Source organism: Squalius cephalus, assembly GCF_949319135.1.
Source record: "Squalius cephalus genome assembly, chromosome: 25".
Classification (NCBI taxonomy): domain Eukaryota; kingdom Metazoa; phylum Chordata; class Actinopteri; order Cypriniformes; family Leuciscidae; genus Squalius; species Squalius cephalus.
Window position 1 is genome coordinate 26,311,547 of NC_137146.1, and position 72,089 is coordinate 26,383,635.

Consider the following 72,089-nt stretch of genomic DNA (forward strand, 5'->3'; position numbering starts at 1 on the left):
GCGCATTGATCAAACGCTTCAATGTGTATCAATGTACTAACAAAGTCGCTGAATGCAGCATTTTTCACCTCTGTTTATGATAAAGCTTTCAGTAACATATTTATGAAACTGTGAAATAAGAACATGAAATATGATTTTCCTCAGCGGCGACTCTGAGTAATGGAAGAGATCCAGTTGAGTCATCTGTCACATCTGCGTGTGCGTGTGTGTGTCTTCGCCAGACTACTTTGAAACATTTCTAAAGACTGCTGCATTTCCGCAGGCTTCAACAGATGAGGACACGGATGACGGGATGACATCCCAAAACGGTCGAGCCGATCGCATGCTTGAAGCCGGTCAGTGTGTTCGTGAGTGTGTGTGTGTGTGTGGGTGCATGTTTGTGTGAATGTCTCCTTTACAGATGGCTGCTCTCTGAAGGAGATTAGACTGGCCAGTCTTCCCTATGACGGACACGGACAGAACATCCCAATTCCCTGAAGGAACAAGCAACTAAGATAACAGGCATCCAAACCGAGGAGGCAGCAGCAGACACATAAACTGTTTCCCAGTCTGTCTCAATCAGAGTCCACTGAGCAGCCAATATAGAGTGTAATTTATTGTGCACCTTGTCTTCTGAATGAGGCCTAATGAATCAAGGAATTAGAGTGTTTATGGGTGGCAACAATCTCTGTCCCACTGCTTCATTATAGCACACTGAATCTCATGTTGCGGTAATGGACAGGCTTGGGGAACGGCAGTGCGAAAAAAAATAGCCTTCTAAACTACAGGCAACTTAGAAATGTAATGCAGTTAAGCTAAAAATAAATGTTTAGTCTATCAAAAAAAAGCTTTACATGAACCGTTCAATTGAACCGCTTAACCAAAGGGAATCAGACTTTCTAAAGACATTTTCGGAGATCATGTTTGGTTTCTGCCTTAGTTTTGCTTTCACGAGTTCGCGCTTACAAATAAGTCAGATAGAATAAATGCGTATTTGGCGTGCTGTCTGAGGAGAGGGCTCCGGATATTCGAATATTCGGCCCGAACCCAGAGGACCCCCCCCGTATTCCTGGCTGTGGAAGAACAGGCCAAGAGTGAGTGGAGGGATGCTGAAAACTGTCAAGGAATGTTAGGTGAGTTGACAGTGTGAATATATATATATATGCTTCATCTCATGCTGATAGGGTAGACATGGGAATTGTTGATTGGATTGATTATTGAAAGTGATCCTTTCGAACTTTGTTTATGAAACATCATTAATTGAATGCAATGAGACACAAAACCCAGTAAAATGTAGCTTGTAACCGGAAAAGCTACACTATTATGAAAACAGCTGCTACCAAGAAATTTCCAGTCATTATATTTCTGCAATAGTCTACTTACAGCTACTTTCAGTTATTCCCTATACTTGGAACAGCAATACATAACCAGAACATAAAACGTTTCCTGGTACACCTGTAAAAACGGACTTTGATCACGTCTCGTAAAAAAATGGGAATTACTACAGGATTGCAATTTTTAAATGTAAAACAAAATAAATATTGTTAGTAGTAGCTGAATTGAAAGGAGCCATTCACACAGAACACATTTTTGCACTTGGCACATGGCAATGGAATGAAACGCAAGGTCTTTTTAAGTTATTTTAACATGAGCACCGTGTGTAATGCCATGTCGAGATGGTGTAAAAGAATCAAGACACAAGCTCAACAGTCAAAGATATCCATCGAATGCATGTTTACATAGAAAAAACATGATCCTTCAAGGATAATGCAGTCCCATAATGCATTACGACAAGCTTGGTGAAAAATCTTACTTTCAAGTTACACTTGAAACACGTTGGCATGTTGCTAAGATAACTGTATTTTTATGTTCATGTTAGCTTAGAAACATGTTAACAAGAAACTTGCACGTCACGTCTCCTGTGTGCTTATTGTGAGGAACGAATCTGTCTTTGAATTTGTTTTTATTAAGTGATTAAATTGTGAAGGAACATATTTTTTTAGGTAAACCTCCCATTCGGTTATTGGATAACTCAAAGGGCGGAAAAGTGAATAAAATATTTCAAGATTTATCAGCGGATCTCCCACCGGACTAAAGATTAACCAGAGCTCCATTGTGTTGGTCTGTAAACCTATTCACCGAAAATCCCATGGGTGAACATACAAGCCACACATGCACTGAGCACAACACGCTTCACGGTCTCAACCCTCGTGGTGATTACACATAATTCAACAGGCCCAAACTACGGAGCTGTCGGGATGGAGGTCAACGTGTGTAAATATCTCCACACTTATTAATGTGTCAACGTTCTAATGTGGCCTCAAACAGCCCACCGGGGACCTGTGGGGAAATAAAAATGGGTGGCTGAAACAAGGTTCGCCGTGCCATTATTTTTACACGTCTTTATGACTCAATTTAGACCGTGAGGAAATAAAAGAAGCCCACGTCAAAGACAAGGGTGCAGATGATTTACCGGGCCTGGATGTGTGTGTGTGTGTGACTGCGATAGATCTCTCGGCTGGTGTCGGTGTCAGCGAGGGAAGTCTGCTAATGAATAGGGCTTATTTTGATGAGTCTCTTTAACCTTGGTTAAGAGGCCTGGATGCACAGGTTCCACCGGGGATCAGGTACGCTGTCATGAAACACGCGGTTGTCTGGCAGAAGCTTCTGTGTCTCACATGAGCGCAAAAAATGCCATTTTCCCCTTCCTAATTACCCAAACAGTCTCAATTAAAACTCACATTTTAAATGCAAATGAATGAGCTTTTATCAAAATAAGTCTCTTTTTTTCCCCACTACCCAGACTTCATATTCCAGATGGATGCCATGGTTAGGAATTGATTAGGTTTTTTTTATATATATATACCTCAGAATTATTATTTAATTTTTTTACCAAGGTGGTATAATGGTAGCTTGGCTGCCGGGTTTTTAATTGTGTTGCAGCTTTTAGAAGAGAGCCGGTGGCGTCTGTAATGACGGTGACTTGCTCGCATCGGTTTATTTTGCAGTTGTTTGGGAGCTGCTGGGGCGTACTAACACTGGAGGAGAGCGACAGTCAGTAATTAAAATTCTGTTCAGCATGACAACGCTGTTTCATGCCTCATTTTTCACACACAGGAGGAATACACAATCCACACCATGAACACAATAAGTAAATAACAGACGAACACTTACTGTCATAAGAGACATGCAAATGAGCAGAAGGCAATGAAATCACAACATGCCATGTTTACGGTTTACATAAACGTACAGTTTTACATATGTAACTGTGCAGTTTACACATGTATGCAGTTTGGTGTACCTGACCTAACAAGCTGACATGGTGATATGTGGAATATTCATGATAAGCTGGTGATAAAAATATATAAACATTGTCTTTATCGTAATGGCTTTAATGCAATTTTTACTCAGTCATTAAGATTCCTGAAGAGTCTGTCATTAGATTAGCTTAATGGTCCTTCCTTGCAAATTGCGATTTTGAGAGTTAAAGTTGTCACAAAATATTATATGCAACACTGTTGCTTTCCATAATCTGAAGTTTTTCTAATTGAACGTTATATTTTCACAAACTTATTTTTCTTTGGAATAATGTGCATCGATGAATCGTGTGTCACGGTTATGGACTATTATTTAGATATTCTCTTTAGCTTCCTTTAGTTCCTGTTTCCTTGCTTTGTTTAGTTTTGGTTTCCTGGGTTACTGATTATTTCCTTGTTTGTTTCTATGGTTACTTAGGATTTACACCTGTCTTTCATTATGTTTGCCTCGTATTTAGGGGCTGTTTACACGACACAGTTTTCAACTAAAAACGTAAAACTTTCTAAGCGTTTTGGCCGTTCATTAACACGACAACGGCGTTTTGGTGGCCTGAAAACGCAAACTTTTGAAAATCTTGAATCTCTGAAGACAATGACGTCATGGACATGCGTATTAAGTGTTTAGTCTACAGTGTTTCATCGCCATCTAATGGCCTGGCAGCAGAATACAAAGTTTTTAGTCATTTTTGCAAATCCGTGTGAATGGGGATCGTTTTGACAATGGTGTCGTCTGTACGTGGAAAACTCAAAAGGAAAAACTTCTCAGTTTTAAGCATATCGTTGTCGTGTAAACGTACCCTTATACTCCCGGTTGTGTTCAGTCCCTTGTCGGTTCTCATTTATTATTTACATAGTTAGCGTTTCTCCTATGTTGTTCCTGTAATCCCCTGAGTATTTTGCATCATTAATAAAGACTGTCTATTTGTATCTTTGTGCGTGCTGACTGCCGACCACGCTTTACATCATGCACAATAAGACCAGAACCATGTGTTAATAAAGAAAACAGAAAATAAGGGGTTCATTTTGATTTCATGATTCATATTTGTCTTCACTTGAAAATTTTCATGAAAATCCCAGTCACATTTTTTTTTTACATATTACACGTTCAAGTTAAAATATGTAGCCATATATTTGTTATATTTAAATAAAAAATAAATATTTTAATTAAAACTAGACTGTAACTATTTAATTTAATTTTACATAAATAAATAAATATTGAGATTAAAATTATACTTAATATCGTTGAAAGGCTTAAACATATTTTTGCTAGATCACCTAGCACAGTGTGTATTTCTACAAACTCAAATTTACCCCTAATCCGATGATCTTTTCTAGGTGTGATTTGCAATAATGGACACATGTGGGCATTTATCACAACAGACGACTGTGAATACAGTGACTAGTTAGTAAGACTGAAGGCAGGCTCGTGTGGGTCTCCAGGGATGGTGTCCATGGGGCTCGTCCATTATTGTCAGTCAGTTATCAGTGTTTCTCCCGATATGTGAAGGTCTCAGTGGAGTAGGAGCCCACAGTCTCCTCAGCATTTAACCTGGGCCTCCACACTCTCGGCTCTTTCATCAAAAGCATCCTGCCTATTTTGTTTCCCAGCACCGCTGAGAGTTATTGCTCGTGACAACTGCAGTTCTCTCTTTTCTCTCTCTCTCTCTCTCTCTCTCTCTCTCTCTCTCTCTCTCTCTCTCGGATTGTATTACCCTGTGATATTCTAGCACTCTCTATTAAATATGCATGAACCCTAGAGATGAAATTAATTTTGGGAATGCTCACTTTTGAATGTTCAAATATGCCTTCATCTGCTTTTGTATCAAACCTTGAATGTGTAATTTCATTTAGGATGGAGGCGGTAGATTAAAGCAGCACCATTTTGGCCAATGATCAATGCAACGCTGAAAAAAGAAACTCACCCAAAAAATATTGATAGCTGGTGGTAATTTGGATGAAAACTGGGATTCAGTTTAAGATATTTCAGTAAAGACATGTCTGGAATGATTAAAAGTAAATGTTCACCAATTTTCTTTTAATTATGTTAACATTTAATCACCCTCATGACATTCCAAAACTAATTTAAATCTGCATACATTCAAATGTTGGCACATTAAGATGTCAATTGCTCTTGTCTTGTGACCAACAAGGTGTGATCTGTCCAGTATTATTTTAGTACCATTAAGATACTGTTGTCTTTTTCCATTTTATTTTAGTTATAGTATTAGTTGTGTGTTTTTAACATTTTTATACGTTTTCTATAACATTTATGTGTCTATATTTTTATTACATTTTTATTTTGAAATTCCGAGAGCTCAGGCTTCTGACTTTGGAAATGACTTCTCAGGCAGCGTTTACCCACGAAGATACTTCACGAAACGACTTCTGAGGCAGCAAAACGGTTTAGGATACATCTATGCTGCCTTCAAAAATCAGATGAAGGTTCTCGGGAGACCGGAAGTGAAGCTAAACTTTGGATTTGCACGTGCCTTCCTACCTTGAAATGCATCCTCCAAAGGCAGCATTTTCAAGCTTTCGGACGCAGCAAACATTTCAAATGGGATAAATTCGAGCACAGTGTTTTAGGCCAAATGGAGGGGGAAAACTGAAAAAAAGTCCCATTCTATCAGTTCTGGGAATGTCTGGGTAACATGGAGAAAGAGTAAACATTGTTTATTTGCATACTAACGACATTGTAACAATACAAAGCGGGTTGAAAATCAGCGAAGATGCACTTTCAACTAAAAATGAAATATATATATATATATATATATATATATAATTTATATACCATAATAGTATTTATTGAAATAGCTTTATATATATATATATATATATAATTTTTAGTTGAAAGTGCGTTTTCGCTGTTATATATATATAAAGCTAATTCAATAAATACTATTATGGTATATAAATAATACTTAAATAACACTGCCATATTTGAAAGAATATTTCAGTACTTTTGTATTGTTAGAGCTCTAATGGCCACAATCATGGCTTTTCACTTCCACTGTATGGAAAAGAGCAGCTTGAACATTCGTCTAAATATCTCCTATTGCGTTCCACGGAGAAAAAGTCATACAGGCTCGGAAAAAAAAAACATGAGGGTGAGTCAGTGATGACAGAACTTTCAATTCTGGGCAAACTAAGCCTTAGATCATCCCCACAATCGGACATAACCCTGTCATTGTTGCCGTAGGCTCTAGCTGTGAAGCTTCCCGTAAGTCCCACACTCACTAGAGTTGAGTTCCAGCATAAAAGCAAAGTGTGTGATTGGTTCCACACACACATTCACTCTAACTACATCTGCATAATTACATTCTGCAGCAGGGAAGTCTCTCTGGAGCCATATTGTTTGGAGACCAGTCAAATCCCCTCTCAGACAGATAACCCAAAGGCTAACCACAGCTGATTCCAGAAAGGCGTTTTTTACTCTTTCCCCCTCAGAGTAATAATTGGAAATCCAGTTTATCATTTTTTTATCGATGGCGAGAGTATGAGCCTAACTGGTACCTTGATTGGGGTGCGTCAGTAACAGTTGGGGTTAGATGTGGCGGGTCTCTAGTAGGCGACCCCTCGGTTCTTATCAAGTAAAGTGGTTAGTGATTAGCGTTAATGGGGATTGGTAATGGCCTTTGGCTGTTACATGGACGGTCATGCTTCAAGTCAGGGTGCACTGTGGGAGTTGTTTGTTGTTGCGAATGCACACGCATAATTGCTTTTCTCAAGGGCACATAAGCCATGCGTCGCTCTCCTATATTGTGTGTGCGCAGAGAAAGTCATAAATCCATTCACAGTGTTTTGCAGCCAAGTTTTTCAAGTAATGCTTTAAAGCCTTGCACTCGCATGCACCTGGGTGGCACAAACAAGACAGGTTAAACTGCATTGGTGCATGCGCGTTCTTTTCACCCGCTACACTGAATGCCAGGCGTTCCTGTCGAGCTTCGCCCTTGCATGCTAATGCATGCTTAATATTATTCTTATTAACTGCCAGTGACTTCACATGTTAGCCAGCACTCTGTCAAATTAATGTCAATTCCATTAATGGCGCTGTCCATTTTCTCGCCCTCTCCCTTTCACCGGTGTGGTCGCAGTGTGCCACTGAAACTCTGCAAAGATGGAAGACAGAGAGGAGAGAATTAACGTCCAGTGTCATTTATCAAGAACGGGACCCAAAAGAGCAGATGAAACTCTGCCGATGAAAATATGTCCTGAGAAATGTCACTGAGATATTAAGTTTAATATATCAAATCATGAGTCTTCCCAACAGTGCTGAGCCAACACCAGTTCGCCGCCTCATGCTGTGCGTAAACACCGTGGCGTACGATGGGCTTCATAATCTACGGGGAACGGTCAGCATGCGGGAAACGGCGAAGCAGCAAAGTGTCGCTAAAGGTGTCGTGATTGATGTCTGGTTTCGCGAGCTATCATTTGTCCTACAATCAAATTTGAGAATCTAAGCAAACCATCAGTTCGCTATCTGCCACATGAGGGATGAGCTCTTTCCTAACTCTGCGTCTCCGTGGTCGTGATCGATGTTTCGTTTGAGAAAAGCAATGTGGCGAACAGCAGCTGTGATTGTTCAGAAGACAACGCTAGTTTTGATGAATGCTGCCCACCTGCATCCTGCGCTAACTCGCAGTTCTTGCTGAATTTGGAATCAAAATTGATAAACAATGTGCGAGAGAGTTATAGCCACCACTTACCCAACCGGACCCTAGAGATCAAAGTTTGTCTGGTTTGCTCGGTCCAGTTAATCCTTACTGGTAGATTTTTAGTTTTGATAAAAATCAACCTTTGAAAGTGCCTGTAATTAAAGACATATCTATAAAGGATAAGGGCCTGGAGTTAATGCCCGGTGATTTATGACTGTTAAAGGATTAGTTCACTTTAAAAAAAAATGTTGCTGATAATTTACTCACCCCGATGTCATCCAAGATATCCATGTCTTTCTTTCTTCAGTCGAAAAGAAATTAAGGTTTTTGAGGAAAACATTCCAGGATTTTTCTTCATATAATGGACTTCAATGGCACCCAACGGTCTGAAGGTTCAAATGTCCGTCTCAATGCAGCTTCAAAGTCTCCACACGATCCCAGTCGAGAAATAAGGGTCTTATCTAGCGAAACGATCGTTTCAACGACAAAAAATATATACAGGTATATATACTTTTTAACCACAAAATGCCCGTCGTGTACCATCTCTGAGATGTGCGATACATTGCGTCATCACGTTGGAAAGGTCACGCGTCACGTCATCTGTCTAAGTTATTTGTCTGTGTACTCCGGTTCAAAAAGGTAGGGAAGGGCGAAAAATTTCATCTCATTTTCTCCTCCAACTTCAAAATCGACCGACATCTTTGTTTTAATTTATTATTATTATTTTTATTTTTTTCGTGACTTTTCCAACGTGATGACGTAATACGTGGCGTATCTCAGAGATGGTACAAGACGGGCATTTGTGGTTAAAAAGTATATATATTTGTTTTTTAGAAAATGACTGATCGTTTTGCTAGATAAGACCCTTATTTCTCGACTGGGATCGTGTGGAGACTTTGAAGCTGCATTGAGACGGATATTTGAACCTTCAGACCGTCGGTTGCCATTGAAGTCCATTATATGAAGAAAAATCCTGGAATGTTTTCCTCAAAAACCTTAATTTCTTTTCAACTGAAGAAAGAAAGACTTGGATATCTTGGATGACATTGGGGTGAGTAAATTATCAGCAATTTTTTTTTTTTTTTTTTTTTATAAAGTGAACTAATCCTTTAAGTGTCCTGTTTGGAGTTTAAAAATAATTAAAAGTAATTATTGCAAATAATCATACTTCACCCAAAAATGAAATTTCTGTCATCATTTACTCACCCTAAAGTTGTTCCAAAGCGGTATAAACCTGAACACAAAAGAAGATATTTTGAAGAATAAGAGTAACCAAACAGTTGATGGACGCCATTGACTTCCATAGTATTTTTTCTTCCTCCATACAATTGAAGTCAATGGCGTCCATCAACTGTCTAGTTACTCGTATTCCTCAAAATATCTTCTTTTGTGTTCAGCAGATGGTTCATACAGGTTTGGTACATCTTGAGGGTGAGTAAATGATGACAAAATTAAAATTTTCGGGTAAACTATCTCTTTAAGATTTTAAGATTTTATATAAATAAATTTTGCTACTATCTAATCCTACTTACTTTTGCTTAATAAAATAGCAAAATATTTCAAACCTGAGCTACTGGCTCGCCTGGGCCAGCAGAAAAAAAAAAAAAAAAAAAAAAATCTTTACATTTGATCCCAGTTGATGAATATGAAAAGCATTGTTCCCTTTCTTCTCTGTTTAAGCAAGTGAAAGCAGATCAGTAATAAGGCTCCTGATACCATCTCCAATAACATACGAGAAAGCAGTGAAGCGCACAGCCCTTAATCAATGAAACATCCAGCGTCAGATACTGTACAATACAGTACAGCACAGCAGAGATTTGTTCAATCTGCCTGCAAAAAAGCTTCAAAAACTCCCACATTCATCATTCACGTTTTATCGAGCTGCAAAAGCTGGAACATTACACCAGTTTATTTCTTCAAGGATTTATTCATTCATAAATATTCATCCTCCACATATGTCACACACACACATGATTTATCTGAAAGAGAAATATTGCTTTTGTAATATTACACACCGAGATTTATTGTCTCTCATTACCATTGTTATCGCAGTAGCTTTCAAGTAATCTATTTTTACCACTATGGGCGTTCACTATTTACTGCACAGGAATATCATTCGGGATCATACATCTTTCTCCAGAAATCCATATAAGTGTGGAATCAAAGGCAGAAATCTGCAGCACAAAGCATTCTGGGACCCCACATCGACTGAATTAAGCGTCTCTGTAATGGAAATGGTCTATTTTCCAGGGCATTAGAATGATCCAGGCCTGAGTTTAATTGGAGCGCTGTGTTTAAGAGGAGTGATGTATGAAATGAAGTTAAAGTCAGGCAACTCCACACTCCTGAGCTTGATACGGATCCTGAAACGGGCCGAGGCTTAATCAGTCAGATGAGATCAGATTCTGATTTAAGACGGAAGGAAATAACAAGGGAGAAATGAAATGGTAATTACTATTGATTACCTATGTGCGTATGACCCCACAGGCCTGGCTTTGCATACTTAAATCAACTTAAATAATTGGATTTGCTAATTTTTGTACGTGTAAGCGAGAGTGTGTATGGCTAGGACTATGAAATGCGTCCATGCTCACTAAAAAAAAAAAAACACTGAAGACTCTTGTGATGAATTACCTAACCTTTAGTTTGTGTTTTGAATGTGCGCTGGATTTATTGGTGAAGTTTGGTACTTTGGTCATTGCATTGCACTTGATTTTAGCAAACAGTATTATGATTCTGAGTTGGGAATCATTTATTATGTGATCTGTCTTTACAAATAAATCCTGCACACATGTCATGAATACACATGCTCCATGATGAAGATCAGGATCAGAAGCAGTTGTGGTGTGTGTGTGTGTGTGTGTCTGACAGAAGCATGGGTGACCATGCTGCAGAGCACGTGCTCACGGCTGAGTTAGTGTGATGATGCACTGCTGCCCCCTATCGGATGGACAGAGAATCGCATCACTATAGCATAACAAACGCTAATTTTATAATAGTTTTATAGTTTTTATAGACTTTATAATACGTTGCGCATAATCTGAAATTTGTATGTAAATTGTTTTGTTTCTAAATATTTTGATTCATGTGATAATGCAGTCAGTAAATTAACTGAATAAAAGACACTGGCCCAAATTCAAATGTCTTTTTTATTTCACAATGGATTTGAGAACAGAATGGAGGACTCATTAATAAACATACTGCAAACATTTTTAAGAGTACATGTTACAACAGCGTTTAGAATATTTCAGTAAAAATAAAGTGTAGCCTATATTAGAAGTTGCCACAGTCATCTGGGAACAGATAGTGTCGAGGAAACAACAACAAATAGTAGCTACTATTGCCATGATGATTGATAAAATAAATAATTCCAGCAGGCTGTATTTGCCGGTAATTGTTCAGATCATCCCAATATAAAATAGTCTTGGTAATTGTTGACGCATAATGTCTCCATTTACAATATAACTTAACCGCATCACCATGCACACATTTAAACATTATATTTATACACGAATGAGTGCTATTTCATCTAACAAGTAGACTTACTTGACCCATCCTTTAAGACCAATGTATGGCCTTGTCATTTAGTATTAGTCTACATGTTTTGAGACTTGAATCATTTGGATTGAATCAGCATTTTAGCTAAAATTGAGTTTCTCTTCACATTTTGTCCACAAGTAAGTTTGACGGCGCTTTTAAGTTACTGAATGTGGATTGGTTTGAATGGTTACTTCTAACAATGATTGTTTATGGAGGCAATATTTAAAAAGGAGAGCTCTGGCACAACGCAGGTATACGTTTGGTGTCCAAAGTCATAATTTTTTTTTTCTTATATGTATTAATTACTACAGATTATTACAGGCCATAACAATATAATATTGTTTTGTAAAAAGTGTCTTAAATAGCTGAAAATCATGATTTCTTGTTGTCCGAATTAGTCAGTGTATTTTTTCCATCATGTATCGTGTAATCAAAATATTTTATTTTACTTTTCTTTTGGTAATATTTCATTTATTTGATTTATAAAAGCCCCTAATAGTCATTTTTTCTAATTCTACATTCAATTATTTAAAAATAACTTTTAACTTACAAAAATGTGTGTCCATAAATCTTGCTTCAATTTTGTTACCGTACCATACCAGAGCCTGTCTACGGAGAGCCTGGCCACTCCCTATATTAAGTCCTATTGGACTGAATTTTGGTTGTAGTTCCACCAGAGTTCCACTGGGGGCGATCGCCCATGAGTGCAGAATGAATCTCAGATTTGATTGTAGGTTTTGCAAGTTCAACATGGGTTAGGTCGAAAGTTGAATGAACGAGTACTTATGTATTTTCGATTTCTTACAGGTTGAGTTGTTGTTGCCCATAACACGCTAGCATTCTGCTAATGAACGCTGATTGGTCAGTGAAGGACTGATTACGACCAGAGATACCGCTTGATGGCATCGTATCTGGATACGTGGTCTTTTAAAACAACAAAACAAAAACTCTTCTAGCACGTGTCTTTACCTGTGTCAGCTGTGTTGTCGATGCCTCGAGAGAAAAGAAAGTGCAGAGCGCGAAAGCACCAAAGTGACTGAAGGATTTCCGTAAAGCAGTATCTCTGGTCGTACGATGTGTATGACGTCATTGACCTTTTAAAAGACTTTTTAAAGCAAATAAGTGACTCTAAAACTCTAACATCCAGCAATGTGTAATTTCCTTGCATCTCCTTTCGAATACAACATTCAAATTACTAGACAAAAAATTATATCCTGAGAAAAGTGGATTTTGAGGAGTATAGCGCCATAGACCTCCATTCATTCATGCACTCGTCCTGTGAGCGCCCTCATATGGAGCCAGAGTGGAACTGCAACCAGTTCAGAAGCCGGAAGTTTACTGAGAGTGGAAGTTCTCCCCTTATTAGTCATTCTCTGACCATACTGTGCCTTTCAATTGGTGGAATGATCTCCCACAACTATGCAAGATACAGGAAATTATGTCACTTTCCCTCACTGATAAGATCTGAAGCACTGCATGAGTGCTCTATTTTAATCTAAACATTTCTTACAAAACGTCAAAATTGTTACCTGTTTTCAAAAGCAATCACACAGTGGGTTGTTCAAAAGTCTTTTAATCATGACTTCATTAGTGCCATGTGCTCTTAGCATTTATGCATTCACACCGTTAATCCAATCAAACATGCCAAATGTGAACACACCCAATTTTGTTTCGCCATGTTTGGTAAGAATAGAGGAAACATATTTTTCTTTCTTTTTTTTTTTGCTTTCAGCCAGTGAGAAATTCTGTTTTCTATTAAGAGGCAATATTTGCCCCTTAATTTAGATTTCCTGAGGCAATTATTACTATTATAAGAAAAAAAAAATCTATCCAATGCACCCTATTTTATGAAAAAAAAAAAATCTTAAATTGAATAAATAGGCTAAATTTCAATCAAAATAATAAGACAGAGCAGAGAGCTTTATTCAATTTTAATGATTTATTGAAGAAATTGAAATGCTGTTACTAATGAAATGAACTCAGTCAACAGAAGCACAGACGCTCAATCTGAAGTGGCATTTTGATGTTTTCACACACAATGTTTAATGCAGCTCAGAGGTGACATGAATGTATTAACACTGCATATAGAATTGCATAAATAATATGAGATTAGAAAAACGTGGTTTCATTCATTATGAGACACCAGTCTGTCTTGCTCAGAGACACTAAGGTTCTGCTGTGGTTTTGTTTGGAACTATTTTCATTGAAGAAATACAGCAAAAACAGACAATATTTTATCTAATGTAAATCGCTTATTAGCTCTTCGTTATTGTGGAAAACGCCCTCAGAGCTCGTGTGTAAGCTGATGCGCATCATCTGGGCCCAAAATGTGAGAAAAAGTGGAATTGGTAACATAATTATTAAGGGCTTAGCAAGAGACATTGACGACTTTGCTTTTTGCTACGCTTTCTCATGCTGTGGGGAAGTTCTGTTGAGCAGAATGGTCTGTGACATTAATGGAGAAGCTAAAGGCTATGGTTTGGTCCATTATTCCACACTCAAGGCTGCTGAGTTGGCAATTAAAGGGATAGTTCACTTTGAAATTCAATTTTGGTATGTTTTAGCTTACCTCAAGGGCATCCAAGATGTAGGTGTCTTTGTTTCCGTAGTAGTTTACATTTTGATATTTTTAGGTCAAACCGTTCTTGTCTGTCAGTCATATAATGCAGGTCTGTGGTCACTGTCTCAAAGAGCATGCACAGAGTCCAAATTAAAACAATTCCCCATCGTCCAAATTAAACAATTCCCCATCGTAAGTACACATTGATGGCCTAAGACACGAAACGAGCGGTTTGTGTGAGAAAACGAACAGTATTTATATCGTTTTTACCTCTTATACACAGCCACGTCCAAGTGATCTGAGGGCGCGTGCGCATCCTGGTGTGTGACATGTATGCAGACTGGTGCATAGATATATACACTAGAATAGATGTCTACGGCAGTTCATTGGAACGAATGTCTTTAAGGCGACAAGGCGACACTCGTGTATATATATCTATGCACCAGTCTGCGCACACGTCACACACCAGGATGCGCGCGCGCCCTCAGATCACTTGGACGTGGCTGTGTATAAGAGGTAAAAACGATATAAATACTGTTCGTTTTCTCACACAAACTGCTCGTTTCGTGTTTTTGAGACAGTGACCACAGACCTGCATTATATGACTGACAGACAAGAACGGTTTGACCTAAAAATATCATAATTGAAACTACGGTGGAAAAAAAGACACCTACATCTTGGATGCCCTTGAGATAAACTAAAACATACCAAAATTGTATTTCAAAGTGAACTATCCCTTTAAGAAGCTATTGGAAGCCATTAGAGGAACGCCAAGCGAAGTGAACTGCCAGTCCAGACCTAAAGAAATATACAGACTTTATGTGTAAAACCTGCCATGCTTGTGCAGTGAGGAGCTGTGTTGGGATGTGTCTCCAGTCAAGTCAAGTCATCTTCATTTATATAGCGCTTTTAACAATGTAGATTGTTTCAAAGCAGCTTTACAGAGATAAGCGTATAATTTAAGGTAACAGAGATTGTTTTGGCTTTATAGCGGTTCTTTAATAAAGTTATTTTCCAGCTAAAGTTAGTTTTGATTGATTCGCTTCCGTCGCAATGATCATTTGTTATTAAATTAGGGGCCGCTAAGAAGACACCATTCTCTCTACACAGACTTTAAAAGCGAACCTGTGAGAAACGCTGATGGCGTTCACATGCGCATTAAGAATTGGTTCTATAGTTATGTGAGTTTGAATATATGTGCGCAGGTTTATATGTGCACATATATTCACATATAGCCTACATATATGAGACATAATATATGTCTACAGCACAGATGTTGAAGAACAGACTCGTAGGGTTGTCTCGTAGCCTATTCCTCGTTTGATGATGCCATTATAGCTATATCAGTAATGATTGGCTATATTGTTGGAAACTGGCCATTGAAGGTCACTTTCTTTCAGAGAGTGTAGAAAAAAGGAAACAGAGCCCCAGTGAGAGCAGCCTCGACATTTTAATGTTAAGTCAATTTTGCTCCAAGCCCCTGTGAATTTTCTGTCAGCATCGCACCACTGTACAGAAATATTGCCATTTTCAAATGCCATGGTAGTGATGGGAGAAACAAAGCTTTTCAAAACTTTGAATCAATTAAATCAATTGCGTCGCAAAATGATCCCGTTTTGAAGCACATGAACCGCCACATGCTGGTCAAAACGGTGTAAACGCAACGAAAACTCACAACTTAAAACCCAAACAGGCATAAAACACCTTTTACAAACCAAGTGCAAATGTTATATAAATGTGTAATCAATGTGCAATTAACAAATCATCTTAAAGCATTAAATATCGAAGTGTCTGTATAATGTGCTATTTTATTATTGGTTAATCAGACTAATAAGAGACTAACAACAACTCTTACTTTTTATTTGACAAATATGTCATTATAATGTTAACAAATGTATAAACCTGAGCAGTGACCACAGACCTGCATTATATGACTGACAGACAAGAACAGTTTGACCTAAAAATATCATAATTGAAACTACGGTGGAAAAAAAGACACCTACATCTTGGATGCCCTTGAGATAAACTAAAACATACCAAAATTTTATTTCAAAGTTAACTATCCCTTTAAGAAGCTATTGGAAGCCATTAGAGGAACGCCAAGCGAAGTGAACTGCCAGTCCAGACCTAAAGAAATATACAGACTTTATGTGTAAAACCTGCCATGTATATATATATATATATATTTTTTTAATGAATGAATGAATGATTCAATGACTCACTCATAAATACTTCACTTGTTTCATTACGGGATGAAATCAACGTTTTTGAACAAATCTCTTGAACGAATGATTCAATGTCAAATGCATTTTTTAACAGTCACTTGTCGCCCCCCCTGGTGGCATAACGATGTAATTGATACAATTGTTATTTAAAGCATAGACACAGGCGAATCGTTGTCATTTACCAATGAGATCATGAGGGTGTTTGAATCGAGATTGCAATCTTTTAACAATTGTGCACAGTATTCATTACATGGTACTCAATGGCACATGACGCAAGTAAAAAATAAAAAAACAGGGTATATGTTCATGGCAAGTGTGTTAATGTGTAAAGTCAAACAGCAGACATTGATTTTCACACATAGTGATTGTGGTCTTTATTGGTCAGGCAAATGTTAACACTTGATGATGCAATACATTCAAACATCAAACGGTGCTCTAGCAATGTGGCCTTCACCGCATACAGCGCTTGACACCGGAAAGTGGAATTCTTCCTTCTTTCTGAGAACTTCAGAGAGAGAAATGTGCTTTGAAGCGTAACACTATTGCAGACATGGCGGGGTGACAGCGAGGCCGTCGCTCGAAGCACAGCGACAGGAGTGAGAGGGAATAAATCAGTCAAACCAAACTGCACAGCGTCTTACACTCTCCTACGATTAACACTGATTTCTGGAAAATAACAAAGGGTGACATTTTTCCAACACAGCGATGACACAACAAAAAAAAGGAAACAAAAAAAGAAAGCGGGCCGGAGGACAAAAGTGTCGACGACAGCGCTCGCAGGACAGACGGGCTCGTCTAAAGCGTGGCCTTTGAACGCCGCCGTGATTTGGATGAGTTTAAATGGCAGCCGAGACCTCAGACTCTCTGGGTCGGTTCAGGGCCACGTGTTCCAGCTGGCCTGAGTCCGACACGTCGTAGCTGGTCTTGTACTTGGCTAGGATCTTCATGAGTGGACGTAACTTCAGCCACCACTGTTCCTTAGGGATTCTGTGACTGAACACACAGAACAGAAGGTCAGATCTTATTCATTTTGAAACATAAATGATCTGGTTTATGGAAGAACTGTGGTGTGAACATACACAAAGTCAGTCTCATCTTTCAGCTGAACCACAGGCTGGAAAACCATAGCGCGACGCCGCATGCCCAGCAAACAGGCCGAGTCCTCTGTGTTAGCAAACACTCTCCCTACGGAAAACACACACGGGTTTAACACGGGCTTACAACATCACTGTCTCGTCATTAGACCGTGAAGCATTTCTGCAGGAAGTGTTAACTCGTTCCCTGCCGTTGACGGAATTTTCTGCAAATCCTTGTTTTCACTGTTATACGGTAGGGGGCGCTATTCTCCGGATCTTCAGATTTTCTAAATATTCTGGGGGCCACGAAAGTTTTGTTTAAATGATCAAAAATGTTGGTGCTGACTGGCAACTTAAAAAAAAATAAAAAATACAAAACCGCTGGCAGGGAAAGAGTTAAAACGATTCTGATATGGTGTGTCAGTTTGCATATGACAATAACTGCATTATATCAATAAATACAAATACATGCATGATTTATATTCAAACATTCACAATAAACTGGCCTGGTCTATTTGCAATAAATAAAAAAAAAAAAAAAAAAAAAATCTATAAATGGAAATATATTACAAATCCACAAAAAAAAAAAAAAAAAAAAACTTATGGAAGCTTGTTTCTGCCACGGAATAAAAAATAAAAAAGGTAATTGTGAGTTTTTATCAAGTTTATATTTCACAATTCTGACATTTTCTCATAATTGTGAAATATAAACTCGTAATTGCGAGAGAGAAAAGTCAATTCTGTCACATATTTGACTTTCTTGCAATTGCAAGCTTATTATACGTAAAAATTCTGGGGGAAAAAAACGTTAGAATTGTGAGATATTAACTTGTAGTTAAAAGAAAAAAAAATCTGAAATGTGAGATAAAATGTCAGATTTTCCCCCCTCATATTCGAATTTGAATTGTGAAATAAAAAGTCGCAATTATCTTTTTATTTTGTGTATTCCGTGGCGGAAACAAGCTTCCATATAGACTTGAATATAACTTTAGAGTTAATATTTTACAATTACACTAAAGCTTAACCACGATATTGCACCAATACCCTGAAGGACAGTCTTTCACTGAGGTCACCAAATCAGACTGAACAAAATTCAAATGTTTACCTTCATCTTTATTCATCCACAGGCACAGCAAAAGAAGTAAACACACACACAAACACACACACACACACACACACACATAACTAGCTGAAAAAAATGCAGCGACTCTACAGTATCATTTCAAAATCAAGTAAATGAAGGTCAAGGACTCTGTTGAGTACTATGCCACATCTGTGGTGTTTGTGTGCAATTATGATTACACTAACAATATGACGGTTACTGAGTGCCTTGTGTACAACAGCACAGGTCAACAAGAAGGACAAGTGGTGATTGAATTCTACTGATTTTTGAAGTTTGCTTCATTATCCACATGACTCATAACTGTTGTCATTTCTACCTTGTCTGTAGCTTTCATTCAGTTTCTTGGTGATCCACTGCATGGCCTTGGCAGCGATTTTGGTCCCAAAGTTACGGTCAAATGGAGAAGGAGCACCACCCTAGTGAAAAAAAAATATATACACATATTAATTCATTTATATTGTATATAAATAGTATTTTATATTAACTTATTTATCCTATAGGCCAGGTATTCCATGCACACAGAAGCAATCTTGCTGTATAAATGCAGTTATCCAGCACAAGTATGATCTAAACTGTTTGTGACAAAAGTGTTAAAGCTGTCCTTGTATTAAGCAATGATAATACTCTTGCTCGCTCACTTGAATTAGCAGGCAAAAGAAAACCGTACAGGTTTTGTCTGCTCCAGAATACTGATTCATGAGACTGGAGTTAAAGGGTTAGTTCACCCAAAAATGAAAATTCTGTCAGTAATTACTCTCCCTCATGTTGTTCCAACCCCGTAAGACTTTCGTTCATCTTCAGAACACAAATTAAGATATTTGATTAAATCTGAGAGCTGTCTCACTGTCTCACTCCTCCATAGGCTTCTATGGGATCGAAACTTGCAGGCCAAGAACCCAGAAGCGCTGCGCTGTTACACTACGTGAACTCACTCAGAGAAACACAGAAGAAAATGAATAGTTGAATAAAAGTTGTTATTTTTGTTGTTTTTTTGCGCACAAAAATAATTCTCATCGCTTGATAAACTTAAGTTTGAGCCACTGTAGTCACTTGGACTATTTTAACAATGTCTTTAATAACTTTTCTGGGCCGGCAAGTTTCGATCCCTTAGAAGCCTCTCAGATTTAATCAAATATCTTAATTTGTGTCCAGTAGATGAACGAAAGCCTTACGGGGTTGGAACAACATGAGGGAGAGTAATTACTGACAGAATTTTGATTTGTGTGCAGTACCTGCTGCATGTGACCCAGAACATTCTTCCTGCAGTCAAACACTCCCCGGCCTTCCTCAGAGTAGAGCTGATAGATGAAGTCTGTGGTGTAGTTCTCATTACTGTTCTCATTCCTGCACGAACACAAGCACACACACAAACCGGCTGAGTGAGGAGTGTGTGTTGTGACGCCTGAGGCTCTGCTCACACATCTCAATCACACTGACCCAAAATACTCTCATCTGAGCTGAGAGGAGATGAAACACGAGGGAATGAAGACACACAGATTCTGTGCTGCATGATATACAGAAAGACACACAGACAGCCAGATAGATACATCGACAGATAGACAGATAGATAGACAGATAGATAGATAGATAGATAGATAGATAGATAGATAGATAGATAGATAGATAGATAGATAGATAGATAGATAGATAGATAGATAGATAGATAGATAGATAGATAGATAGGTCCAACTTAAGATATACTTAAGAATATTTGATTATGCTAAAGTGGAACTATTGTAAGTACTTAATGTACTTTAGGTACACTTTAAATATCTTGCATTTAAAGACTGATATTATACAAAGATCATACTATCCTTACTCATAGTGATATTAAAACACATTTCAGGCTTAAAGGGGTGGTATAATGCCCTTTTCACAAGATGCAAAATAAGTCTTTGATGTCCCCAGAGTGTGTATGTGAAGTTTTAGCTCAAAATACCCCATAGATATTTTTATATAGCATGTTAAATTGTAATTTTTTGAGGGTGAGCAAAAACGCACAGTTTTTGTGTCTGTCCCTTTAAATGCAAATGAGCTGCTGCTCCCGGCACAGGGGGCGGAGCTACAACAGCTTGTGTCCTTTTACCTCACACAGACATGCACTGAAAATTTCTAAAACTTTTAGCCTTTTATGTTCAGACCGGATTCAGACAATGATGGAGAGACTCAAGAAGAAGTGACAACATGTAGAAGCAACAGAACATTTCTGAATGGTTAGTTGATGAATTTATGCTGATGTGTAGTTATCTTCTAGTCATTGATTAGCATATTCTGTCATGATAATCTATAAATCGTGTTCAGGGGGCGGGGTTTATGTAAATTTTAGGGTTGGTGATATCACTAACCCAGGAGGAATGTGGTGTAGTCTCTACCAGCCGTTTGTTGTAGTCCTTAAAAAGTGATTTCTTTAAAAGCAAATATCTCCCTTTGCTTTGAACTTTGAGTGTTGTAACTTTGCAGATGTTGTTTATGCTCAAACAGCAACATTACATACTAACTAAAGTTAGAAAAGTCAAATCACAATCAACCACCCCTTTAATATTATGAAATGTGCATTGTGCAATAAAGAAGAGCTCCAAATCAGGTTTAATTCAAATTTTTATATCAGTAAGTATCAAGAGATATGTCAGTAAATATGTTAATGAATTGTAGTATACTTAGTATGAAATACATGTATTTTAAATACATTTTGGTATAGGTTGTTTCATTAGATAGATAGATACCTCAGGATTAGTCCTCTCTGAATGCTGGTCTTCATTTTCTCTGTCAAGTGCTCTACATTCGACTGAAGGAAAGAGAAAAGCAGTTCCTTCATTTAACCAACAGATGGCACTCATGTTAATTGTTTAAGAAGTGCACTAAACTTGGCACTGAGTCAAAGTTTATATAACTATGTATGTAATTATCTATGAATCCTGTTACGTAATTTATTTTATTACTAGGACACTAGCGGTTTAACAGCGTGTGTGTGCTGGTAACCTGCAGGTCTCTGATGTCAAACGGTTCCTCATAGATGTATGCAGCATCTGCTCCAGCCGCTAGACCACCGACACTGGCCAGATAACCACAGTACCCCCCCATCGTCTCGATGATGAACACACGGTGCTTCGTACCACTGGCGGACTGCTTGATACGGTCACATGTCTGACACACACACACACACACACACATTTAGTCATGTTGTATCTTGTAGAGCAATGCATCAGATATTGCTCCAGCCAGCTGAATCTCTGACATTCCAGACACATGGCATGCCATGCAACAACTTGTCGAAAACATACCTTAAAATGTCTTTCCTTAGTAACTATCACGATAAAAAATCAGTTTGGAAACATAATATTTACTTTTCATGTAAATCTAAGCCAAGAATAATTATTTTGTATTTACAGAGAGCTTTTGGCAAACTACACTAAATGGGCTTTTATGAGCTTAAGAGCACTTACTGTACATGACCTTATGAAGCACATTCCTGATAAAAAAACTATTTATGATACACAATAACACTCCTCACACTTAACTCTAAATAACATAAAATTTGTTATTCCAAAAAATTAATTATTTTATTACTGAATATCTTTGAGTCATTCTTAGGAAACTCCATTTGTGTGCACATTTACTAGTGCTATAATTAAATCAGTCACAATATATTTTAGCCTTGTTTATTGTGTAATGTAAAATAACTTACATTCTTACTGTAAATGTTAGTTTTTCATTGGAATATCAGCCAATTTGCATGCCCTTATTTTTATCAGTAGAACAAAAAATGTAACTTATAATAATAATTCTATAAAACAGTAGAATTTATTTGCTGACATTATAATTAGCTGAGTAACATCATCATTTCTTTTTTTTCTTTTTTTTTTTGTACCACATGACTCAAATAAAGCATGAGCCACATCTTTATCAGCATTTCAATCCTCTTTTGGTCTTTTCAGGACAACTCTAGTTCAACTCTGTTATGGAAATATATAATAATATTAAGCACTAGAGTACTGACTGTAAGTATTTGATATTTGCAAGCTAACACCTTTATTAGACATTTAGCAATTTCAACCCCAAAATGTGACATTGAAAATGTATAATTATATAACTTCCAAAAGTAATATGACACTAATGTTTCCTAAGAACGACCCCTTTGCAGACAGGAAGGAGTTTTTTTTTTTCTTACCTCCACAATGGCATTGAGGGCCGTATCTGCCCCGATACTAAGGTCAGTGCCGGGAACATTGTTACTAATGGTTGCAGGCAGCATACAGAGCGGGATGCAAAACTCCTCATAGTGGGACCGAGCCTCATTCAGCTGCAGCAGACACTCTAATGCCTTTGGCAGGTCAGCACAACACAGCAGGGGACCACAGGGGACAGGACAATGCACACGTTAGACCAGCAGAGGGAGTACTGGTGCAGGAGCGAACCCTGTTGATCGTACACCCACCGTGTGATGGCCGCCATGGCTTCCGATTGGGAGTTGAAGGGAAGAGGAAGGGAGTACAGATGGGATGGGATCGACTTTTGCACTCACATGCACACGGGGTAGGTCATGTGGCAAGACACTGAAGCGGGACGGCAGGTATTCTGAACATACTTTAGAAGCAGCAATATGATCCAGTCCACACATCAACATTCAAAATGTACAGTAATGATGCCTTCGCTACATCTGCATACTGAATTGTGACTGGTCTTCTTTCTTACATCTATTTGCATACTTAAGTATCAGTATATTTAAGGGATAGTTCTCTCAAAACTGAAAATTCTGTCGTTATTTACTCACCCTCATGCCATTATTGCTATTTTTTCCATAAAACAAAAACCACAATGTTTTCCAGGTTGATATATGAATTGTGCACTATATTTAAACTCTTCTGAAGTCATGCAATAACTTTGTGTGAGGAGGAACTAACAAATTTAAGCCAAAATTTGCTGAAAATCTTCAAACATGGCATGCCAAAACGTATAACACAAGGTTTGACGCCAATAACACATGGTTAAAATTATGTCTCATGTGAATGTCTCAGTTTAGCATTATTTATTTGCATTCAGCACATTTCACAGTGGATTCTTTGGTAAATCAGTCGCAATTTCGGCGCAGTCTTGGAAACAGACTTTTTTATGATATGGACTTGACAGTATTGATGCAAGTAACAGTTTTAGGTCCCGTTTACATGTACATGTTTATTTTGAAAAACTGAGACATTTCCCTTCATTTGTCCACTTCGTTTACACGCAAACGGAGAATTCTTCAAACCTTGTTCAAAAGAGAAAGAGGAAGTGATTCGTTGCTGTTGTTGCTATTTTCGGGATTCTGATTGGCTAACGTGGGCTAACTGACACCTACAGGTTTGGCATGCTCTTGACGGCATATATACATGGGTTTGTGTAAACGAACACTTTTCTGAAAACTGATATGTGTGCACAATGTTATTTTTGAAAATAGCCGGCCACGTGTAAACGTAGCCTTAATTATAATGCCTGATCTGTGACCAGTGATTTCTGATATGTAACGATTCATGTACAGTCAGATGTTCTTTGTCTATGTGTCAGTAAATCAAACCAATGACTAAATGGTCAACTTCAAATTGTTTCAATTAGTAGGATGAAAATAATCTGTTATTTAAACTGTGATTAAATTATATATAGAGAGCGATCAAAGAACGTTCCCTTTTGCAATCGCTGGAGCTGTCAATCAAACAGAGCGAGTTTATCAGTGAGTTCTGGACTCTCGCCAATACTCCCATTATTACAAAGTCCCTTTTATCTATACTCTTTGGTTAAAAATCAACAAATCTCTTATTTACATTGTCTATGTACTGTTGGTTATGATGAAAGCATTCGTCAGTCTGCAGAAGTCGAGTTGCAAAGACGAGATCACTGCATTCATGCGCTCAACAATTGGCTACATGCTCATCACTGCAACGTTTCATGCCATGATCTAAATATAATGCTATAGATCTAAATATAATGCTATAACCAACACTCTCCTCGATTAGTTAATCTTGAGAGCTGTAATAGTAAAAATGTGCTAAAAGTTTTCGAGGGAGCTCCACATGTAATACTTATTTCATATGTTAGCCAATCACAGCAGTGGGCGTTTAGACTGAAGTCCCACAGTAGACACGCCCCTTCAAACAGAGCATTCAAATCAGGCTAAAATCAGGGCAGCAAAAATATCTTTTATTTCTAAATTATGAAAAAAATGTGTGGAAAAAAAATCATACTAACATTGTAAGTACATCATAGGAAACATTATAGTTCATGACCCCTTTAAAGCATAGTAATGCATTACTTTTAAAAGTAAATGTCCCCAACACTGGTCAAGGGAACAAATTCTTAATTCATGGCCATGATATTTTTTACCTGTCATGTGCGGGGATTCTCAGTTCAAAAGTATCATACGCACTATACAATTCTTGTGCAGAGCCGTAAGTCACAAGGATTACTTGTATAGTGCTTTTTTGGAGTCATTTTGCAAACTTGATTTCCCTAGGCCCATTCAATTATTTAAAAAATAATAATCGTATGAAAAAGAACAAGGTAAAATCCAATATATCTTTAAAATACCTTTGCATTTGAGTTACACAGACAAGAGAAAGATGACTTTGTAAGGACAAGAGGGTGAATAAATGACAAATAATTTTTAGCTGAACTATTTCTTAAATGAAAAAAGTTAGTTTGCAGCGGCCTGTGCTTTTCTAAGGCTTGTGTTCATTTAAACCTTTAACTATGAAACTATGCAGACAGATTCCAGATCAGCCTGCGTTAGCTAGGGTCAGCGATCTGTTATGACGACTTAATGCAGTGTGATCATAGCACAGCACAGGCTCAGTCACATGACAACCACAAAAAAGCAGAGCTCAAAACATGCCGCCATCATGTCATCACCACTTACCTGTTAGCTAACGACTCGCCTTTGCGTTTATCAGCCAAAACATTGAGGGTTAGTGTAGAAATGTTTCAGGATAAATCTCACAAAAATGTCCAGATCATCTTATTTGGTATATATATATATATATTAATATTTGGTGTAATGAAATTTAAGCTAAAATATGACATTTCTTTGTGAGATTCATCTTTCTGTTCTTAATTGCCTGTCATAAGCTAGCCGATCAGTAACTAGCATGATTTAATTTTGGCTCGCATGCTTGTTAAAGTAATGAATTAAATCATTAATTTTGTAACATACTGTCTACTAAGATGCCTTCATGTGGTTGCTTTGAAGGCAGCATAGATGTTTTCTCTTATAAATGTCAAATTTTCTCACATTGACTCACAAATGAGCACTGCAGTCGCTAAACTGTCTAAAGCTCACATGAATTTATTATTTTAGATCATTAGACATGGCATTACGGCCTGTATGAAACCAGTTCCCTTAGGAGGTGCCTTCATACACAATCCTGTTTTGAAATGGGAGCTGCCTAAAGTTGCGGTCACAATAGCAAAATACTGTCAAAAGTGGTGTAGTGATGTATGAAGCTAAGCACACACAGAAGTCACTTTCAAACCAAGCAGCTTTCTGTTGTCTTGTTCAACCTCACACAACATTAGAGATTGCGTAGAATTCCTGTTGAACTGACTAGATTTTGTCAGTGAAAAGTCGCCGATTGGCGGTAAATGTGACCGCACCTTTAGGTTACGGAAAGCACTGCTGCTGCTAACCTAGACTGATGTAATTGGCTGATAAACATAAGGCGGAGCCTCTGTGATTGGCTTGTAAAGAGAAGACAGAGCCTCTGATGTGATTGGCTGGTGGGTGGCGTCCCCCAGCCTCACTTACATCAGTGATAGCGTTCAGAGCCGTGTCTGCGCCAATGCTGAGGTCTGAGCCGGGCACATTGTTGGAGACGGTGGCCGGCACCATGACCATTGGCACACACAACTCCTCATAAATCCCGCGGGCTGCTAACAACTCCATGATCCCCAGGTAGGCCTGCAGGGCAGAGCCGGGGATTTAGTGAACCGCTACCGGTGCTGGGAATGGGGATGGAATGAGGAGACAGACAAAGAATGAGAGAGAAAGACGAGGCAAGATTGGGGAGGAACCGAGTGGAAAGCCATGGCCATCACGACGGAGAGCATGAGACAGAGGATCCACTCCATACACACACTTCAGATAGAAACACTTGTTTAAAATACATACACACATCCTGATGATTTCTGTATAGAAAGAGAGAAGATGAGCCTGAACTCAGCAGCATGAAATGACTTTGGAAAAGCAGGTGAGCTATTCTGCAATTGAAGGTTATTGTTCAGTCTTTAATGGCGTCATTTGTCATCTCAGCTGTGTGAATGTTACATTTCCAACAGCTGAAAGATAACCAGTGCCTGCTAAGAATGTGATTATCACCTCATTCTTCAATGATTTTGGATGTTCATTATGAAAAGAAGAGGAGCACAGGAAGTTGAGTAAGCTTTAGGTGATGCTACATAGGAAAACATGATGGAGAGGGCAGGCAACTTAACAAAACTTAGTCATGGACGTTTTAAATTGAGAAATAAAAGTTAATAATATATATCCCCTTACCTGACAGGGATCACTGGTGATCCCAGATTATTTTAGTTCAAAATATGTTTGAGCTTATATATCTCAATATTAATAACAGTCTGGTTAATTTTGAGTCTTGAACTATAAACTCTCAAGGGTTGGCTTTCTAAATGTATGTGTGTTATGTTTCTATTCAGAATTACTTATGAGCAGTAACCTTTTTATTTTGGGCATTTCATGTATGCAGCACTTGCCAAAATTGGGGGTGATGAGCAAGGGGATATATATGTATACAAATTTAAATAATTATAATTAAAAATAATATATATATATATATATAAACAAAATATTTAAATTTAAAATAAATATAAAAAATATAAAGAATTTGTTTTATTGCTAATGATTTAATACTATTTATGTGACTATATTTTAAATAATATAAATACAAAAATAATGTAAAATCTACCTTATAATAATTAAACAAAATATTAACAGTAAAGCACATAACTTTTTTAATCATTCATTAAAATGACCACCCTGTCAACACACTAAATGTAAGATAAAACATCAAAATTACTAAATTTCAGGCTGGAAAACATACCTCAAATCCTCCGATCACTAACAACGCATTGATGTTATACTTCCGCATCTGTTCTGCAATTTTTTCAATGTACTTTGCAGGAAGCGTTCTGCAAATTTAAAAACATTGTAGAGAAGCACTAAGCACAACACAGCACATTACATTAAAAATCGACTGTATTACTGAAATCTGCAGGCAATATAAACGTTGTATATGGGATAAATACCGTTTAGTTCCCAGGAGGGATCCACCCTGGCCCGTCCATCCACCTACATCTGCCCATTTGACCTCTTTTATCTGAGAAAAGAGAGCAGAGTGGATCAAATATGAGTTGGACCAACATTTACATATAAGGGTACATTAAAACTTCAAAATGCGAGTGAGCAGCTTAGTTATGTACATGGTAGCTATCCTCTGAGGGGTCGTTAACACAACACCATTTTCCACCAAAAACGGAAAACTTTTTGTGTTTTGGCTGTTTATTTCCTCGACAATGGTGTTTTGTGGGCCTGAAAATGCAAACGTTTGAAAACGATTTATGTGCTCACACTATAAGGTCCGTTTCATCGAGCTTTGGCTTGACTGCTCACACTATACGTGAAATATGCACAATAGACCATGATATCGTGTTTCCAGACCAGAGATATCATCAAAAGCATCAGCTAGCCTATCGATATCAAGAGGATTTAGCATTTCCAATTTATGCATTAAATTATTATTATTAGGGTAGGCCTACTTTTATTATTAAATTGATATTACAATTCATTTGCCCCGCAATAATTTCATAGCGCATCACGGCAAAACCGACACACTGCGAGGATAATAAAAGATGCTTACTCATCGTTAAAAATTATTTAAAAACATCTAGGTCGATTATACAATGAGTTATAGGCCTATAATTCAAAGTTTTAACAGTCTATAATATGTCTGAACACCGCAATAATCAGTCATTAATGAAAATTAAGAGCAGCTTTATTTACTTAACACAAAATATTTCTCTTCTCATTTTTTCACTACGTATATGGGCCAATAAATTAAGGGAAAAGCCAGTTATATACCGTTATCAGCATGCTGAAGTAGGATTTATCTCTCGTTGTCTCTGAGAGAATATGTGCCAAAAGCTCGTCAGTTTTTACTTTTATTTTCCGAGGTGAATAATTGACTGGGGTTTGAGACTTCTTCACCGGCATAACTCTCACACAAAGTTTGCACATTGCTTATGTGATATTCACAGACTCGTCTTCATGGTTTAAAATGGAAAAACTTCCAATATTGTTGTAACATTTTTCTAACAATCACCAAGTGCCAAATGATGGACAGCGGTTCACTTTTCCCGTGATAATAATATTAAGTTAATATTAAATAAAATGAGTAAACAAAGTGGAAGTTAAAAGTGAAACAAGTAAATTATAAAGAGGCGTCGGTGTATATGTACACGCAGGTATGGCTTGGAAGACGTGGGTAATATGGTTTATCCATTTCGCAACACGAACTGGAGGTAAGCAACATTTTGCTAAATTGCAGCTAGTTTGATAGCAACAGAACTTAAAGATCTACCTCTTTTCAGCTTCTTTCTTGCTGCATTAAAGATGAATTAATGCAGCAAGACAAGATGAATACTGGGGAGTATTTTATTAGAGGTTGGAGCTAAACTCTCCAAGACAATCCAGGATCCATTGCCCATCCCTGCCTTTTTTTTTTTTTAATGTAGTTTTTCAAATGGAAATGCAAATGGGATAAATGCGATCACCACTCATGTGCTTTCTAAATTCACTGGTTTATTGGATTAGACTGGCTGAAGAGATCACAATGGAGATCAGGCATGGATGAGACTTCTCTAAGCAAAAAATAACTCGATGTTGCAGGGCAGTGCAGAAAATACGAACTCGAAAATGTTAGTAGATGTTAAAAAACATTCATTTTGAAGCCATTGATAATAACACATGTGGATTTGACGAGGCACTGCTTACTCTACCCAAGTTTGTAATCCTCCTTACGTTTGTTCAATAAGACGATTAGTGGATCATGTCTTTATCTACACCAGGGCCCAGCCCATGTAATGAAATTAGTTGCTCTGTGTTTATCTCCATTCCTCCAACAGCTCTCGGCATAAGGCTAATGGGATTACGCATCGCCCCCTATCAGTACACAGTGGTACTACAGTGGTAAATTGGTTTATGTTAATCCCGTCGTGTTCTTCGTCAGAGCAAAGAGCAGCAGTGCAGGGCTGGAGGTGTGGACACTGCAGTCTGTGCTGTTATCAACGCCTACTTGTGTTAACGTACCGTCTGCTCTTAATGCTATTACTGAAGCAATACAATGACCAGAAACTGGATGTGAGTGTAAATACAGTGTTTGTGTTCATGTTTGTATATGTGGCCTATATAAAGGAAGCTTTTCTTTTAAACTTGATGTTAATATGTGGAAAATGTGCACACAACAAAACTTGAATGCCGTATGAAAACATGAATACTACCATTAAAAAGTTTGTGATCGGTAACATTTGTTTAATGTTTTGAAAGAAGTCTCAAATGCTCATCAAAGCTGCATTTATTTGGCTGCAAAAATACAGTAAAAACATTTTAAATATTTATATATTTTAAAATGTAATTTAATCCAGTGATATAAAAGCTGAACTTTTAGCATCATTACTTCTTCAGCGTCACATGATCCTGATTTCCTGCTCAATTTTTTTTTTTTTTATCAATGTTGAAAAGTCATTCTGTTTAATATTTTACTGTCATTTTTGATAAATTGAATGCATCCTTGATAATAATAATAATAATAAAATACAAACAAAAAAACACATTGACCACAAACTTTTAAATGGTAGTGTATCTAAAGCAACAAATGTTTAAAGATATGTAGCCTAATAAAACTAGCATACCCTAAACAACTTAGTAATTATATCAAATATTTTATAATACACACTATATAATACCATATTCTCCTTTAAAAAAAATGCTAAAGGATCTAGGTTTTTATCCTCCATCCTACTATTTAACCTCTACATTTTATTATATACATTTTATATAAAATTTTTATGTATATTTTGTAACTCCTTTTTGTACTGTATGATGTGTTATATGGACCTGTGTCTGCAATAAAGCTTTTTTAATATTATATATACATTTAAAAAACAAATTTGGCCTTTGGCATTATAAACAGCCTTGGGGTCCAAGAGGGACAAGATTTTGTTCATATGTAAAGACTGTTTGTGTTTCTTTGTGTCTCTACAGAATGGCTCCTATAAACCATTGCGTTTAAATCCTACTGGATGATCCTTAAACACTGGAATGTAAAAGTAAATATGTATTTACCTGTCCCTTATAGAATCCCTCAAAACCGTCACTGACAGCAAACATTTTGTGTCCCTCGGAGATGCCCACTCTGACAGCCGAGCGCACGGCTGCGTTCATGCCCGCCGCGGGGGCGCCCACGTTCAACACAGCCACGTTATAATTGCTCTGAATGGGGGAAGAAGACATAACATCGCTTATTACGCTGACAAATACGTCAATAAATTACATTTAGGTCATTTCTCGAGCATTTGCTAGTACGAGGCTTCAGCTAAATTATTGACTTATGTTCAGTTGTCTATAATAAATACAGCAAGCGTCCTGTTGGATATATGTGGGCTGATGTTAATAGCAAACTAAAATTGCCATATTCATTTATATAACTAGCAGGTATGTCTATATATTTGTGGACTTGTGCTTCTTGATCATCCTCATGTTTTTGTTTTTACCACTCAATGCCTATTAGGAATTTAACAATGTTTCCAACCAGCCGTTGGCATTCATCAATCTGTTTTCTATTCCAGTGGGTGCAGGGTAATTTGGTCTCTGGTTTACTCGACACACAGCCCGGAGCACCAGAGAATGATTATTGACTAAACACTTCAGGACAAGCGGCCCTTTTGACTTTTCTGACTGTGTTGTGGCAGCTTTTCCATTCAAGACTTCTGTTCTCTACGCAAGGCTTTTAGAAAAGCAACAGAAAATATACTAAGCATCAGCGCTTATAAACACTTCCCCAAAGTAGCTTACAATTATTTCAAATAAGAAAAGACAATCTTTAAAGTAAGTTAAAACGGCTTCTTAAGATTCTTATTTAAAGGCAAGACTATTAAACTTTTTTTTTATGTCATGATTATACAGTATATGCAAATGAGGCATTATCTATTTAAATATGCACTAGTTTGCATGCATTTCTAAAGCAGAAATCTGAAAATTGGATGAAGCCATGTTCAAAATCCAATGGTTTTGCTTGTACACTCTTTCCAAATGGGTTTTCATGGTCTTGGAAAACCTGCAGGAAATTTTAAAAGTGTGATATCTAGACCTGGAAAAGTCATGTAAATGTCTTCATGGAACAAATTAAAATATATAATTTTTTTAAATAATATTTTTTTTTCTAGTTATGTCAAGCTCAAACATATTTTCCTTGAAATAAATTGTTGAGAAATTGCTATTTGTAATAATAATAAAAAAAAAGTAAAATCCATTGGTAATAACAAGAGTAAACCTTGAAGAAAAATCAGTTATTGAAACGTCTGGAATCATGGGATTTAATTATTTCTATTATTTATAATTATTTTATTTTATTGTTGCCACCATGATGCTAGTGTATCATGGATGGTTGTCAGGGCATTGCTATGTAGTTCCTAGGGTGTTCTGGGAGATTGCCCAATTCAAAAGAGTCCATTACAAAACTCATATGATATTCTGGTCTCTAAATATAGCTTGCTTTACTTAATATGAATCCATGTTGTTGTTTTTTTCTCAGTTTTATCATCCACTGAAAATTATGATTCCGATCAATTAGATCACTAAAAATAAATGCTACAAAAAAATGTGCCCTTTAAGGATATTGTGGCATTGAGATAATATTAGCTAGAGAATAGAGCTAAAAATAACTATCCACAAGCAGAAATATTCACACAGGATGTGTGACAGGAATAATTAATCTTGGTTTCCACTGGAAACATCTGTTAGGGTTGGAATTCTGTCATGTACTGAGGGTTGAGAATAGCTAAGTTTGACCCAACAGCATGCTAATGTCAGTCAACAGAGGTGTTGTTGTGTTGAGATGGAGTCAAAGATCACCAGGGTAAAACAAACACGGCGTCCTCTCAGGATGCGACACTCACGTGTGGAAGTTCAGACTCTGGTTTGCGGTGAGCCAGCAGTTTGTACGTCCTCAGGTTGTTCTCAAAGCTCCTGCATTTACACACAAACATGTTATTCTTATATTTAATAAGATTTAAGAGTTATATTTGTAGTTATGCTTAAAATGAATACAATGTACACACTACCATTCAGAAATTTGGGGTCAGTAAAACATTTTTTTAGAGGATACATTAAATTGATCAAAAGTGACTTTTACATTGTTACAAACAAAAATCTATTTTGAATAAATGTTGTCTATTCATCAAATAATCCTGAAAGAATTGTTATCACAGTTTCCGTAAAAACTTTAACGGTTTTCAACATTGATAATAAATGTTTCTTGAGCATCAAATCAGCATATTAGAATGATTTCTGAAGGATAATGTGACACTGAAGACTGGAGTAATGATGCTGAAAATTCAGCTTTGATCATAGGAATAAATTACACTTTAAAATATATTAAAATAGAAAACCGTTATTTTACACTGTGATAATATTTCACGATATTACTGTTTCACTGTATTTTTGATCAAATAAATGCAGTCTTGGTGAGCACAAGACTATGCTTTCATAAAATCTTTAAAAAATCGTACCAACCCGAAACTTTTTAAAAGTAGTGTACATGCTACTCGCAGTCAGAGTTAAACTACAGGTGAAACTCGAAAAATTTGAATATCGTGCAAAAGTTCATTTATTTCAGTGATTCAAATTAATAGGTGAAACTAATAGATTATATAGACTCATTACATGCAAAGTGAGATATTTCAAGCCTTTATTTGTTATAATTTTGATGATTATGGCTTACAGCTTATGAATATTTTTGGGGTTTTCAGAAGATGTAAGCCATAACCATCAAAATTATAACAAATAAAGGCTTGAAATATCTCACTTTGCATGTAATGAGTCTATATAATCTATTAGTTTCACCTATTAAGTTGAATCACTGAAATAAATGAACTTTTGCTCGATATTCTAATTTTTCGAGTTTCACCTGTAGAGTCAAGATACTAAAAGTAGCAAAGTTTCAAACTAAATGTAGCAAACGCACCTGCCACGTAGCCGCACCGCCTCCTCAAATCTTTTCTCATCCATGGCCTTCTGCACCTGCTGAGTCTACAAGACAGAAAAAGCACTTCCATTATAATGATATTATGACATGTATTATGTTGGGTTGAATTGATTTGTTGGAAACACTCTCTGGGTCATATTTCATATCAACATCGAAAGAAAAAAATATATTTTCCACAAAGAATGTGAAAATGTCAATTTCAATTAAGCACATATTTCATTAATGTAAATCAACCTGTCCAGACACATTTTATTTAATTATATTTTTTTAAATGAAAAAAGATATAATTTTATTTTTATTTAATTATAATTTTTATTTAATTATACAATGACATGTTATTAAATATTTAAATGCAAATAAATATAATTAAATTCAGCTCATAGGAATGCAAATGCCAGAATGATTCATGAGAGCGGCAGTAATGCAATGCTCTCATTCCTCTGCTGAACTGCATGAGCGTGGATCTTTATTATCACAGCACTAAACCCGACGTGGCATCTGTCCAAGCCTTACCATCTGCACACACTCCATGAGGGGCAGCCGCACAGACTGGTTCCCACACAGAGACACCACGCATGCTGGCGTGTTTGCAGTGGTCTCAAGCAGCGCCAGAACCGCCTCCACACCCATGCGACTGGCCTGACAACAAACACAAAACAGCAATGCAATCTGTAGTGCTTTAGCGTGCTCTAATGCAATCTTCACTTTATGCATAGAAATAGTTTCATATGACAGAAAACACCATTTTAAATCACCCTAGGGATGTACATACTGTATGTTTTCCACCCAGCACTGAGAATGCTTACTTAATATGTTCAATAAAGATAGTCAATAGGAAATATTTGTTTTTGTGTGTGATATTTGTTTAAGCAGACTGTGTTTGTCTATTGCTGTTGCTTATTCAAGAACCAATTTATGCATGTTGAATCCAAGGGTTATTATACTTTTCCTACTGTAAGTGTTGTTTGTGTTAATCGACAGCATGCCACATAATATGCACATAAACATAATGTTGAAAATAAATGGACCACTTAGGAAAGAAGCTGTCTATCTTTTCCGGCATTATTTTTTTCCTCAGTTCCCCAGAGTGCACTTTAGAACAGCAGAGCAATTGCAGTGTGTGGACATGAGATCTGTTTATGTAATGAATGTAAGCCTGTTTTTATCCCTGAGAGTTTCTCACCAGAATCCTGTCAAATGCTGAGGGGGTCCCTCCTCTCTGGACGTGGCCCAGGATGGTCACACGCGTGTCGAAGCCCAGACACTGAACCACCAGCTGGAAAAAGGGAATAAAGAAGATTTAAACCTGAATTATAGGAATCAAGGGAATTTAGAGGTTTTAGGTCATATTTTGTCAACAAAACTTCTTGTCCATCACGCAAGATAACATTTAATTCCAAATAAAGCAAATGTCTATGAGCATTTTGAATTTTCAGTACAACATGTCTTCATAATTTTTATAAATCTTACAGTAAAATATATATATTAACCCAAAACTGAGTTATTCATAGCATCAATGTTCAAGCTGCTCTTTTCCAGCTTAAGATTTTAACTTAGCTTTGTTAAGAACAGATCACAGTTTAATATTGTCCATGAGTCGTGTGGACCTCTTTTATAATGCTTCTGTCTTTTTAAAAGTTAGACGGCCCCAGGTCACCGTCCACTTTCATTGGATTTAAAAGAGCTGCATTAACCTGTAACATCTCCTTTATAACAGTATAAAGTCATTTAATGATAAACCTAAGTACAAGCACAGAATACACAAACCAGTCATAGTAGTACATGCGTTTAGCAGAAAGATTCACAAGAAAGCTGCAACACACATGCAGATTAAGAGATTTAGCATTAATTGGTGAAATCAAAACAGCGTCCCATGCTAGTCAGTACATTAGAACCCATATTTTAGCGGTTAGCATTAGAGATGGTGCTAAACATTGTAAATAATTCAACTCCCGCAGGACCTTTTTCAGTGAGGAAACGTACTTCCTTTCACTATGAATAACCTGAACAAAGAAAACATAAATGTTTCCACAAGCATGACTAAAACTAGATTCTTACATTGTCTGTCTGAAGAAAATTCACATATTTCTATGATATTTTGTCCCATGATAAAGGCTTAGGCTCCCACACATGCACAGTAGTTTATGGTATTCTGGAAAGTTTAACTTATTTATTTTTTGTTGCAAGTGTATCATTCATGTCAGTTGCACAAATAAAGTGGGACGATATATGCAATGAAGTTTAAAATTTAGGGTTAGAGGTTTTTAAAAAAATAAAGTATGAGCAATGCTAATAGTGACGCTTACCTAATGTTTCTTGTAACACAAATTATTGTAAAGAAAAGAACAGATAAGACTGAACTAGAAAACGTGCATGCTCCTGCTTTGGGTGGCATTCAAGACACTGATGCCGTGCAGTAGTTAAGTAGAGGATAGCCATAGCTGGTTATGTTCGAGATGACCACATGTGCCTTACCAGAAAAGAGTGTGTGTGTGTTTAAGCAAACCACACAGGACAAAGCCAGAGAGGGAGCACACACAGAGCTCAGAGAGGTCAGGGATCAATGCAGGAGCTGGATCTCTATACACCATGTACTTACATTCTTTACATGTTCTGAGGTAATGGGCTGGTTGTTACGATCAATCGCACCTTCAGCTACTATTATGATATTCAGCCTTTTCATTCCTGCTCGTTTCTATGAGGGTAAGAGACAGGTCACAAACTGATGACAAAAACAACGGGAGAGAGTCAAAAAGCTGGAATTGAGGCTGCAGAAGTGGCCCATGAAGTAAATAGCCACTTACTGAAACACCATTTCTAATGAAGTAACTTTTGCTCAAGTTGCTCAAAGTAACGAGAGTGGCTTGCTCCTTGCAAGATTACCTACCCAGATCTTTAACCAATACACCACACGACCCAGTTAAGGTGCATTCTTTCTAACAGCAATTCAATTCAATTGTTCGCCAAGTCGCTGTACTTTTGGTCCAGGACTCCAAATGGCTGTTCTGCTGTTCAAGGTCTTTAAGTTCATGGTTGGGCGGCAAATTGCTGTACTGTTGGTCAATGTCCACAAGTTGCTATATTGTTGTTCAATGTCCCAAAGTCGATGTGCTGTTGGTCAAGCAGTTGCTGTACTGTTGAACATGGTCACCAAGTCGCTATACTGTTGTTCGAGGTCCTCAAATGGCTGTGCAGTTGGTCAAGGTCTTAAAGTCAATATACTATTGGTCAGCAAGTTGCTGTAGTTACTGTAGATTAAGGTAACCAATTCATTGTTCACATTCTGTTGGTTGAGGTTTCCAAGTTGCTATACTTTTGGCCGAGGTCACCACATGGCTGTGTTGTTGGTCAAGGTCTGGAATTGTTCACCAAGTTGCTGTATTTTTGGTTGAGGTCGCCAATGCTGATGGTCAGCTGATGGTACTGCTGGTCAAGGACTACAGGTGGCTGTACTGCTGTTCAAGATCTTTAAGTCACTATACGGTTGGTTGGCAAGTTGCTGTACTGTTGGTCAATGTCTACAAATCACCATATTGTTGTTCGATGACCTAAAGTAGCTGTGCTGTTGGACAAGGTTTTAAAGTAGCTATACTGTTGATTGAGAAGTTGCTGTACTGTTGATCATGGTCACCAAGTCGCTACACTTTTGGTCAATGTCTACAAGTAATTATTTTGTTGTCCGATGTCTCCAAGGGCCCTATTTTAATGATCTAAGCGCATGGTCTAAAGCGCACGGCGCAAGTACACTTAGGGCGTGTCCAAATCCACTTTTGCTAGTTTAACCAGGTGCGTGGTCTAAAAGGGTTGTCCCTATTCTCATAATGAGTAATGGGTGTGTTTTGGGATTTACGTGCATTAAACTAATTTGAGTCTCATCTCCCATTCCCTTTAAATGCCAGTTGCGCTCGCGCCATGGCAGATTCACTATTTACATGACGGAATTTGATAGTGGAAAGACCGAAGCTGTCTCCAGAGCGCAAACGGATCTGCTCGTGCGCAAGGTTAAAGCCCACAAGCAGACAAGCCGGATTCCACCATATCTTTATGTACACCATAATAATCCTTTACATTGTAATCCAAGCAGAGTGTACGCGCATTGTGGACCCTCCACATAAAAAAAAAAAAATATTGCGACTTGACATTAGACCAGGTTTCAGTTGGTCAATGGCACAATCTATTTCTGTTGTTTCTAATTTCTGTTACACACCTCGTTTTCAGACCAGCACGTCCATGGGCACACAAATGGGCGCAAATGCATTTGCTATTTAAACAGCGTGGCGCAGGACGTGAAAATGATAACTGCGTCGGACTGAAACTAGCAAAAAACACTTGCGTCGCACTTGGCGGTGCATTGCTCCGGGTGTAAGATAGGACCCCAAGTGTCTGTGTTGTTAGTCAATGCCTTAAAGTCACTATTTTGTTGGATCTTTACTTTTTGTTGGTCAAGGTTTTTGTTGGTCAAGGTTTTTGTTGTTTGCAGACTTCACTTGGTTATGCTGTTGGGCGAAGTCTTGAGGTTAATATACTGTTGATCACTGTCAGTTGAGGACACCAAGTCACTGTTCGTATAATGATGGTGTACTTTTGACTGAAGTCGCTGTGCTGTGGTCAAAGTTTCCAAGTCACTGTACTTTTGGTCAAGGCCAGCAAGACTAGTGGACTGTGGTTTTCAAATGCTTTAGGCAGTTGTGCTAAACACTTCGCCACTTTGCCAAAGATCTTTGTCGATTATGATGCCTCAAATTGCCAGATCTTATTGAAAAAGAATGATTTGTGCTGTCAGTGTGAAAGCCCTTGTACATCGTGTGGCATGTGGTAGAATTTGTAGCATGTTTTTGCAACAAGTCTTACGGTCGTTTTGGAGTTTTACTGGAGATGGGCAACTGCAGATCTAGAGGATTCCAGATTTTTGCTCTCTCCCTTTGAAAACATCCAGTACTCACATCCTTGACTATACTAGAAGTAATAGCTTTTCCATGTCTGTCAATGGCTCCTTCAGCGACTATGATTATGTTCAACCTTGAACCTCTGGATCGAGTCTGGGGCAGTGAACACATTTGTTCCACAAAATCATATGCATGTTACAAACAGTAGAATAAATTCAGGAAGTGGAAAATGAATTCATTGTACACAGAAGACTCTGGAATAAATACCTTTTTTAAACTATAAATGTGTATGTATAACCAATTTTTTAGTAGTGTGTCTAATGCAAGTAGTATGACTATTTTCATAAGCTACGTCTCTAGCAAGTAGTGATGGAAAGCTATACATTTCATTGAACATTCTACTTTATCATGAGTGAAGCTTCACTGTAGTTCATCTAATTTATTTAATAAGCAACAGTTTTAGATTTACTTCCCCAAAACTGTGTACAACCACAAGCATACTTTAATGGTTTTGATGATTTTTCAGCTGAAAAACTAGTAAGAATAAATCTGAAAGAAAGTGTGAGCACTAATAACATAAGAAGTATAGCATGTGTGCTGCATGTAGATTTAGTGAGGAATTATGTATTTTTGTTTTACCGCAGAGAGTTTTTGACACATTTTCTCTTCCCAGCCATCCTCAGGGGGCATTTCAGGAATCAACACCCAGTCAGCTCCACATGCCAGGGCACTCACCAATGCCAGATAGCTTCATACACAAGCGCATACAGATATAGAAAACAGTGTCTGATTTGACAGTAGACAGCATCATTTCACCGTTAAACCTAAAAATCATGCCAATAATATGTTTTGAACAAATCCAGGGCAAAATGGATTGTGCTAATCTTACCCACAATGCCTGCCCATCACCTCCAGCACAAATGTCCTCTGGTGACTGTAAACCACAAAAAAATGATTAGCCAATAAATGTGAATTGGCATATTTGTTCACAAGAAACAACTTGCACAACTGGAAACTTTTTCTGCTTGGTTACGGACTGTTGAAGTACCTCTGAGCTGTAGTCATGATTGCATCCACCACCTCAATGATTCTGTGGAGGGCTGAGTCTGTTCCTATTGTCATGTCGGTGCCACAGAAGTCATTGTCAATAGAGCCCACCATGCCCACAATGTGAAGAGCAGAGTATTTCTGAGCCGCCTCCTCATCAATCAGATCTATAATAAAAAATAACAACAACAAAAAATGCAACATGAAAGCTCATAAGATCAAATTCTAGATAATATGTTTGTATTATTATTTGCATATCAGTCTGTTTGATTTTTATTTTTTTGGCTAATTTAAGCCTAATTAAATAGTTCTTAACCAATATTTCAGATAACTTCAAGCTAAAGATAGCTAGAACGCTTTTTATGTGAAATAAACAACACCCTCAAAATACTAATTGTATTTCTATTGTGTCTGCAGCTCATACTTTGCTGGACCAGCTCTGCCAGCAGGCCGCTCCACTCCTCTCTGAAGAGATTGGCCCCGGTCAAACTGCCGTCTCCTCCAATCACGCACAGGTTGGTGATGCCCCTTTTCACCAGGTTATGAGCCGCCTTCAGACGACCCTCGTGCGTGCGGAAATCTTTGCATCGTGCGCTGCCGATAACAGTGCCACCCTGAAACACAATCACACAAAATCTTAACATTGTAAAAATGAGATTGAAAAGGTATTGGCCCATTACTTGGTGTTTGCTGAATGGTCAGAGCACCCTGTGACGTTTAAAGATGTCAGTTTCTCCTTAAAAATGGTAACCACAGCAGGGCTTTTTAAGACTTACGCAAATAAAATGAATACCATTATGGGTAAGGTGCAGGGCATTGTCCAGGGTAACATCCTAAACTGTAAAATGACTGTAAATATGATGATTGTAACAATAAAAAATTGAAATAATACAGGTTTTGACAAAGCCAAAAACTTGTATAAAATGATAAATCTCACATTTCAGTCTTTAAACATTTGTTTTTAAGAATAGGGATGAGTCAAAATTATAAATATCTAGTTCAGTAATGAAACCCCAGTAATAAAGGTCCTTTACATGCAATCTACAAGCAATCACATCATTACAGCATGACACCAGCTGACTAGCCTTTGCTGATCCTGCTGCCAACGAGATTGCTTGCTCAACATTAAATAGTCTGGTTCATTGTTTGCTGTAAGCTAGTCCTGCAGAGCGCTATTAGAGTTCCTCTGAAACCCTCCACCTCCCCCAGCTCCACCTGCCTAGATCTGCTACGAGATTTATGCATGTCTGTTAGGGCTGCACAATATATAGAAATTATTGAAATATCGCAAATGCATATATCGCGATATGCATATCGCAACGGCTTGCAATAACTGTCATGAACTAAAGACAAAGAGAAAATCACTCACTGCTCTCGGCTGAATAACTTCTGTAGCTTTAATATTTAATTCATAAAGTGAAAACTAAGCAGTGTTTTAATTTTACATTTGATTATTCAGTTTCTGTTGTTAAATAAATCTAATGTAGGATAACCTGAAACCCTAAACCCTGTGGTTTACACTGATGTTAAAATAACACTTCTTATGTTACAGTAAAACACTGCTGTTCACTTTCAGAAGTTGTAGGGGTGTTTTCTCGTCACAAAAAGAATGTGAAACACGCATGCAGGTTAATTTTAAATATATTTTAAAGATAATTTAAGTTTATTTTACACACTTTAAGCATTATCGAATATCGCATTATTTAATGAATTATCGCATTTCGCAATTTTCTTCTGTTTATAAACAGAACATTTTCTTCTGTTTGTCTGTTTATAAACTGCAGCAGCAACATATCTTGCATGCTTAGCATGTCAGTGTATCTATTAGCAGTTGCAAGGCTATTCATACAGCAGCAATAATCAAAATCAGCAGCAGCAGCAGTGTAACAGATCTAGTCCACCAAGACCAAATACATTAACATTGCCATATTAAAAAAACATGCTAAAACTATTCAGAGTTGTCCTGATCAAATATGGGTTGATTTTCACTTTGGTCTGAACAAACACTCTCTGACAGGTTGAGCTGGTAACCCGTTTACAAAGCAGCAGTGCTTGTTAGAATGAGGCAACACGTTTGCATCTATGATATAAACACCAAAAAATCGATCATAACTCCAGTAAACTATGGAGTGCCGCAGAGATCTGTGTTAGGCCCTCTGTTATTCTCAATATATATGCTGCCACTTGGAAATATTATAAGGAAACATGGAATTAGTTTCCATTGTTATGCTGATGACACTCAAATCTATATTTCATCACGGCCGGATGAAAACGCTAAATTATCCAAATTGACAGAGTGTGTTAAAGATATAAAAGATTGGATGACGTGCAATTTTCTTTTATTAAATCCAGACAAGACAGAGGTACTAATCATCAGTTCAAAAAACCGCCCACAAAACCTCTCACAATACAACTTTAACATAGTAGGATGTCCTGTTACTTTATCCTCTACAGTAAAAGACCTGGGTGTTATACTAGACTGCAACCTGTCTTTTGAAAATCATATTTCATATGTTACAAGAACAGCCTTTTTCCACCTTAGAAACATTGCTAAGCTACGTAATATCCTATCAGTTTCTGATGCAGAAAAGTTAGTTCATGCATTCATGACCTCGAGACTAGATTACTGTAATGCTTTATTAGCTGGTTGTCCTGCATCCTCAATAAACAAGCTACAGTTAGTCCAAAATGCCGCCGCTAGAGTTCTTACTAGATCAAGAAAATATGATCATATAACACCGATTTTATCATCACTACATTGGTTACCTATAAAGTTCTGTATTAATTACAAGGTATTGCTACTGACTTATAAAGCCCTAAACGGCTTAGCTCCAGTCTATTTAACGGATCTTCTATCGCCCTATAATCCATCGCGCTCTTTAAGATCAATAAATTCGAGGCTTTTGGTCATACCTAGGATATCCAGATCCACCAAAGGAGGGAGATCATTTTCACATTTAGCTCCAAAACTCTGGAATAGTCTTCCAGATACTGTTCGTTGCTCAGACTCGCTCTCCCAGTTTAAAACTAGATTAAAGACGCATCTCTTCAGCCAGGCATTCATATAATATTTTTAATCTTACAGTTAAATCCGACCTCTAGTTCATAAACGCCAGAGGAGAACTGGCCCCCCGACTGAGCCCGGGTTCTCCCAAGGTTTTTTTTTTTCTCCATTAGGTCACCTGATGGAGTTTTTCGGTTCCTTGCCACTGTTGCCTTTGGCTTGCTCAGTTGGGGATACTTAATTTAATTAATCAATCAACAATACTATTGATCAGCATTACCAAACATGGACGTTTTCCACTAGAAACAAACACTGATGTACTATCTTATTTAATACTGTGAAGCTGCTTTGATACAATCTGTATTGTGAAAAGCGCTATATAAATAAACTTGACTTGACTTGACTTGACACCATAAGGTAAACATTTTCATAAATGATCAAGAGTTGATCATAAGCAATCGCTTGGCATAAACGCATGGTATTAATTTATTGCGAACTGCTCTGAAACCGCAAGCCTGTAGAATGCGCAACTTTTACTTTGAATCACGCGTAGCTCACATTTAATTAAATCATAGCCTTTTAAAGTTTAATAATCAATCGCATTAGGCTGTATTGTGATTCCTGTTTTCTATCCCCAAATACCTCTTGAAATCAGATATTTGAGACTTCTATATGGCCTTAAATTCGTGGGGACTATGAATAGTAACCGATGACCTTGTGACAGTACGAGGAGAGGTATGTACAGTGCTTTGAGGGGTCGTATGATTCTCATCACACTCACCACTTGCAGCATGCTGGACACACTCTCCCATTTCGCCTCCTTGATGTTGTCGCCTCCATCCACCATACCCTGATAACCCTGTAAGTCACACACACAAACACATAAATACAATCCCTCCTCCTATCCTTCAATGACCTCTTAGTCACCAGAAATGAATTCAATTCTCTAGGTAATCGTATGAAGCAGCTTACTGAGATTGGCACGCAATGTTCTGGCTTGGCAAAGACATGGCTTTGTGTTTACAAAATGTCTCTACATGGCACAGTCTTGATATTAAAGATGAAGTGTGTCATTTCTGCATCATTAGCAACACTTGCAAACACTTTGCCTTAGCAAACGATTTAACAAATGACACGTTTCACCTTAAAGAATGAGGGTGGAATCAGGAGAAAATGGATGTGTGGGTTTCTTCACTGAAGCCATTGCATAAGAGCACAGTGGGCGACGGTATTTGGCCTATCACAGCCAGACATCTCAGGGCTTACATGCCATGTGATGCTAATGGAAAATTCATGTTTATATGAGGCCAGGTATATAGGCCTTTAACTCAAAACAGTTCTGCTATTCCAACAACTCTGTAGTAGATTAATATAATGTCTAATGCATGACTTATTTAACTAAAAAGGCTGTGTGTACTCATAATACCGTCTTGAGTATTAACATTTTTATATTGGAAATAAATGATTGGCCATTTGGAAAGGGTGAACAGCAACATCGAGAGCCATTAGACCCATATGTTACACAGCACTGACATAGACACTAGTTTGTTTACACATAAATATAAGTATATACAGCATGTAAAGACATCCCAGTCTTACAGTATCATCAATTCTGTATGGATGAAGTAGAGACTGACCTCATGAACAAAGTAGACTTTGGCTCCTACATAGATTCCCATACGGACAACAGCCCGAACAGCAGCATTCATCCCTGGATGTAGAGAAACACCACACAAATCACTTTAGAGAAGGATATCTATAGTATAATACTAAGAAAACAGGTTATAAATGGCTATTTGTTTAGGTTTGCACTGGAAGTCATTTTCTTCCATGTTTGGTCAACTGTTGCTCGCCTCCTCCTATAATAACTCACTCAGACTTCAGACTTAAAGTGCCTCTCTGTGCAAGCAATGGGTAGGAAATATAGCTTTCAATGTCAATGCTTCTGTGTGCTATGATGTCCATAACATAAAAAAAATGGTTAAATCTGCTTTAATATCATTTGCTAAATTTGCTCACTGAAAGCTACACTGCTGTTATTAGGCAACACATTACAACTGACTGGGAAGAAATGACTAAGAAAGGCAGAACAGCTCGATTTCTTAAAGAAAAAAAGGTGATCACACTTCAGCAGTTTCATATCATAGTCCAGTGTCTACACTATTTCTATCCAGAGTTTATAAGCAATAAGAAGGTCTTTATACACATGTACTGTGCACTAGTTTGCGTGAGTATAAATGAGTTTTCAAACTAAAGAGTGCTAGGTGGTACGTGGAAGAGCTTAGAGAACTTTAGAGAAAAACTGTGTAAAAAAAGGAAAATAAATAAATAAAAATAGGATTAAACTATATAAATATATCTGATTAAAATAAAAAAAATAATATATAAATATTTGTATTTACATAAACATAAATAAACATATTCAAATAAATAAATAAAAATGATTAAAATAAATACATATTTTTTTATTTAAAACATTAAATTAATACTTTTGGTTAAAATAAATAAATTAAAATAAAGAAAGAAAGAAAAAACAAATGTAAATGTAAAAATAAATGTAAAAAGATACAATTAACATTAAAAATATTAAGATAAATAAAATGTTATACATTTGATTACACAATTAATTAATTAATTAATTTAATTGATTTAATTTTTTATATATATATATAAAATACAGTTAACTTTTAACATTAGTTCTACAGTGGATTTTAGGATGGGGGTCCCTTGCATGTGGATGATCATATTTGTGGGTCTATGGCATACAAGACTGAATAGACCTAGTAAAAAACGAAGTATACATCGGGTTTTACATGGAAAACTATCTTCATTTCATATTTGTTTTTTCTTTTCTTTTTTGTGTTCTTTGGCAGAACGGTATTCATATGGGAACAACAATGCTAGGTGGTCAACAGCTGATATGCTGGTCTGTAGATATAGCCTAGGTTCCTTCTACACTGTAAGTTTCATTGTTCACCAAGTCTGATGTCAGATGAGAGATCTAGCAGCCCAACAGGTGCTGAAAAAGTCAATGACAGGTGTCAATTACACCATGATATCAATCTGAGTGTCACTGTCTATCAGCTTATCTAAACAGACAACAAATGCAGTCCTGCTATGTGTGTCCTGCAGCTGCTCTAAAGTATCAATGAATGAATGCATCTATAACACGTATTCGAGTGACTGGGAAATGTGCACGTATACATTAAGCCACCGAACTGACTAATATTGCATGAGTGTTACATCAGATCAGAGTCACTACTGGAGTGACACTGCATTTGGTGACTCATTAACTACTATGAAATGATATGTAAATTTTTACCACACAGTAACTTACAAACGAAGAACATTTGCATTTCTCATATGAGTTGCAGAGAAATCTCGTGAAAAAGAGTACACTGCGTACTACTAAAAAAAGAAATAATAAGCTTAAAAATAATACTTTCATAAAGGAGTGCCTGAAATGGTCTCATAAACTAGATTGCCATTTCTAAAGGAACTACTAGTCTTTGCAATGTGGTTGTAAAAGTGCACTTCGTGTGCACATCTGAACTAACCGCTTTTTATTATTATTGTAGCCAAATATGACTAGACTGTGTTACGCAAGTCATTATAAAGGTCATATCAGGTAAAAACAGCGTCTTTGGGTATTCAATTCAATGCACGTATTCAATTCTTACAGCAAATGTATGATGTTTAATTATGACTGGGTGAACGTGACTTTGGTTTATGAAGCGGCGCGCGTTGGTCACATGACTCAGATTCCTGTGACGTAAGTCACCGGCTCAAACGCGACTCCTCACGTACGCATCCTGTCTACGCGCTAAACCCTTAAAGTCACATAATTCACCTCTTCTTTACAAAACAAGCCACTTAATGAAGAAGAAAAAAAAAAAAACATGACTTTTAAAAAAGCACCTGCACGCGATAAACACAGGAAAGTGACTGATACGCGCAGCCACTTCCTGGTTGAAGGCGGAAAAAACTTCATATCGATGATTGACAGACAGAAAAGCGCCGATATGAGGTAAAAGACATGACGGTTATTCATATTGCAAACATAAGCAAGCATGAGAATATTTTAGGCTCGATTGTGGCAGTGAAGATGACATGCTACGTGCTCTTCGTGAAGGTCACGTGATTCCGCAATGCAGTGACATGCATTTGGAATAAATGCTATTCAATCACATACACACCTAATGTTACATAATAGAGACGTTAGGAAAAGCTGCCCGTTATCTGAAAACGTTATGACAGAAATGAAAGCTTCACTGTCATCTGTAATGTATGTAGCAGGATGAGCTCAAATGTATTTAGTGTATGATTTGCATCCTCACCATCATCTCAACCTACATTTGAACTGATATTAGCCAGCCTGAACAGCCAGCTGTGGTGGATCTAAATAATAAATGACAGACATTCCTATGCCCTAAACCCGATTACCTAAACATCAACCACGTGTCAGTCAAACGCATTACAATGCAATATGTATGACCTTGTGATTATCTGATGGTTACATGTCAATCTCCTCAGGCCCTCAAGGGCCGTTTCATCCATCCTAACGAGAAGCAAATCGAAGTATGAGGTTCTAATAAAGTTGCATTTATACAGTGCAACTGATATAATGACGGAGCAGTCCATTTAACACTGCTAACAGTGATTCGCACTGTATAATAAGTACCAGAATGAACGTCAAATGTCATAATGATACGGTGTAGAGAACATTCAGAACATTTTAATAGAAAATAACTCTGATATAATCATGAGTTAAAGTGATACAATATAGGAAAACGATCATGAGATGTCAGTGAGCTCTTCTACTGTAAGTTACCTTGAGCATCTCCTCCGCTCGTCAGCACTGCTATGGCTTTCCCAGCGCCCGTCAGGTTCTCGAAGAACTTCTTATTGTCTGGCTGAGCCATTTTCCCTTTTTTTTAATACTTACAATATGTTAAAACAATAATTAATAAATTAAATTCTGTAAGTGCGCCGGTTGAGGGACTCTATCCTCCCCTCTCCTCTTCTCTCACCAGCGGTCTCCTCTCCTCCTGTACGCCCTCTCCTCAACCTGCATCAACAGTTTATGTGACTGACAGCTTTCTCAGCCAATGGCTGAATAGATCACGAATTCTTGTCAGGATGTTGACCAATAGTAGACGCTCTCGGCGACGTTTCCGTGTAGGAAGATGATGTAGGCGGGACGATCATTTTGCATTGGACAAATATGGTCCGGAAACTATTTCTTCTGGTAACTTGTCAGACGCCTGTCAAAGAGCAAAATAGTTCAAATTTAATTTACAGTATGTTACACCTATAATTTTTTTTATTATTATTATTTTTACCGTACAATTAAACTATTAAAGTGAACATGGGCGTGATTACAATCTTGCTAGCCATTTGATTTGTGTAGCTTTTAAACCGTTATTTGTATGCTGTCGTCTGTTGGTTAGTATAAGAACTGCAAGGGAATTCAGTCACAATCCCAGGTCAGTATTGATGTTGTTTCTAAGAATGAAGATTATATTCTAATATAGGCTATTCTTCCAACTGATCATATTAGGTTAGATTAGATTAGATTTGTTTTATTCAAAATATTGTTAATATGCAAAAACAAAATATTGTTTTATTAATTTGTTCCCCCTTTTGTTTTATAGTACCATTATACTAACACATTATCCACCGGTTTCACAGACAAGGCTTAAGTAGTCAGAAACTAAAATGTATGTATGAGCTGATAATGAGGATATTATTATGTTGAGGGATAATGTAGAGCGAGGCGTTTACAGGACTCTGCTTCGTGGGGTCAACAGCTATGACATGGCTACCTACCAGATACATCAATAATTTGACACAAAATATTGATTTAAAAAGGAGTTTATTGATTTAAAAATGATTGTATTGCTTCCGCTAAAGAAAATAGTTCCGTTTTTACGGTTAGAATCCTGCGTCCATAGCAACGCTCTGTTTTTCATGGCAACGGTGTTATCCTTAGCAGCGGGATGTAAGGGTTAATGCCCGCTTATACCATGGTCACTTGCCAAATAACACATTTTTAAAACATTAGTTTATATTTTAATTAGTTTTACAATCGAAATCTAAAGTTCTCTTACGAGAGTACTCTCGTGTTGCGTAAGTTTAGCTTACGCTACGGGAAAACTCCTTTTCTCGAGAATACTGAAGCAAAAAATTATCCTTAATTTTTAGAATGTAAAACGCATTTGCTGCAGCAGGCAGACATAGGCGAGACAGCTCGCGCGCCTATTGGCTGCTCTGCGGCAACTGCTGCAACCCCCCGCTCCCTTTCTCCCCGAGCTGCACGATGAGCTCTCCAAGTCATGGGGAGCCCCGTACTCGGCCAGGCTAAGATCCTTTGTCTCTTCGACGCTTTTCCTGGTTGACGGCGCGAAAGACAGGGGATATGTTTCTGTTCCTCCCGTTGAGGAAGCTGTAGCGACTCACTTGTGCCCGCCCTCTGCGGGATGGCGGTCCAAGCTGAGTCTGCCTACTAAAGCCTGCCGGACGACTTCGACGCTGATTGGTCGCGCCTACGCCGCCGCCAGTCACGCTCTGCATACCATGGCCGTTTTGCTGATTTATCAGGCCAACCTTCTCCGGTCGCTGGACGAGGCTGGCCCATCTGCGGAGAGCGTGACGGATCTGAGAAGCGCGACGGATTTAGCTCTCAGAGCTACCAAGACCGCTGCTCAGGCTATCGGCCGCAACATGGCCGCTCTCACTGTCACTGAGCGTCACCTATGGCTAACGCTGTCCGACATGTCTGAGTCTGACCACGCCACCTTCCTCGACGCTCCCGTATCACCAACTGGTCTGTTCGGTCCCTCGGTGAAGGGCTTTGCGGAGCGATACACTGAGGTGCAGCAAATGTCTCAGGCTATGAGACACTTTTTGCCGCGGCGTTCCAGTTCCGCAGCACGCCGCGCTAGGAAGCAGCCGCCCGCTCGGAAAACAGCGCCCCCACCACCTCCTCCGCCCGCCTCACAACAGCGCCAGGCTCGGGATGCACGTCAGCGCTCGCGCTCTACCAACCGCCGCAGACCGCCTCCCACCCGGGTACCCAGGCACAAGCTCGCGCCGAGCTTTGAGCCTCCCAAGTCTTCCTAGCCACCCTAGGAAAGCGCCGATGGTCAAGTCCCGCTGCGGCCGGACCACCATCGAAGTATGCACGAACCGCTCTCTCAGTTCCCTCAACAGAGGCGACTCGAAGGGTGTATTTAGCAGCCAACGAGCCAGTTTCTCAACTCGCTCGCCTGCACACAAACGGCGTTTTCACGGCGACCCACATATTTCTCAAAAAGAGCATTATACAGGGTCACATTCCGGTTCAGGCCGAAGGTGTTTTAAATGTAGGACAGGTGCCCACTGCCCAGTGCCCACCCCTGCACAAAAACACTACCCTCACTTTGTGTCACACTCATCCAAGGTCGAAAACTATAAAGCTGGCTCATGCCGCTCGACCACTAAGGCCGTGTGTCCACCAAAGCGTTTTTTCACGCGGCTGGCGTGTTTTTTCAATTGTTTTCAATGGGAGCGCCGCGTTTTTAAAACGCCATGAGCGTAACGAGGCGCTGAGCGTCTTTATCATGCTGAAGCGCTGAGCGTTCGGCGTTTTTTACAGGTCGCCGAGAGTTGAAGAAGTCACTTTTTACCCAACCGTCCAATCACAGTGGAGGAGGGGCAGGACTAATACCACACCGACCAACCGCGTCCGCCACATTCTGCTTGTACAACGTACGTCAACAGATGACAACAACAAGCATAATAACGGAACAAAATCATTTAAAACAAGAGCCAGAGAAAATACATTACATTATATTGACATTTTAATATAGAATCAACACAGAAACAAAATATGTGTGAAATGAGATACTAGTAACACTTTCGCGGATATTCCGTATCATAACAAGCAAAGTGTCTCAACTGCGCTATGCACACACATAGCACCTCAGTGTATGAGCCCAGAGCGCGCTGGCAGTGTGGTGAGTGCAGGTCACGTGTCTGCCTCTCAGCGCACACACTTTGTGAACAGCTCGCAGCGCCGCGTGTGTCTGTATTAAAGCATCTTCCCGCTCACACGGCCGGAGTGCCAGTTACAGAAATACTGCGCGAAGCACTGTATGCCCCACTCGAAATGAACATGATGGACGAAGTACGTCATCATGGCTGGGTCTCCGGGTCCCCGAATCTGAGCGACCAGAACCCAGATTTCATTCTACCCCTGGCCATTCACGCGAGAGCGTGGGAAAGCATCCCAGGGGCTTCGAAATGGGTGCTAAAAATAGTGAAGCAGGGCTACTCGCTACAGTTCGCTCGCAGACCACCGCGCTTCACAGCCCGGGTCGAAACCTCGGTGAATCAGGAAGTAGCACACCTACTTCGCACCGAGATAGCGAATTTACTGAGAAAAGGGGCTGTGGAAACCGTCCCCTCAGCAGAAAGCGAGTCGGGGTTTTACAGCCATTACTTCTTAGTACCAAAGAAGGACGGCGGGCTCCGCCCTATACTAGATCTCAGACACTTGAACAAAGCGCTGATGAAGCGTTCGTTCAAAATGATTACAACCAGACAAATTCTCGCTCGAATTCGACCCGGGGACTGGTTTATATCAGTGGATCTGAAGGACGCTTATTTTCAGATCCAAATAGCAGCCCATCACAGGCCGTTCTTGAGATTCGCCTTCGAGGGCCAGGCTTATCAGTACACCGTCCTTCCCTTCGGCCTGTCTTTGGCACCTCGTACATTTACGAAGTGCATGGACACGGCGCTCGCGCCCCTCAGACGAAGGGGCGTGAGAGTCCTGAACTATCTGGACGACTGGCTAATTATAGCACAGTCAAAAGAGGAATTGGTGTTACATAAAACACTACTGCTGACCCATCTCGAACAGCTGGGCCAACTGGAGTCAACTGGACCAAAAGCATTCTACTCCCCAGCCAGAAAATTTCCTTTCTGGGAATAGAACTGGACTCCAGCTCTATGGGACCGCGCCTGACACAGGAACGCGCGGCAGTGACATTCACTGTGGGGAAAAATCTCCCCCTCAGAGTGTTCCAGAGGATGATGGGTCTCGCGGAGAAGCGTCTCCACATAAACTGTCTAGAGATGAAAGCGGTCGAGAATGCCCTTCAGTTCTTCCTCCCTGCGCTAAGGAACCACCACGTTCTAGTCAGGACAGACAAGACGTCGGTGGTGTCCTACATAAATCGTCAGGGCGGTCTCAGGCCCCGGATCCAGCTTGCAATAGCAAAACGCCTCCTCATATGGAGCAAGCACAATCTGCGCTCGCTGAGAGCGGCGCATGTGCCGGGCGTCCTGAATGTGGGCCCAGATATGTTATCCAGGGCAAAACTCTCCCCAGGAGAGTGGTCCCTGCACCCCCTTACGGTGCGAAATATCTGGGACATTTTCGGCAGAGCAGAGGTAGACCTGTTCGCGTCGCAAACCAACGCTCACTGCCCAATGTTCTTCTCAAAAGAAAGGGATGCGCTGGCCCTAAACTGGCCCAGACGCCCTCTCTATGCGTTTCCCCCGGTCGCCTTGTTACCACAGGTAATCAAGCGAGTCAGGGAGAGCAAATGCTCGATGCTCCTCATAGCTCCGCTTCCCAGAACTGATGGAACTAGGGAGCGCGGCTCCATGGCCGATTCCGCTGAGAAAGGACCTGCTGTCTCAGGCCCAGGGCGCGATTTGGCACCCATACCCCGAGCTGTGGGCTCTACATGTATGGGCAATCAACTATCACCATTGCACCTCCCGGAGGGAGTGCTGAACACGATCACAGAGGCTAGAGCTCCGTCTACTAGACGGCTTTACACGTCTAAATGGTCAGTGTTCGCTGATTGGTGCTCAGCTCATGATTTAAACCCACTAAAAGGTGAGGTAACGGTGGTTCTTTATTTCCTACAAGAGCTGTTGGACAGCGGGAGAACCCCTTCCACGCTCAAAGTGTACGTGGCAGCGTTCACAAATCCTGCAAATGGCCAGTCGCTTGGAAAGAACGACCTCATAATTCGTTTCCTCAGGGGTGCTAGGAGGCTGAATCCTCCTCGGCCACCCTCGGTTCCGGTTTGGGACCTTTCCACGGTCCTCGAGGCCATGAAAGGCGAACCGTTTGAACCACTGCACGCGGTGGAGCTAAAATACCTGTCATTTAAAACCGCTTTTCTGCTGGCACTAGCTTCAGTAAAACGGGTGGGCGACCTGCACGCACTTTCAGTAAGCGCTACGTGCTTGGAATTTGGGCCTAATGACTCTAAAGTCATCCTCAAACCAAGTTACGTCCCAAAAGTGCTTGCGACTCCCTTCAGAGCGCAAGTTATCTCCCTCTCGGCCCTCCCTGCGTCTGACAGTGAGGCCGGGGTTAACCTTCTCTGCCCGGTGAGGGCATTAAGGATTTATGTAGAGCGCTCCGCCACTTTTAGGCAAACGGAGCAGCTTTTCGTTTCGTTCGGTGGCCGCATCAAAGGGCTAGCCATCTCGAAACAGACCCTGTCCAGATGGATAGTGGACGCTATCGTGTCAGCTTATGCATCCAAGGGTCTGAACTGCCCTTTGGGGGTGAGGGCCCACTCGACTAGAGGTATGGCCTCATCGTGGGCATGGTCAAGTGGGGTTTCAATCCATGACATTTGTATGGTGGCAGGCTGGGCCTCGCTGTCTACATTTGTAAGGTTTTATAACCTGGAAGTACCCGCCTTACAGGCCAGACTGCTCTCAGTCTGATGATGCTATATTAACAGTGTCTACCCAACTCAGTTTGATTAGACTGTTGATATGCTGCAGGACCTGTGGCCTATGCAGTTTAAGGTGGTCATACTGCCTTAACTGTATAGACATATGTTTATGCACCTATCTCATAACACCGAGTCGTCCCGTCCTATTATGCCGTTGCGATCACTTCACTTTGCATGAGCCCCGAGCTACTGCCCTTGGGACATAAGTGTTTGAAATTCAGCACGCACGGCGCTTTACATAGGGTTCCCGTAGCCTAAGCTAAACTTACGCATCACGAGAGTACTCTCGTAAGAGAACGACGCTCGGTTACTAGCGTAACCTCGGTTCTCTCTAGAGAGGGAACGAGTGTTGCGTAGCCTGCCGTGCTTGTGCTGCACTTGGTTTCACTTCTAGTCGACTGAAATCACTTGTGCAACCTGTGCGAGGGGGTTTTATATGTTAGCCACACCCCATTTTGGCGGGCTATGACGACAGCGCGGGAAGGCTTCCCATTGGCGCTGGAGTCATGCCAAGACGCACTGATAGGTTGCAGCAGTTGCCGCAGAGCAGCCAATAGGCGCGCAAGCTGTCTCGCCTATGTCTGCCTGCTGCAGCAAATGCGTTTTACATTCTAAAAATTAAGGATAATTTTTTGCTTCAGTATTCTCGAGAAAAGGAGTTTTCCCGTAGCGTAAGCTAAACTTACGCAACACTCGTTCCCTCTCTAGAGAGAACCGAGGTTACGCTAGTAACCGAGTGTCGTTTTTACAAACAATAACTTGGTTTCCCTGGTTACGCCTGACGGTTTATTTAGCAACCGGAGATATTTATATTCCGCTCGATTTATAGTCCATATAGATACTTTGACTGCCTGTTGCTATGGTTACTCACAGCTGATGTAGCCAGAGCATTTATTTATCTATCCTGGCTCAATCTAAGCCTTGCCTTGACCATTTGTGTTTAAAACAGTCATTTGTGTTTAAAACAGTAAATATATATATATATATACTATATTTTTATATTCAATCCCAACACCATATATGACAGAAGGATGAATTTCAGATTTTATTCATATTCTTTTTTTATTTTTGTTCAAGTACAGATCATATCATAGACATACAGTACATTAGCTATGAAGACTCACATTTTAACATTAAAATATATAAATAATCTAAGTACACAATGTCACACAGCAACTGTTCATGGTTCAAAATGTCATGAATTTGAAACATTTTGTGTATTACAATATGTGCATTTCATAACATAATTTTATTTTTTTAAAACATAGTAAAAAATATATATATATACATAGGCCTATATCAATCAAGCTTATAACACACTTCAAAAAAACATGAATTTGAAACGTTTTGCATATTATGTCCTACATTTTCATAACTTTAAAAAAAAATATGCATAAAATCAAAAGACATGCATACATTTCTAACGGCGCCTTCTGACGGAGCGTTTCTCCAGCCTCTGAAGAATCTCTCTCAGTTTTGAATTAATGATTTCCCATGCACAATGTGAGTGGGACTGAAAAAAAATATAAATATATAGACATTTAGACGGGTATAGATAGATAGATAGATAGATAGATAGATAGATAGATAGATAGATAGATAGATAGATAGATAGATAGATAGATAGATAGATACTCTTACCTTTTTCTTAAGAAAAGCATCTAATTTGCTGAAGCATGTGGTCACGGGTTCCTTTTCAACATTGCCAGAGTGATGAACCTAGATGAACCGGAGAAATGCAGACAACATTATTATCATGTTGACAATAAGCTATGCTTATTGCATAGCTTATATAGATAGATAAAAGAGTATCTATCTATCTATCATAACTTCTAATTCCACATTCTGTGATTCTTACGCAATTGCTCAGGGTATGACGGGTGTGACGGAGAGTGTCAATAAACGCCCCTGGGTTCGGATTCTCCCTGTACATTGTTTCTGCTTTCTTGACAATGTCGACCAGAAGGACTGCATTATGATCCACCTGTGAATAGCAAATATTACTTTCATTATTATAATTTACTTCTATAAAAGACCTTTAATCAGAAATATACAGAAGGATTGCAGATGTACAAACCATATTGACCAGGTGACGTGGATCACACAAACTGTCTTCTTCATAATCAAATGCACAATCATGAGATATCGCAGTGCCCTTTGAAAACACAAAGCATATGCGTTCAGTTCATGTTGCAAGTTTGATTGAAAATACATCTTTAAATAAGAGTTATGGACACTTACCATTGAATTTAAAGACTGAATGAGATGGTGCCAATGTATGTGTCGTGTGCACTCCTTATGGGCTTGCAGAAGAGATATGGACGTGCAAATGATGATGATTCGAATCCAGACCATATTTTCTGAAAGAGCGAGAATCTTCATCATTAGAAGAGTCGCATTTAAACTCTCATGCAAAATTAATGTAACATTTGTACTTGACATGAAAAGTTTGCAGCAAATGCTCACCTTCTGTTGTTGTTCTGCTGATCAGGAGCTGAGATGCTGTGAGATGCTGATGTGACACTGTTCTGCTGTGCCTTTTATACCGTGAGCAATGTCACCTGCTGCACCATACCTGTCAATCCGGGTCAAAATGAAACGGGCCAGAAACACACTGACCACACCTGTCAGGTAGGTTAAAAATGAAACAGGACATCTTTTTTTTTTTTTTGGATGCCCAAATTCTGGGATTCCTCAAGGAAGTTCCTGTCAGTGGAAAGTGTGGGGGTGTTTAACTGATACTGTGGGCGGCACTTACAGCATCGCTGCAACTGCTTTTCTTACCATTTAAATATGATTTCTGCTATTTGTTTATGTTTCAAACAATCTTTTAATTTACTATTTTATTAATTATTTAATTTATTAATTAAAAATATGAAATATGTATTTAAAAAAAAAAAATTTAATTAACATTTTGGTAACTCTTTATTTCGATGGTCCCCTATCTGCTAACAATAAGTAACGTTGCAACTACATGTCAAGTAAACTAACTCTCATTGAAGTATTAGTCTGTCTGCTTAATATCTGCTAACACTTTATTTTCATTGTTCACCAACAGACTTTCTACTGACTATAAGTAACTTTGCATGTACATTTCGACTTATTCCACTAACCCGAACCCTAACAGTCTACTAATACTCAACTAATACTCTACTGAGAGTTAGTTGACATGTAGGTGCAGCGTTATTTATAGTCAACAGAATGTCTAAAGGAGAACATCAAAATGAAGTGTAACCAACATTTTAACCAATATTTATAAAGCTCAAGAAACATTCTTGTGGAAAAGCTATGCACATAAATGAATTAGGCTGTTGCATGCACATTTATGAAATGTATTGTTTTGGTCCATCAAGTGTAGTTGAATTTAATTCACTTATTATGATTACATAATTAATAAAAATGATCACAATTCGACCATTGAATAAACAGAATGGAGAGCGAGTACGAGAAGCTGAGACGTATTACGAGAAAAGTCACTCAGGTGTAACTGTAAAGCATTATTTTAACAGAAGGATAAGATGCATTGTTCTATCGCGATTGACGTCATTTCATTTCCCCGCGGCACCGAAGGTTCCCCGATCATGCCAACCGTGTGACGTGTTATGGTGAAAGTTGGAAGGCATGCAGCTTGTGCATGGGAAATGAAAGTGAAAGTGCGCTCACAGTTCATGCTGACACAAGAGAATCACTTTAGTGGAACTGAACAGCAGTTGGTGGAGATGCAGATACAGCACTTTTTCCTCTTAGTCTATTGCACTGAATGGCCTCTTATATAACATGCACCATGTGGCGAAACATATGCAAAGCGATGTGAAAAGCATTCATTTTTCACGAAAATGATCAATGAACATTGTTTTGCACAATCAACTCTTGCACAAATTGTTTTAGGTCCAAACAGTCATGCAAAACAGGGAATGTGAAAAGTGTTATTTCCAGGCCTAATCATAGAAATTAATTCAAACAAATCTCCAAAAAGTAATGGAAATTTTTATTTTAAATAGAAATAAAAGAGAGCAACATGTTAAATAAGTAAAATCTATATTTTTAGACCAACTATTGATGAATGACTGGAAAGTCAAGGAAATTTAGCAGTCAAACAGCGTGGAAACCCTGATTGAACCGCCATTGTTTACTTGAAACGTATGTAACTATTTGCCTGGAAATGTTTTGTGACGATGCACTGATATGAAGCTCCATTATTGGAAAAGAAAACTGAAATCCAGTGGAGAAAAACAGGCTGTTCTTCACAGAAGACGAATTTAGAATAAAGCCTGTCCCAACATGCACTGCACAGCACCTTTCCTTGAAATTATATCTATTCATTCATCTACAGGTACACCGGTGATGCAATTTTGGCAGCAAAATGTAGGTTATTGCCTTATTTAGAATGTGGAAAGTACATGTCATTGGGCTTGTTGAGAAGAAGGTGTGATATTACTGCAAGCATACTTACATCAGCAACCACCTTCATAGCAACACCCTAGCAACGCCCAGAACAACTTTGCAACTGCCTTTTTGCACAAACGAATCGGTGAAAGCTCCAACTCTCGACAGATCTGATCTGAAATAGTTATCTGACTAACACCTTGACTGTATTGATCCTCAGCTGCCGAGACGAGTGCTTGGTCAGGATGACTTTTATCCCTCATGTTATCAGTAGTCCAGAGGCAATTTAATTATTTAGAAGAGGCATCGAAGATAAGAAATAAAGGAATCTTTCCTTCAGATCTGTTTTTCACCATTTAGATAAGTTGACTCCAACCTTATTGACTCCAAATCTCCCCATGACCACAAACATATTAGAAGGCATTTATAAAAATAAGGAGTGTCCACATTGTAAAAAAAAAAAATACAACTTGCAAAATGTTCTTCTAACAAATATAAAAAGTAGCTGAACAAAGATGATTTAGTAGGAGTCCATTTATTATCTCGAGTGAACTAAACACGAATCCTCTAAACATGTTACTTTGGTTGACCTTAATTCGATTTTCGAGTATTTGTCCAAAACTTGTCCAAATGTTTCCAAATTGAGTCATCTGAAATAATGTTATGTCCCAGCATGCATTGCAGCTTAAAAAAATATTATTAAAACATTATCATTGCTTTGCATTTAATGGCTTAACTTATGCTGCTGCTGCTGTTGTCATTGTTACTGTATTTCAGAGCTCATATTTTTACTGAATTTACATTTGTTGATCATCAACATGTTTGAGTTTTGTGTGCTGAGGTATATGTGCATCATTACAACTTTTGTATAGAATATTTGCCCATCAGGGTACAATTTTTGCCTCTAGTTTTAAAAGGCAAATAATGTTAGTTAGATTTGAACCAGAATTCCCCTTGCATTGCTAAATGTGAAACAATATTTAGTTGCCTTGACATAGAATTTTTAAGTTCAAAAGACTACATTTTACACATTTAAGTTGACTATAATTGGAGCATATTAACTTAAGTTGAATGTGATAGGTTGCCTTAAGTCAACTTTTTTATAGTGCATATTAAAATAATAAAATTAAATAAGTTTTAGAATTCCAGAAATTTTGAACTGAATTCAAATAAAAAATATATATCTTGATTTTTAGTGCCCCTATGCTCCTACTTTTGTTTTGGAGTCTCCTACAACAGGTTTAGATGCATCCAAAGCCAAGCAACACTGTCATTTTCTCATAATATATTGCAACATCAGCTCTTTTCTCACAGTGTCTGAAATGGCGCGATAAAGGATTCAGTCTTATTAAACCCCTCTCCGAGAGCCTCCTCCTGATTGGTCAGATGGCCCAGTCTGTTGTGATTGGTTGACCGCTTACAGCTCGTCGGAAACCAAACGGCCATTATATTTCAGCTCTGGATCTTCCTCAGCACTTATTCACACAGTGATACGAACAGTAATGATGGCGAACCATTGATTCAGGCCCAAGTCCTCATCCTTTACTGTAAGTGCATGCAAAGTGAAAGTTTATTATATATATATATATATATACCATTTAAATGGCCTAAATTAGTAATATGGTATCCTGCATGTTTTTTTAACATGTACCGTCTGTGGTTTCAGTTAAAGGTCCCAGCAGTGGATAGGAATTCTAAACAATCTTCCAAGCACAACAGTGCCGTCAGTGTTTCAGGAAAGAGCAACTATTAATGTAAATCCTGAAACCCGTTGGGGCAGTAAAACACATTTCAAAAATGGAATTGTCACATTCGTTTCTGTGCATAACTCCTTTTTCTAAACTGATAGAAATAAAGGAAGTAAGATATAAAAAGGTTAACTCATGCTTAGGATTCTCAGATGAACGGTAATTAGGCCCACTCTATATGCACCTTCATCTGTGCAGATTGTTGCCAAAAAGGAGCATAATTCTGTGGAATGTTTTTATATGTGAGTAATAATAGACATAATAGACCTGCTCAGGACCGTTTCGAGCTTTTCATCAGTACTGGGGCTCAAGCCCATCCCCATATTTTGATACCCTTTTTGATACTGTTGTAGATATTTTGTCTTTACCTATTGCAGTCTTTACCTATTACAGCAGGGGTCACCAAACTTTTTTCTCTGGGGGCCACATTATCGTTCCTGACTGTGATGAGGGGCCGGGGCCGGGTCAGCTATATAACATAGAATTGTATGACCCAGACCAAAATGACCATCAGCAGGCCTCATTGTGTAGTAGAGATTACTAGCCTGGCACAGCCATCCCCACTACTATATCCACACTACTATATCAACACTTGATTCCTGGCACATATTTGTTTATCTTTACTAGTGGTTTGCAAAAGTTGTAAATCGAGTCTTCACACTTTGTTTTATTTAAAGTTATTCTTCACAAATAATCGTTGGTCCACTGTTCTTTGAAAACTCTGCACTCTCTTTTAGGGGTGGAACGGTACACAGAAGTCACGGTTCGGTTCATACCTCAGTTCAGACATCACGGTTGGGTACAATGAAGGGAAAAGCAAAACAAAAATGCAGAAGGCTTGTACATGTCTCAGGCTGGACCACCAAAAGAAAAATAAATGTCTTAAGCCTTGTATTTTTTTTTTAAATAAGTTTTATTAATAAAGTAAAGGCATAGAACCAGTTTATTTGTAGTGCACTGACAATAGTTTTATATAATTAGTTCATTAATTCAATTAATAAAAATACCTTGATATGTTTGGTAATTGTACCTGAATTAATTGAAAATGAATCTGCTACATTTCAGATTAATATATTTGTTTTCCTTAAAAATGTAATTAACAGTAACTTAAACACTTTGCAGTTTGAATGATGTCCTGCAAAAACTAAATGACGGAGTATGTTTTTATGTTTCCACTGTTCGATCGCGGCCGCGCCACACACACACACACACACACACAAATATAAGTAAACACTTTACGACTTTTCGATCGCGCCCACACCTCTCTCTCAACATATTCCAGCATTGCAATCTTTACACCGCAGCCTGCTTCAGAGCTTCAGAGCTAAGGCGGAGCTACAGATTAGGTGTCCCTAAGAATCCGTGTATCTAACAGTAGTTCCGCATTACATTAATTAAATTGCACGCAAGTTTTATTTATTTTTATACCGTGTATTCTCCATGTAAATGTATGCACCAAACTGTGACGCCCGTACCATGACATACCGTCCATGACGACTTTTGGGGATTGCCTCATAGGGCCGGTTCAAGTAGTGGGGGGCAGAGGGGCTGGGGGGCCAGTCAAAGGGGGGTGGCGGGCCTGAGTCGGCCCGCGGGCCTTAGTTTGGTGACCCCTGTATTACAGATTCGTTTACAACTGTTTTTTTGTTAGACTTACCTGTTCTTTACATATATGCAGGTACACTGGAGTCAAGTTTTATCATCTATTTAGTCATCTATTAAGTGTAAATAAGGAAGTTTGTTCTTGTAGACAAATTTACACACACATGCACACATTCTTGAGTCAAACGGTAAGTGGATTTGAGCTGTGGTCAATCACAGAAAGAGAGACATTGGTACGTATTGTTCTTTTGAGTTGTTTCAATAAACCTGTTTTTGAAGCATTTTGCATGGTCTGGACTTTGTGTTTGCTTCTTTTGTCTATTTGTTACAACGTACGCCAGCATGTGTTACATCCGGCCCCGGTAGTGCGGTCAATTGTAACGCAAAGATGAGCATGAATAAGACTCACTTAAGTATGATTTGATCTTGTTGTTGGATAATTACTTCTATTGTCTTTGAAATATGTTTAAAGTTTACTTCCAAAAGCACTGACAAGCATTTATGCTAATCTAAAATATACTTTAATGTCATTTCTACTGAAACTTGTATGTCATGTATTGAAATATATTTGTAATTACACATTTGTGTGACATTTTTTGTACATTTTATTTGTATTCAATTAAAACATATTAACACTTAAAATTATAATTAAGCACTTTACATAAAAATAAGTGTACTTCTTTAAAGCATGACAATATTATTAAAACATAAAAAAAAAAATACTTTAAAGTTAAACGTTTTAAACAAGTGAACTTAAGTGTGTTTAGAAAGTGTGAACGTGAAAGTGTACGCTCTTTAAGTACACTTAAGTAGCCTACAGTTTTTATTTTATTTTTAATATTGGCTACTTTAAAGATTTGAAGTGCACATTCAACGCAATTAAGTGCTTTTACACAAGGGTTTGTTTCTGTCTTATAAATTATGCTGTTACTATTTTGGTCTGAGAATTTGCTGCAAATGATTCAGTGTGTGAGTGAATTGTGCGAATGGATTAAAAGAGTGTTTCATTTGTGAATTTCTGAACGGCTAATACAAAACACACATGATGCTGAAATATTGTCAAAGGAAAAGATTTCCATGTCAGTATGCAGTAATCTCCATCATAGGAACGGTTCTGTTCACCTACACTATTATTATCACTTGTAATGTCTTTTTAAAGAGGTTCACTGTTCAGTTGCACTTCATTCCAGCCCACGTAAGGATAATATACAATCGTTTTTACCACTTTATGAGCCTATTTTACTGAAAATCATAATATTCAAATCTATGGGATGGAGCCTGTTTGATTTAGCCTCATAACACAACCAAAGGTCCATTTGGTATTTGAAAGCATTATTAGTTTAGCCCAAATAATTTCTGAACCAACATGCACTTCATGGGAAGTGAAGAAGTTGTAGCGTTCTGCAGAAATCTGTGGGCGAAGATTCCTTGCAGGCCTATGATTATCAGCCAAGTCCAGGCGGCTTCATATTCCAAAGCAACAGGCATTTAGAGGGACAGTCCCGCGAGACAGGCTTGCTCTAGGGCATGGGGGATCCCAGCACAGGACTAAAACTATATCCTGCAAACATACCCTGCTAATTAACAATCATATTAACTATATTAACACACTAGCTTTAGTGTTAGTCAACACATCACTTCTTTTCAATCTCAATTCATTCGTTAATTTGTTTTATTTTATTTATTTATTTTTTTGTAGCAAATGATGAAACTAAATGTTGTGTCTTCTGAAGACTGATCTTAGTCCAAATTGATTCTGTTTTACTGGAATGTGACCATGTTAGCATGCTCTAATCATCACAGCTCATTACTTCAGTTAACAATGCTTCAGTTCTTGTTTCCAAAACCAACATTTACAGTTTGTAACTTTTTATTACAACATCAAAAACAAAGGATGGGGCCTGATTTTTTATACATTCATTGGAATTGGGAAACTGTATACGACAGGTGATTGAGTAGACGGCTTGGTGACATTAGCCAAAATAGAGAGTGTGATTTCACAGATAAAGAATTTTTTTATTTTTTTTTTATCTTTTATATATATATATATATATTCATGGTGACTTTTAACAAATGAAGTGCAACTAGGAGCTGCACTGAAAAAAGTTATACGACCGTGTCAAAGTTAAAGTGCATTTTTATATTAGGTTTCCGGTTTAAACCAGTTGTGTTCAGTGTAGCTAAAAGCAAATAACACTCTGCATAGAAAAAAAAGTTGAGTGTTGATGCACAGAACACATTCTGGTTTATTTTTGTTACATGACACACTACGGCAGTCTTTCAGTTCACTCTTTCCCTATGACAGAGAATACAGTGGCTGCAAACATTGAAAGCACACTGTTCAGTAAGATACGATCTCCCACAAAGCCAATACATGTTGCATTTCACAAATAAGGGAGATTTTATGATGCAGTGTAATTTAACATTTGTTTGGCTAATGAGCAGCGCCCCCATTGACCGGCCATCCGCGGGAACTTGCTGGCCCATTAAATAAACTATTAGTCCATGGTAATAAGAATCATATTACTGCTGCGTGGGTGTCTGATAGGAAGACAATGAGCTGATGGTTATTTTCACATAGAAAGCTCACGGCTCACAGATCTGTGCTTAATGTGGCAGACGAAGACAGCCAGTCGAAGGTTGTCATGTGTGAGACAGACATTTTTCATTAATGACCTGGATGCATTTTCATAGCAGAGCAGATTTAGTTTGTTTTACACTCGCATTCTGTTGTTCATTTTTATTTAAGAGTCAATGGATCGCATTAATTTAACAACAATAAATTATGGAAACAAACAACACATGAATGCATATTGAATGCATTGCTAATGTTTTAATATGGTCCCTCAATAATCCTTCTTCAGTTCTGCCTCGTGATGTAGATTGATGATACGGGAGTGTTTATTAGTAAACATCATATTTTAAAGGTAATGACATCAAAAGTGGAAAACGTTTTTCAAAAATGTACATTTACACACAAACCGATGACCAGCCACAACTTTCAGACGCCATCTTTATTTTTTAGCTCAACTGTCACAGATTGGAAAGCAAAGGATTGTGGGACATCAAAGGCAGTGAAGGATACACCTATGCTGCCTACAGAAATCGATCAGATGAAGGTTCTCAGGAGACGGGAAGTGAAGCTAGCATTGCATTCGGACGTGCATCGTTGCCTTCCGACCTTGGATTGAGTCCTCCGAAGGCAGCGTTTTTAAGCTTTTTGGCCCTCTAGGGGTTAAAAAACAAAACTGCATGCATTTTGCAGAAGAACATTGTTTTGGTTGTGCTTCTGCATATCTGTGTGAATGAATATGACCCAGGGCCGGAGTGGGGCCACTTTTCAGCCGGGAGTTTCAGGCCCAAGACCGGCCCACTTTTTCCATGGTGGAATTCCAAATTAACGCTTTTTCCAAATTGGATAAATGAAGCAACAGTTCAGCTCTTACTATTGTGTAGTTTGTATTAATTCCGTGGTTCAACAAATAATGTAAAGGTTAAATAATAATTCACTTAGACTTTATAAGAAGCAATTGCGACTTTATTTCATGCAATTCTGACTTTATATCTTGCAATTCTGACTTTATAACACGCAATTCTGACTTAATATCTTGCAATTCTGACTTTATATCTCGCAATTCTGACTTAATATCTTGCAATTCTGACTTTATATCTTGCAATTCTGACTTTATAACACGCAATTGCGACTTTATTTCACGCAATTCTGACTTTATATCTCGCAATTCTGACTTTATAACACGCAATTCTGACTTAATATCTTGCAATTCTGACTTTATATCTCGCAATTCTGACTTTATATCTTGCAATTCTGACTTTATAACACGCAATTGCGACTTTATTTCACGCAATTCTGACTTTATATCTCGCAATTCTGACTTTATAACACGCAATTCTGACTTAATATCTTGCAATTCTGACTTTATATCTCGCAATTCTGACTTAATATCTTGCAATTCTGACTTTATATCTTGCAATTCTGACTTTATAAGAAGCAATTGTGACTTTATTTCACACAATTCTGACTTTATATCTCGCAATTCTGACTTAATATCTTGCAATTCTGACTTTATATCTCGCAATTCTGACTTTATAAGAAGCAATTGCGACTTTATTTCACGCAATTCCGACTTTATATCTCGCAATTCTGACTTTATAACACGCAATTGCGACTTTATTTCACGCAATTCTGACTTTATATCTTGCAATTCTGAGAAATAAAGTCAGAATTGCTAGATGTAAACTCGCAATTGTGAGATAAAAAGTTGCAATTATCTTTTAAAATGTTTTATTCTGTGGCGGAAACAAGCTTCCATACCTCCTGGCCTCTTCCTCCCATCCATCCTCCCTGGCGCGTACCGTTACGGTAGGGCTGGCCCAGCTATCGGTAGGCGCCGGCGGTGCCGCGGTAGCCTACCTGAGAAAACGTTTTGAAAAGACGCTATGGACCCAACCAACTCTATAGGAGGGGAGGGGAGAACTCCCTCACATGGTACAACCCATGCAGAAGCTGCGCGCTGCGGTGTCCGAATGCGGAACGTGTGTAGCCTACACTGTAACTAACGTGACAAATCTGAAAAAAAAAATGAAAAAAAATCCTCGACCGGCCCAAAAGTGAAGCGGCCCACCGGGAATTCTCCCGATTCTCCCGATTACCCACCCTGGGCCTGATATGACCCTTCACAATAGATAACTCTGTTAGAGAGCTATGGAAATTTATCTGTTCAATGAAAACTTTAAGTCAAGTCAAGTCAAGTCAAGTTTATTTATATAGCACTTTTCACAACATAGGTTGTATCAAAGCAGCTTCACAGTAATAAATTAAAACAATACATCAATGTTTGTTTCTAGTGGAACGTCCACGTTTGGTAATGCTGATCAATAGTATCGTTGATTGATTAATTAAATTAAATATCCCCAAATATCCCCAACTGAGCAAGCCAAAGGCAACAGTGGCAAGGAACCGAAAAACTCCATCAGGTGACCTAATGGAGAAAACAAAACCTTGGGAGAACCCAGGCTCAGTCGGGGGCCAGTTCTCCTCTGGCGTTTATGAACTAGAGACCGGATTTAACTGTAAGATTAAAAATATTATATGAATGCCTGGCTGAAGAGATGCGTCTTTAATTTAGTTTTAAACTGGGAGAGCGAGTCTGAGCAACGAACTATCAGGAAGGCTATTCCAGAGTTTTGGAGCTAAATGTGAAAATGCTCTCCCTCCTTTGGTGGACCTGGATATCCTAGGTATGACCAAAAGCCTCGAATTTATTGATCTTAAAGAGCGCGATGGATTATAGGGTGATAGAAGATCGGTTAAATAGACTGGAGCTAAGCCGTTTAGGGCTTTATAAGTCAGTAGCAATACCTTATAATTAATACGGGACTTTATAGGTAACCAATGCAGTGATGATAAAATCGGTGTTATATGATCATATTTTCTTGATCTAGTAAGAACTCTAGCGGCGGCATTTTGGACTAACTGTAGCTTGTTTATTAAAGGAGAACTCCGGTCAATTTTAACATTGAGCTCATTTTTTTGTACATTTGGAGTGCTGTCAATACAGAGAACAACGACAAAAATCGGTGTTGCCTACACCGAGTTATTCTATTTTTAAAATTTGCACCCTGTTGACTTCAATGGGGCAAGTACTAAACCTGCTTTTAGCCTCTTAACATCCTTGATGTGTCATTACAAGTGCACAGAAAATGTGAGTGATTCCTTCTGAGTGAACACGAGTGAGTCTGACTGCAGTAGATGTGAAAGAAATGTATAAAAATGATGTTATTTAAGCCAGCGCAAATACCTTTGTTTACATCCTGTTTTTCGGTTGAAGTCCAAAGTAGTCGATTGCAGAGTTCACGCGCGTGATCATAGGTATTAAACCTATGCGTGTGAACTCTGCAATCGACTACTTTGGACTTCAACCGAAAAACAGGATGTAAACAAAGGTATTTGCGCTGGCTTAAATAACATCATTTTTATATATTTCTTTCACATCTACTGCAGTCAGACTCACTCGTGTTCACTCAGAAGGAATCACTCACATTTTCTGTGCACTTGTAATGACACATCAAGGATGTTAAGAGGCTAAAAGCAGGTTTAGTACTTGCCCCATTGAAGTCAACAGGGTGCAAATTTTAAAAAGAGGATAACACGGTGTAGGCAACACCGATTTTTGTCGTTGTTCTCTGTATTGACAGCACTCCAAATGTACAAAAAAATGAGCTCAATGTTAAAATTGACCGGAGTTCTCCTTTAAGGATGCAGGACAACCAGCTAATAAAGCATTACAGTAATCTAGTCTCGAGGTCATGAATGCATGAACTAGCTTTTCTGCGTCAGAAACTGATAGGATATTACGTAGCTTAGCAATGTTTCTAAGGTGGAAAAAGGCTGTTCTTGTAACATGAAATATGATTTTCAAAAGACAGGTTGCAGTCTAATATAACACCCAGGTCTTTTACTGTAGAGGATAAAGTAACAGGACATCCTATGATGTTAAAGTTGTATTGTGAGAGGTTTTGTGGGTGTTTTTTTGAACCGATAAGTAGTACCTCTGTCTTGTCTGGATTTAATAAAAGAAAATTGCGCGTCATCCAATCTTTTATATCTTTAACACACTCTGTCAATTTGGATAATTTAGCGTTTTCATCCGGCCGTGATGAAATATAGATTTGAGTGTCATCAGCATAACAATGGAAACTAATTCCATGTTTCCTTATAATATTTCCAAGTGGCATCATATATATTGAGAATAATAAAGGGCCCAACACAGATCCCTGCGGCACTCCATAGTTTACTGGAGTTATGATCGATTTTTCTCCATTTAAATAAACAAAATGGTAGCGGTCAGATAAATACGATCTAAACCAGCTTAATGCTTGTCCTTGAACACCAGTATAATTTTGCAGTCGATCTAAGAGTATTGTATGATCTATAGTATCGAACGCAGCACTAAGATCAAGTAAAACTAATATTGAGATACAGCCTTTACTCTCCTGTTGAGAGATAAAAACACCATCTCTGTGTCGCTTTCATAACATTTTAAATCCCTCAGTTCTCGCCGCCTCTGAAAAGCCAAGCCAATGTTGATTCTGGTTTTATTACGAGCTTGGAGATTTATCTGCTGTCAACCTTTCTCACTCGTTGTTGCCACTCCAACACCAAACACACGTCAGAGTAACCAGAGCAACTTCTCTCTGTTTACGGAAATGAGGAGACACACACACACGGGGGAGTGACGCACCATAATGCATCAGGGTAAGACAAAAACACACTTTGGAAGAAGGATGATATGTTGACTCCTTATTTAAATTTGGTTAATTTTGAACAGAAAATTGCACAATGTACCTTTAAATTGTTCTTTATTAAATGTAAAAATATATTTTAACAAAAATGTTCTTCAAAATAAAAAGTTTGTTGTCAGTGAGATGTTTTTTTTTTTTTTTTTTTTTTTTTTTTTTGGAGTATGTTATGCTCACCAAGGCTTTTATTTATTTGATCAAAAATACTATAAAATTATAAAAAAAATAATAATTTAATTAAAGTCTTCAGTGTCACATGATCCTTCAGAAATTACTCTAATATGGTGATTTGCTGCTCAAGAAACATTTATAAAGTATGTTTTTTTTTTCTTTTTTTGGTGAAAACCGTGTTCTCAGAACTTTAGCTAACGTTCTGCATGTTCTCTCAAATTTATGTACAAACATTCTTCTAGCAGCCTAACGTTAAACGTCTTGAACATTCAGGGAACATTCAGGAAAAAAAAAAAATCATAGTTTTCTTAGAATATTTTTTCTTTAAATAGAATGTTCATAATTTTTTTTTACAGTACATTAAACATTTCTTTACTAAATGTAACACTTCAATCTTTATTAAACAATATACACATGTATTATTGTTCATACTGATTTATAATTATAAAAACTAATTGATGACACAATATGTAGACCTGCAGTTATAAAACTGTTAAAAATTAATACATAAATAAAAACAACAACTATTTTTACACAAACGAGAAAAATAGATACATCCACTAGAAATCATTTCTGACACCAAAATGAATCTGAACGGTTTTCCACTTATAAAGGACTGGAAGTGTGTTTTGCATGTCATGGAACAGTGTGACCAGCAGAGGGCAGCAATGACACACAGCTCTCACTGTCTCCCCAATGCCATTAAACACAAAGAGCAGCATGAGAGTTCACTAATAGCTGATCTTCCCAGACTAGAATCACTGAAAAGATTAACAACACGGCCCCTGACAAAAGTGCTAGAAAAACTGCCATGCCAAAAATAGAGACATTTATTTATCATGTATCATATAAGAATGCAATTCAGACAATTTTTTGTTTTATACTGAGATATCATGCTATACTGAGAAAAAAAATGAAGAACAAGCTTGTTGTATGACTCATAAAGTACAACCGTAAGTGTTTACTAAAAAAAGCTTTTAAGTATTGGCTGCGCTTCTCTCATAACAGAGGAAGAATTCATTCATCAATAAACGAATCATTTCTTCTCATTTAGAAAAGTAGGTGGCCATATCAAAAGAGGATGAATAAAACCTAATGAGTCAATTAAATAGGCAATATTAATTCATAAATGTGATACAAATGCCTAGTTCTATTTATTATATTTACCTTGTTAGGCACACTGATATGTTCCAAAACAAACTGTATTTATTTCAAAAGATAATTATACATCGCATGCAGGGCTGGAAATGGGGGGTAACACAGGGGGGCGGCGTTCCAGTTCATACTGTTTAAAAGAAGAATAATAATAATAGGGAAATGAAGGGATTTCTATATTATTATTAATAATATACATAATATAATATACACATTGTTATTCTCTCAATAGACTACAAACGCGATACAAGTTCAGCACAAAAACATAGCGCAATTAAATTGCATAATTAATCATTAAAGCTACACTGCGTAGGATTTTCTCCCATCTAGCGGTGAAATTGTTTATGACTACCAACTGAATATTACTTTCCTGTCAATGACGTAATATCCGCGTTATCCCCGGTTTCTGCTCGTACTGCCGTAGTAACCATGGCGACAGACGAGGACAACTGAGTTACGTCTAGCGCACGCTCACGCTGTTGTTGTTTCGTCCAAACATTATGGACCATAGCAAAAAGACTTTGGGACAAAAGGAGAACTAAAACGAGGATCAATATCAGCGTGGCGTTTTCGAGATGCCGAGAGCTTCACGTCCGAGACTAACTTGGACTTGACGAGGCGCCGCTCTTCCATGAACTTTATTAGACAGGTGAGCAAATGTACATTAAACTACTCAATGTTATAAAGCTCAACATGAAATGTTAGAATATGATCAGTATGCTATTCTAATGTTGATCTAGTTTACTTCTAGCCAAGAAACTAACACACATAATAACTATAACTTTCAACACACTCAAATGCTGTTTAGTGTGATAGTGTAACGTTAGACCAAGTGAAACAGCGCTGCGTTACCTCACAAGTTTCATTCGTCTAATAAACTGCCCTGTGTGAGTATTATTCAGCACTTGCGGGTAAGTTAGTTCGGTGGAATGAAATGTCCTCTCTTCTTTATATCCGCGGGACTCGCGTGTGTCGCTGATATCTGTCTCTCATTAGCAATCGCACCCTGCTTCACACCACAGTCATGTTAAAAACATCAATGCATTCACTCAATGTATTTACATTATTAGATCCATCGGCATGACGACAAGTTCCATAATTCCGCTTACCGTCATCAACCTACGCCTTTGTTATTGTAAGAGGTTAGCGACCCCTAGCGGCGAAAAAATTTACATATTGTAGCTTTAAGCAATGATAATTTGACTTCCCATGGCACTTTGTATAGACCTTATGCGCCAGAGAAACTAGGGCGCCGCCATCTTTAGAATATTGTCTTTGAACTTCCGTTTTTGCGGTCGCTCTGTGTATTTCTATGGCATCGCTGTTCAAGAGTAATTAGCTTTTGAAGTGGATTTACTTAATGTAAAGTTAATGAAAGTTATCATGAGGATTGTAATGTTTAAAGCAGATGTCTTAACAAATGTCAGTCGACCGGGAAGATTTGAAAACGAGCCGGTCAGTTATAAATACGCAAGATCGCTGTGAAAATACAGACCGGAAGTCAAAAGACAACGAGCGCAGCGCTGAAAAGGGGCGGGGCTACATAAGGGTGGTGCCATTTTGCAAAAATAAAGCAAAAAACAAATAAATAAACCTCACGAGGGAGCATTTCCTGGTACCCCGTTAAACGGTTCACACTTTAACCCCCCGATGTTCAAACCTAAACTACAGCCTTGCAACCGAGGGAAACAACCAGTTCAAAATAGAGTAAATCACCTTTTGAAAGTAACTTGATGCTTCAAATAAAGATTGTATCGATTACATTGTTACACCAGTAGGTGGAGACAAGTGACTGATAAAAAAATTCCTTGTCACTGAATCTTTCATTCAAAAGATTTGTTCAAAAACGCTGATTCATGCAGTAATGAAACAAGTGACATCTTTATAATTGAGTCCTTGAATCAGGTATTCAAACCGATATTTTTTTTTTTTAATTCATTCAAATAAATAAAAAAAAAAATTGTAAATAGACTGCAGCAACTAACATTATGCCAGAACCTCTAGTAAATTATTGTTATTTTTATTTTTATTTTTATTTTTAGTTGTCTATTCAGAATTGTGGGAGAATTGTAATCACTATTTTTTTTTTTTTTTTTTTGTGATTGTCAGTGTCCAAAATCTTGCAGCTCAATGAGTAAAAACAGCATCGACAGTTTCTTGTGATGAAACGGGTTGTGAGAAGGAGGGGGCCATTATTATTGTCTGTGTTTGTGCAACTTGCATCATTAAGCCAGTAGGTGGCGAC

General features: G+C 38.2%; 1 protein-coding gene across 5 annotated transcripts; it reads right to left on the minus strand.

Moving 5' to 3' along the window:
• Window positions 1-16,345: 16,345 nt before the first annotated feature.
• On the minus strand, window positions 16,346-47,818 carry pfkpa (phosphofructokinase, platelet a). Of its 5 annotated transcripts, XM_079863437.1 has the most exons (23): window positions 47,543-47,793; window positions 44,349-44,422; window positions 43,493-43,570; window positions 40,132-40,321; window positions 39,709-39,874; window positions 39,550-39,594; window positions 39,300-39,408; window positions 36,374-36,469; window positions 34,958-35,050; window positions 34,288-34,413; window positions 33,754-33,818; window positions 32,687-32,756; window positions 30,855-31,001; window positions 27,761-27,831; window positions 27,556-27,643; window positions 26,247-26,399; window positions 22,644-22,796; window positions 21,455-21,619; window positions 21,199-21,260; window positions 19,708-19,819; window positions 18,792-18,891; window positions 17,356-17,461; window positions 16,590-17,269 (listed from the first exon to the last, which is right to left on the minus strand). In XM_079863437.1, the coding sequence occupies exons 1-23, from the start codon at window positions 47,631-47,633 to the stop codon at window positions 17,113-17,115; spliced, it is 2,517 nt and encodes an 838-aa protein (XP_079719563.1). In that variant the 5' UTR covers window positions 47,634-47,793; the 3' UTR covers window positions 16,590-17,112. The 5 variants fall into 5 exon arrangements, with proteins under 5 accessions (XP_079719560.1, XP_079719559.1, XP_079719563.1 ...); XM_079863434.1 differs by lacking the exon at window positions 26,247-26,399 and having other exon boundaries at window positions 16,346-17,269; window positions 47,543-47,818; XM_079863433.1 differs by lacking the exons at window positions 26,247-26,399; window positions 36,374-36,469 and adding an exon at window positions 38,718-38,813 and having other exon boundaries at window positions 16,346-17,269.
• Between the last annotated feature and the right edge of the window lie 24,271 nt (window positions 47,819-72,089).

Excerpts from the sequence above, each read along its gene's own strand:
- pfkpa (XM_079863437.1), bottom strand. The coding sequence starts at position 47,633 with ATGGCTCAGCCAGACAATAAGAAGTTCTTCGAGAACCTGACGGGCGCT. Across the intron at positions 33,819-34,287 it reads TCATGGAGTGTGTGCAGATG|ACTCAGCAGGTGCAGAAGGC; the intron begins GTAAGGCTTGGA and ends TCTGTCTTGTAG. Across the intron at positions 26,400-27,555 it reads TAGTGATCGGAGGATTTGAG|GCCTACCTGGGGATCATGGA; the intron begins GTATGTTTTCCA and ends TCTGCCCTGCAG.